We start from the raw sequence: 69915 nt of genomic DNA, 5'->3' as shown, positions 1-69915 counted from the left end.
ATGGCTTCCTTGAGGGCGAACGTCGAACCCTTACAAATAAGGAGAAGGGCACAACTCCACAACTTAATTGAGACTCCTTCCTGTCGTAGCACGGGGCTCAGACATCGGGGATGCGTGGGCACCCCCTTTTAGGTTCGGCAGTGGGCGACAGGGATCGCTCCGGCGATCGCCGGCGAGGCCAATGTAAAGCGTTGGAGCACAATGAACACGAGAACGCTTTTTACCCAGGTTCGGGCCACCCTGAGGTGTAAAACCCTACGTCCTGCTTCTGAGTTTGTTATTAGCCAGTGAACTAGGGTTTACAGGTTACCGGGGGAGTTCCCGGGTGCTCTCTCTTTTTAGCTAAGTGCTACTTGCTACTTTCGGCTAGAGCTAGCAGTGAACTGAGAACCGATCGAACCCTTTGACCGTTGGCGGGGGTGCTCCTTTTATACCGAAGAGGATACCACAAGTGCCTCGGTGCATGGGTGACAAATGGCGAACAAAGAACTAGGGCAGCTCGGCCCCGCTGCGCTGGCTTGCATGCAGGATGGGTAGCCCTGCACCTAGGGGTCTAGGTGCCTAAAATTTACCCCGGGCCAGTCACTGTAGGCTGACTGGACGGGGAATCCCCTTTTTGTCGGTGCATTTAATGCTCGCATGTGCTTCACTCCTTGTCCTGACGAGCCTTGCGCACAGGGAACCCGCTGAGCGGCCACGTGGCGTCGCTGTCCTGCTCGCTCGGTCCCGATCCTGTAACGGACACTTGCGCCCGGGAACGCCCTTCCCGGCAAATAACCTCCCGGGAAGCGTCCAGGCGGGGATTCTCTTGCTGCCCTCCAGGGCAACCCCCGCAACCCGGCTAGCCCTGCCGAGCTGGTGACTTGCCGGGCAGCTTGTGCGGTGCTGCCCGGGGTGCTGTCCTCCCGGGGAGCAAGCGAGGTGGCCCACGCGTCATGCAGCAGTGGTACCCCTGGTGCCACTGGTGCAACAGTAGCCTCCGGGCGTGGGCTGGCAACGCCTGTTCCCGGCTACACCCTTAACCGACGCGTGGGTCCCAAGCCGTTTCGGGGGCCCGTCCACGTGTTGCTTCAAGGATTCTGCCGTTACGGGCGGAGTAGTGGGCGCGAGATTTCTGCCGTGATCTCCCCCTTAAAGACGGGTGATTAAGGCCACACGCAGCTCCACCCCACCTCCCTCTTCCTCCTCACCGTCTTCTAGTTCCTCTGCGAGGGGTTCGTCGGAGTGATGCCGTCGGTGGCATTATTCCGGCACTACTTCTACCCCCGCGTCGAGCAGGCGGGGGCGATGTCGTCAGGGGTGGTCTTCCGCGCCCGCGAATGGATGAAATCGGAGATCATCGTCCGGTCGGAGAAGAAGATCGAGAAGGAGTGGCGCACGGACTGGTGCTGGGTTTGCGTGGAGGAACCCGAGGAGTTCATCTTCACGCCCACCGAGCTGTCGGTGCCCAACGACACCTGGCGGAACCGCTATAGCCGCGACGCTAAACTCCTCCCCATCGTCAAGAGGATCAAGGCCCTACCGCTAGCGGGGCTCACTGACCCTGACGTGGCGCGCACCTACATTAGCCGGCGCATCGCGCCGCTGCAGCTGCGCTCCCGCCCCGCGTGGATGTACACGGGGCCCGGGGACACCACCCGCCTCCAGCACGGGGGCGTGGCCCCGGAAGAAATCCAAGCGTGGGTGAAGGGGATCACCAGCGAAGACGCCCCCATCACGGAGCTGCCGCCGGGGGCTCCCTCCCTCCATGCCGGCGTCCCGAGGCTGCACAAGATCATCAGCGCCTACCTGCCCTGCAACGAGCAGGGGCTGATGTCCGACTCCCCCGCTCGGGCCCCGCGTCCCCCTCCACCCTCAACCTGTGGGAAACGGGCGGAGGAGAGTCGGAGCTCAGCTGGCCAGACCTCGAGTCCTCCGGTGACGAGGCGGGACAAGTTGCGGGGACCCAAGCGGTCCTCCCCGCGGCGGAGGAGGAGGACGACGATGAGGACAACGCGCCCCTGATCGTGTGGAGGTCAAGAGCGCCAGCAGCCACGGTGGCTTCTGCGGCGACCGGGCGCACGGCAACCCCACGGGCGCCCACAGCCCCGCTCAAGCGGGGGCTCTTCCGGGGCTTCGAGTTCAAGCTCAACCCCCCGAAGAACGGCACCCCAACGGGAGCCGGAAAGAGGGGGAGAGCGGACTCGCCACCCGCCGTGCCGAGCAAGAAGCTATGCACCCGGGCCATCACCAGCGCCGAACCGGCCGGCGCGGGGGTCAGTGGCGCCGCCACTGCGCCTGCCGCCGACCCAATCCCAGTGGAGGAGGAGCCGGCAACAGGTACTGACCCCTCCCCTGGTTCCATCGTTTATGCTTATCCTGCCTGTTGATCCGCAGCCGTGTTGCTTTTCAATTCGCAGGCGAAGTCCAGCCCGCAACGGGCGGCCCGGCAACAGCGACTGGGACGGAGGAGAAAGAGGCTCCTCCCGCAAGCTCGGCGGCCCCGCAAGGTACTCGTCCGGAGCTTCCTCGCGTTCATCACCGGGTAACTTAGTTTACCTTTAGATTCTAACTCCTTCTTTGCCGCAGACCTGACTGTGCCTGCAATGGGAGCGCGCGATGCGGTGGTCGATCTCGGCTCCGACGTCGAGGACGCGGAGATGAGAGTGGAGCCGGAGGCGGCTCCCGCGCTAAGCTCCACCGCGCTGGACACAATGGTGGCGGTGCCCGTCCTCGCTACCGAGGCGGAGCTCAGCGGCGCGTCCCCGGCCACGCAGGCTGACGGCGCGGATCCCGCGGCCACCCAGCAGGAGGCGTCTCCTGCCGGGGGTGCAGCAACTCCACCAGTCCCGCAACCCACGGGCGCGGGTGCGGGGGAGGCCGTGGCAGGGGAGCAGCAGGAGGCTCCGCCGCAAGTGGACGATGCCCCGCCCGGCCAAACAGTGGCGGTGGGGGCCTCGTCGTCGTCTGCCGCTACCTCCGGCCCGGACCTCGGCATCCTTGCCGGGGTGACTTGGGACCCAATCACCTGAGACCCAAGCATCTTCGACCGGGGGCACCAGTTCCTTGACGCCATCAAGGAACAACAACTGGCGTCCGTCACCTCTTTCAACCAAGTGAAGGAGCGCCACGTTCTCGCAAAGGGCCAGCTCGGCGAGGTGCGGCAAGCCGTTGAGAGGGAGTGGCAGCAGCTCTCCCGGCTTCTGGAGGAGACGCGCCTGGCCCGGTAGACCAGGGATGAAGCCGTAGCGGCAGTCGTCCCCGAGGGGGAGCTCCACCGGCAACTGGAGGCCCAGCGCGCCGAGCACCATCAGGCCCTGGACTCGCTGGCGGCGGCGCAGGAGAAGGCCAACAAGGAGCCCGAGGAGGTGCTCGCCACAGCCCAAGCTCGCCTCAACGAGAAGAGCGAGCTGGTCTGCAGCTACCTCTCCCAGCTCCAGGGGCTGCGGAACAAGTTGGACGAGCAGACCAAGGCTGCAGAGGACGTGGCAGCGGCGTCGGCTTGGCGGGAGAAGGAGCTCAACTCCGCCAAGGAGAAGAGTGCCCAACTCGAGTCCGAGTTGGCCACTGCCCGGGAGGAGCTTGTCAAGTTGGGCGAGGACAACATGGCCACGGCCACGGAGATCTCGTGGCGAGCAGACCTCCTCCGCCAGGCCAAGCATGCTGTGGCGCTGGCGTGTGGCAACCATGCCATGCTGGTGGAACAATGCTGGCGGGAAACCGTGAAGCTGCTCGGGATCGCCCGAGCGGTGCACGACCTGCTGCCGCGGTTCGAGCTGCAGGCCGCGCGGGTGGATGGGACGGATATTAGCACGCTGATCCCGTTCTTCTCTGACATGGTGGGGAAGCTCGGGGCGCTCGACGTGTGGATCTCCAAGTTCTGCGACGGGGAGATCGCCACGTGTGCCAGGGAGATCGCCGGGATGATCCTTCCCCAGGTGCACCTCCGCCACCCGGACTTCCCCTTCGAGACTTTGCTGGACGCCTGGTCGGACAATGAGGACGGCCCTATTCACTGCCAGGCGGTGAGCAGGTTCGTCAAGGAGATGGAGGACCAGATGCAGAGGAAGCCGGAGCCCGGGCCCGAGCCGGAGCCCCTAGCCGAAGGCGCTGGCAACTAGTCACCGCAACCCCCTGCCGGTCCTCGTTTTATCTTTGTGTCTTTGTTTTCTGATTCCTGCAAGTACCGCGCTTGGCGTCGTTCGAATAATTAATGTTTCATTAGTTCATGTAATCGTTCACTGCTTTTATAAATTTCGTTCTCTGGTTCTATTTGGTACTTGTTTCTTGTTTCCGGAGTTGACTCACGGGGTGGACCTACTGGCCTTCGTGTGTTAGGCCTTGTGTTGCCGGGAACTCGCGCGCCACACACTTAACCGGACCAGGGACCCGGAACGGACCCGCAGTGCCGACCTGGGGTCAAGTAGCAGCGGCGAGTCACTTCGCCTGTGGGATAGCTACTCCCAAGCATGCGCTCACGGGACGGACCCGCAAGCCGCACGAGGAACGCACTCCCCACGCAGGGGTCCTTCCAACACCCCAGCCACACGTAGGACTCGTGCCACACCAGCGAGCCAACGTTAAGTGCCAGAAAGCTTGGAGACCAGGATCATGTACTTAGCTGTCTGTTTTCGCACTTGGAACACTTGTTGGAGGGATGCGGCAGGAACGTTATGGCGGGGCCGCCGTCGGCGCCAAGCACTGATGGCGGCTCCACCACAGTGTCTCCGCGGCAGCCCTCACCTCGGAACCAACTTCTGGGGGAATGCGGCAAGGCCGCGATGGTAGTGCACCCATCGGCACTGACCACTGATGGCATGCGCCACCATCGTGTCTCTGTAGCAGCCCCCGCCTTGGAGATGCCCGGTGGAGTGATGTGGCAGGGAGGCGATGGCGGGAACACCCTCGGCACTTGTGCGCGGAGAAATGCTCCACCACCGCTTCTCTACCGCACCACTCGCCACCTTCTTAGCTTCGATCTGAGTTGCTCCATGGCCAGCACGCCCTTTTATAGGCGCGGTGAAGAATCTCGCCACCGTGCGTGCCGAGTCACCGCGGCACACGTGGCGACACCCTCCTGCGTCAAAACCCTTCAAATGCAGTAAGAGCCTTGCCACCATGCGCGCCAGGTCGTCGCAGCACACGTGGCGGCTCCCTCCCGCAGCAGGAACCTCGAAGTGCGGTGAGAACCTTGAAGTGCGGTCGCTACGCACTACTGGGCACCGCTAAATGACACAACCCGTGAGCAGTCCACAAGCCTTACAGTGCGCGCAACTCCGTCCTTGCCATGCATGTCAGATTCTTACCGAGTCCAAGATGCAACGTGGATAGAGTACAGGTAACCCTCCTGCCTCTCAGCTCCTGGACACAGAAGGGTCGATACCAAACTTGAGTGTGAGCACTCTTCTATCCCAGGACGTAGCTTCTGCGTGATGCGCGTTGCGGGGAGCCCAGCATGGCCCCGTGCCGGAGTGATCCGGCAACGGGTTTACGTTTTCGAGGCTCCGGCAGCCCCCTGCTCACAACCAAGGATGGAAAGAAACTTCTGTGCACCTAAAGCAGGAAAAACATGCAAGTAACCGATGCAACTTGAAATTCAGAGAGAAGCACTTATCTTTATTCACAGAAACTAGTGGTTTACAATCGGGGATTGCCCGGCTACACAAGTTCGAGAGGCATGCTACCGGAGCATCACCTGTGGGTCAGGCTCCGCCGCTTCACAGGTAGAACTTGCGCAAGTGCTCAAGGTTCCAACTGTTTTGCACCGGCAAGCGTTCTTCGGTGTCCAGCCGGACAGCCCCCAGCCTGGTTACCTGCACTACCCGGAAGGGCCCCTCCCTATTCGGAGCCAACTTGTTCCCGGCCTTCGTTGCTTGTATCCGGCGCAGGACAAGGTCTCCGATCTCGAGCTCCCGGGGACGGACCCGCCTGTCATGATAACGGCGGAGTCCCTGCTGGTAGCTTGCAGCTCGCACAGCAGCCTGGCATCGAAGTTCTTCGATGAAGTTTAGATCATCAACCCTCTGCTTGTGTTGGCTTTGGTTGCCGTACGCGCGTACGCGAGGGATCCATGCTTGAACTCGAGGGGCAGCACCGCTTTTGCCCGTAGAGAATGGCGAAAGGAGTTTCATCCGTTGCCTGGCTAGGTGTGGTCCTGATCGACCACAGCATGGGCTGGAGCTCTTCAATCCAGTGCTTCCCGTGGCCTTTGAGCTTGTCAAAGGTTCGCGTCTTGAGCCCCGCAGCACTTCTGCGTTGGCCCTCTCTACTTGTCCGTTGCTCCTAGGGTGAGCAACAAACGTGAAGTGGATCTTGGTGCCCATGCCCTCGTAGTAGGCTTGGAACGCTGCGCTCGTGAACTGTGTGCCGTTGTCGGTGATGATGCCGTTAGGCACACCAAATCGGCACACGATACCTTTGAAGAACTTGATGGCCGCCTGGGCGGTCACCTTCTGCACTGGTTCCACTTCCACCCACTTGGAGAACTTGTTGATGGCCACGAGCAAATACTCGTAGCTGCCAACTGCTCTCGGCAACTTGCCGACAATATCCAGCCCCCAGACCGCGAACGGCCAAGAGGATGGGATGACTTGCAGCGCTTGCGCCAGCTGGTTGCTCTTCTTTGCGTGGAATTGGCACGCCTCGCACGTCTTGACGAGTTGCTCGGCATAGGCCAGTAGAGGCCGTGCCGAAACGCCTTGCCGACCAGAGCCCGGGAGGCCGCATGGTGTGAGCATGTGCCTCGATGTATCTCCTCTAGCAGCGCGCGCCCCTCGTCCTAGGGCACGCAGAGGAGCTTCACCCCGTCTGCATGCCTCCGGTAGAGGCTCCCGTCCACCGGGGCGTACATCTTGGCTTGCCGGGCCACACGTTCCGTGGCAACGTCATCTTCCGGGAGGGCTTCTCCCTTCAGGTAGCGGGCGATATCCACCGCGCAAGGCGGGGTTGCCCTGATCATGCATGCCGCTACATAAGCGGCATGGACCTCCGCAGTTGCGGGTTTTCTTCGGTTGACGAAAGGGCTTCCCCGGTACCCGGCTTGGAGGCGACCGAAGGCGTAGTCTGCCTGTGCCAGAACACCCCTGCCGGAACCTTCCGGCGCTCCGCTGCCAACTTGGACAGCTCGTCAGCCCAGAAGTTATCCTTGCGCTTGACGTGCTCAAATCGCAAGCCCTTGAACTTGCGTTCTAGCTTGCGGACTTCATCCACGTACGCTGCCATCTGCGGGCAGTCGCAGTCCTTGTTAACCTGGTTGGTCACGAGTTGGGAATCCCCGCGAACAACCAAGTGCTTGATATCCAGGGCGATCGCCGCCCGCAACCCGGCGAGCAACCCTTCGTAGTCAGCTGTGTTGTTGGTGGAATTGGGGAAGTCGAGCTGGATGGCGAACTTCAGCTGATCCCCCGTGGGCGACTCGATGATGACTCCGGCACCAGCCCCCTGTAGGCTGAACGCGCCGTCAAAGTACAGGACCCAATGGCCTTCGTCCAGCTTGCCGGGCTGGCTATCTCTGACTCTTCTTCTTCTACGCCCGTCGAAGTCCACTCTGCCACAAAATCAGCCAGGGCCGAACTCTTGATGCTCTTGGTGTTGGCGAAGTGCAGATCGAACTCCGACAACTCCATCCTCCACTCGGCCACCCTTCTGGTGGCTTCACGGTTGGCGAGGGCTCGCTCAAAGCAAAACCCCGACACTACCGTGACGCGGTGCGCCTGGAAGTAGTGGCGCAGCTTGCGTGATGCAAGCAGAATCCCCAGCAAGAGCTTCTGCACCTGCGGGTACCGCGTGCGAGCATCGCGCAGCACCGTGCCGACGAAGTACACCGGGCACGGCACGAGCCGCTTGCACGGTGTTGACGCCACCGGCTCAACGGCGGTTCACTGGCATGAGGCGGTTGCCGAGGCTGGCTCAGCCCCCTGCCCCTCAAACTCAGTCCCCGGGAGTTCTTCTTCTCTCTCGGCAACCAGCACCGAGCTGACCACTTGGTCAGTCGCCGCTAGGTAGAGTAGCAGCGGCTCACCTGGCTTGGGGGCGACGAGGATGGGCGGCAACTTCAGGTACTGCTTGAGATCCTGGAACGCCACCTCAGCCTCGGGGGTCCAATCGATCGGGCCCTTCTTCTTCATTATCTTGAAGAAAGGCAGGGCGCGTTCGCCCAGCCTTGAGATGAAACGCCCCAGCACGGCTACGCAGCCGTTGAGGCGCTGCACGTCCTTCACCTTGCAGGGAGCCTCCATTTTCTCGATAGCTTCTATCTTCTTTGGGTTGGCTTAAATCCCCCTGTGTGAAACCAAGAAACCCGGAACCTGACCCGAGTCCACACCGAAGGTGCATTTCTCAGGGTTCAGCTTGAGCTTGATCCTGCGGAGGTTATCAAACGTTTCCCGCGGGTCATCAATCAGCGAGTCTCCGCTCTTCGACTTGATGACAATATCGTCCATGTAGGCCTCTACGTTTCGGCCTAGCTGGGGTCCCAAACACTCAGCGTAATGCACGCTGGAATGTTGAGCCCGTGTTCTTCAACCCAAAAGGCATGCGCGTATAGCAGTAGCAGCCAACCGGGGTGATGAACACCGTTTTCTCCTCGTCTTCGACTGCCATCTTAATTTGATGGTAGCCGAAAAAAGCATCCAAAAAACATAGCAAATGACGGCAGTGGAATCTACTATTTGATCAATGCGAGGTACAGGGAAAGGATCTTTCGGGCAGCCACGGTTAAGATCAGTAAAATCTAAACACATGCGAAGTTTACTCTCCCCCTTGGGTACTACTATAGGATTAGCTAACCAAGTGGGGTACGGTACTTTCCTGATAGCCCCCGCAGCTATGAGCTTGTCCACTTCTTACTTGATGAAATCTTTGCGCTCCTGTGCTTGCCGGCGGATCTTCTGCTTGACGGGGCGGGCGTCTGGACGCATCGTGAGTCGATGCTCGATCACCTCCCTAGGGACTTCGGGAAGGTCCGACGGCTCCCAAGCGAACACGTCGGCATTCTCCTGGAGGAAAGTGATGAGGGCGCTTTCCTATTTGGCAGTGAGGTTCGCACCGACGGTGACGGTGCGCTCCTCGTTGCCGGCTTGGAGGGGCAGCTTCTTCACCTTGACAGCCTCCTTCTTGAGCTTCTGGCCCTTGATTGGGCGTGAGCTTGAGCCTGCGCCTCCCCCGGCAAGCTCTTGCGGGATAGCGCAGGCCTTCTTCGCTGCGGGGCCGTCGCCCGGCAGCGTGCCTTCACTCCCGGTAACGTCCTCGTCACTGGAGTCGGCTGCGGCGGCGGCCTTGACGACCTTGCCAACACACCAGGCTGCGTCCTTCAGATCACACCTGATGGAGAGGACTCCATACGTGGACGGCATCTTCATCACGCCGTAGGCGCAATGAGTCGCCGCCATGAACTTGATCAGCGCCGGCTGACCAAGGATCCCGTTGTAGGGCCACGGGGTATGCGCCACGTCGAACACAAGGTGCTCGGCCCTGAACGCTTCCCAGGACCCGAAGGTAACCAGCAGCGTGATGCGCCCAAGGGGCGCACGATCCCGGGGTTCAGTCCCCGGAACGGGTCAGTGGGCTTCAGCTGCTCCAGCGGCAGCTGAAGTTTCTCCACTAACTTGGCGGACAGGAAGTTCAACCCCGCTCCGTTGTCCACCAGCACCTTGGTCACCGTCATGTTGTTGATGATCGGTGAGACCACGAAGAGCAAAACCCCTGAACCCAGCTGCCTAGCTGGGTGATCGTCAGCGCTGAAGGTGATCGGCACGTGCGACCACTTCAGCGGCTGCTGCGCCTCTGTGTCCGGCAACAGCACACACACCTCCAGGGTGAGGCGCTTCACCGTGGCATGAGATGGGAGAGCGTAAGCTCCCCCATCGATGCAGGCAACGCCGCGAGGCTCCTGGAAGCCGGGTTCGTCGCCCCTCGCTGCAGTCGGGAAAGACTCGCGCTGCTCCTCAGCGCGAGCTTTGTCTCGTCCCTAGGGAGGGCACTCCCTGCCAGCGCGGGCCTGGCCGCATCCCCTCTGGGCTTCCCCTCTGCCGGCATCCCCGCCGGCAGGCTTCGGCCCCACTCTGGGGTCGTTTGGGCAATCTCAGGAGAGATGCCCGATGTCGCCGCAGTTGAATCAGGCGCCGGCTGCTCGGCGCTCCTCGTAGCGCTGCTCGCGCCTCTACTTGATACCCTGCAGGATGCGGCAATCCTGCGCGTCGTGGGTAGCGTTGGCGTGGATGGGGTAGCGGGACGCGTCGCCCGGCTTGCCGCCAGACCCGCCGCCAAGCGAGGCCTTCTTCGCAGGCCTCTGGGCATTCCCCGACTCCGCGGCGAGGAGTTGCTTCCCGCTGCGCTTGCGGGGGCTCTTCTTCTGCGAGGCCTCAGCGGGGCTCGCGGCAGCCTTAGCTGCAAGTTCGGGTGCCAGGCGCCCTTCCTCGGCCATGGCACACTTGTGCGCCAGGGCGTATAGATCCTGCGTCATCCGGATCCGATGCGTGCTCAGCTTCTCCCGCATCTTGGGGTCGCGGACATTGATGATGAAGGTGTTGATGATGGCGGCCGCCTCCGCCTCTGGGATGGAGTAGGAGAGATTGGAGAAGCGGTTGACGAAGTTCCGCAACGTCTCTCCCGGCTTCTGCACCACGGTGTGCAGCTCCGCCATGGTTCCCGGGCGCTTGTAGCCGCCCTGGAACGTGCTCACGAACTGCTTGCGCAGGTCCGCCCAAGTGGCTCTGGACCCAGCAGGCAGGTTGAGCAGTCAGGTTCTCGCTGATCCCTTAAGAACCATCGAGAACCTGTTAGCCCTGACCTTGTCGTCGGCGCCGATGGCGTGCATCCCCAACGTGTAGGTCAGGAAGAAATCCTTGGGGTTCACGGACCCGTCGTACGTTCCAAGCGCGGGCGCTCGGAACTTGCGGGGCCATGTCACCCGGTGCAACTCGCGGGTGAACGCGGTGCAGCCATCCTCGGGGCCCATAGGAGCATCCTCCTGCTCTTGCGGGTCTTGGCTCTCTGCCGCGCGCCGGCACCGGCACTCCAGGCGCGGGCGGAGATCTTCTTGCTGGCGGGTGTTCAAGACACCACTCGCGTCACCCTGCGTGACGGTTGGTGACGAATCCGAGGACCCCTCAGGATCCCCGCCTCCCCGCCCTCCCTGCGGGGGAGGGTTTTCTCCCTGCCTCGAGGCGCGGGCCGCGTCTCCGCGTCCCGGGTTCTGCCTGCGGCCTGAGCCAGCCGGGGCTCCCTCGCCTTGCGGCTGTTGGGCGGCGAGTGCAAGGAGCGCCTCCAGCTCCGCACTCCAAGCCTCGTGCGTCGGCGTGCCCTACGGCGGCTCGTAGCGCACCATGACATGCGCGGCGATGATAACCTCCGCTGGGGTCTGAGCGGGAGGCTGCTGGTTCTCGGAGCGGTTGCCCTCCGCCCTGTCCCCCAGCGCCCTCGGGTGAGTGGGGCGCGAATCGGTCGGCGTCGCACGCGACGCGCCATGCTCCTGGCGCAGCTGCGGCTGCGCATTGTCGGCCCGCGAGAGAGCTCACTGACCGGCACGTGCGGCATTGTGGCCGCTCGCGCGAATGGCCCCGACGCTGGGAGCCGCCGGCCCCCTCAGCCGGTTATCCGCCGACGGCCTAGGGGGTGGCAGTGGGGGCAGCTGTGACTGCGGCTGCTGCACCCGGGCAGGCTCAGAATCACCCTGATCACCCTGATCCTGTGACGTGCGCTGCACGTCGTGCGATCGCGTGTGAGCCGCTAGGGCGCCACGTGGGTCGATCCTAGAGTCACCAGCCCGCTTGGGTGGCATGAGGGCTGGTTCGGTTGTCGAGGAAGATAGCACCGGTGCAGCTGCAAACGACAACGCCGGTGATCACCGGCGAGCTCTCCTCACGCGCCCCCTACCTGGCGCGCCAGATGTCGTAGCACGGGGCTCAGACACCGGGGATGCGTGGGCACCCCCTTTTAGGTTCGGCAGTGGGCGACGGGGATCGCTCCCGCGATCGCCGGCGGGGCCAATGTAAAGTGTTGGAGCACAATGAACACGAGAGCGCTTTTTAACCAGGTTCGGGCCACCCTGACGTGTAAAACCCTACGTCCTGCTTCTGAGTTTGTTATTAGCCAGTGAACTAGGGTTTACAGGTTGCCGGGGGGAGTTCCCGCGTGCTCTCTCTTTCTAGCTAAGTGGTATTTGCTACTTTCGGCTAGAGCTAGCACTGAACTGAGAACCGATCGAATCCTTTGACCGTTGGCGGGGGTGCTCCTTTTATACCGAAGAGGATACCACAAGTGCCTCGGTGCATGGGTGACAAATGGCGAACAAAGAACTAGGGCAGCTTGGCCCCGCTGCGCTGGCTTGCATGCAGGATGGGTAGCCCTGCACCTAGGGGTCCAGGTGCCTAAAATTTACCCCGGGCCAGTCACTGTAGGCTGACTGGACGGGGAATCCCCTTTCTGTCAGTGCATTTAATGCTCACGTGTGCTTCACTCCTTGTCCTTACGAGCCCTGCGCACAGGGAACCCACCGAGCGGCCACGTGGGGCCACGTGGCATCGCTGTCCTGCCCGCTCGGCCCCGCTCCTGTAACGGATACTTGTGCCCGGGAATGCCCTTCCCGGCAAGCAACCCCCCAGGAAGCGCCCAGGCGGGAATTCTCTTGCTGCCCTCCAGGGCGATCCCGGCAGCCTGGCTAGCCCTGCCGAGCTAGTGACTTGCCGGGCAGCTTGCGCGGTGCTACCCGGGGTGCTGTCCTCTCGGGGAGCAAGCGAGGTGGCCCACGCGTCATGCAGCGGTGGTACCCCGGGTGCCACTGGTGCGACACTTCCCGAATCCTCGAGCACCTCCTCACAAGATTGGAAGCCTTGAAGAGATACCTTCCGGCTAGGGATCCCAAAATCCAAAGAGTAACAGGAATCAACTTTTCAATTTGGTGAAACCCTAGATCAAGATCTTCTCCTCCAATCCTCAAAGAATCAAGAGTGGGGAAGCATTAGGGAGGGAGATCTAGGAATTTGATGCTCTTGTATTTGGGGGAGAGAGGAATAGCTCGGTGGAGAAGAAGTCCCGAGGTAGGGGACGACTCCTATTTAAAGGGCGCCCCAAAAACTGACCGTTAAGTGTATTTCGCGCAGCCGGGTGGTAGAGAGGTAGCAGAGAGGTACTACCGCTAGCGGTAGTACCGCTCCGGTACCGCCCCACTACCGCTAGAAGACAGTACTGTTTAGGTGCGGTTCCGGTACGGGGGCGGAACTACCGGCCCCGGTACTACCGGCCTGGATAGAGCTGCACTGCCACCACCCTGGAGACATTTAGGCACTAAACCCTTAGGCTAAGATTATGAGGCGGTCTCTCTCTCACTTAGAAAACGGCTTTATGTGGGTGCAAATATAGTAGATTTGTGTGCGTGAAGTTGATTCACTCAAACCTTTCCCATGTGGACTCCCTCTTAATAGTACGGATTTCCTACGACTCAATATAAATAAAAAACCGTAAATCCTTCTACGCTTCTTTCCTTTTTGAGGACAACGAACCGTCTTGTGCCATTTGATCTCACATCTGAAACACTCGAGCACACGGTTAGTCCACGAGTCATGTTGTCATTAACACCAAAACACTTAGGGATCGAAATGCCCTTTCACACACCTTATAATGAGCGTCAGGGATAAGGATCTGCGCTGACGCGTTTTAGTTTTGCGTCAGTGGGGAGTTTCCAGGAGTAACCGATTCTGTAGTAGTGTCACGACGTCAAAAATTGACATTTTTACACTCATGCATCAAAGTCTGAATAGTGTGCATGATCGTGTGACGAAATGTAGATATGCTTTGATATGATTGCAATTTATGGATCATTTATTTGACATTTGTATATATTTGAGCGAGAGATATTGGCCATTTAAGCGTACATCGATTTTGCACCGAATTTTCATTAATGGACCGGTACAACTGCCAACCAAATCCACCAATTCATGATAGAATTCGGTGTGCTCTAGGGAGGATGGCGGCGACCACGGTATGAGGGTTCCGCTAGGATGGCGGTGACCACAGTATGAGGGTTCCACTCTAAAGCGGTTTGGTATTGGTATTAATGTGTACATGGGATATGAATTGCTAGCCATTATTGTCTAATTAATAATCTATATCGAAAGATTTCGATTTGCTAGACGGCCATCTATAAATACATGGCCACCCACTACTCACCTTCCCCGCAATCTTTAGAGTTCATACTTCCCGTTGTGTCTTACGGTGTATCCAGCTCCCTCTAGTTCACAATGAATACAAGATCCAACCAGGAGTGGACTTCCTCTGAGGTAGAGGAAGCAAGGTCAGTCATCGCTAGTCTCAGTAGCAAATATTGCCGCAACGATGGTGAATATCATGACAACATCATTGGTGAGCTTCAAGCAAAGTTTCCTTGGAAGACCATGCATCAGGTAAGAGACTTGTACGTTGATCTCGTTGTGGAGATGGAGACGGATATGACGCAGCATGTGGGAATCGTGGAGACTATGAAGAAGGTGCCGGTGGTGAAGGAGAACAAGGTGGAGGTGTTGGAGAATAAGGTGTCCATGCATCAACCAGTGGTTGAACGTTGTACCAGAAACTTTTGGACCACAGATGAACACAGGTCACTGATTTTCCACCCTTTATAGATTGTCAAGATATTGTTTTTTGCTCTTCATTATTCTTCTAGGGATGTCAGGTCTATTTTAAACACAATATACTAGTTAAGTATGATCTGCGTATTGATTGTTATAGGCCAGAAATTTAGATTTTGTTGTCATTATTCTGAACAATATAGCTAGGGATAAAGTACTCTAATTTGTATTATGGGAAATGGTCAGCTCTCTTTCATTTTTTTCTCATTTTTTTCAAGTTCTTTGAAGTGTCCTAAATGGCAGCATTTACTCATCGTTATGAATATGACCACGGTAATTATGAAATGTAAACTCATCAATCATTTCCTATCATTCTTAAATAATGGGGAATCCAGAGAAAAAAAACATTTGTTGTGAAATGACTAGATATGTGTAGAAATAATTCTAGATGTAAATGCTTTAGTTTATTTTAGTTTCTGAACTATTTCATTTAGTAGATTACACACAACTTTTGTATACGATATGTGTGGTTTGCTTCCATATAGAAACAAGCCATGTCTCTATGATACTACTTTCTTCAACTAATAAAACAACTATCCAGACGCCCTGCCCTTTCAATCAACTACTGAAACAAAACCTGGTTGTTGTAGGCTCTTTCTCCACGGGTTGAGGGTCTATGGCCGTGGAAAGTGGAGGGACATATCCAAGAACTTTGTCACCTCCAGGACTCCGCTCCAGATTTCGAGCCACGCACAAAAGTACTTCAAGAGGCTACAGAAAGGATCAGAGAAGCAACGCTACAGTATCAATGATGTAGAGCTAGACAATAATGACCGAATGAATACAGAGAATAATGCCAGGCCTAGCCAGAGAGCTGCTGCAATACCAACAAGCTCTTTCCTACAGGTTTCATCAAACCCGTCCATCACTATGGATAATATTGGTCAGTTCAAGTTTCCTTTCTAGAAGAAGGTGGCACAGGCAGTGCAGAGTGAGAAGCATATGCAGGTTTATGTTGGACATCCATGGAGGGGCTAGAGAACTTTGTTCGCACCACTGAACAAGGATCAACTTATCTTGTGAAGTAGTGCATGAACATGTGTGCTAAATGCATGGTCTTGCTCAAGTTAAAACTCTAGAATTATGTAATGAATTCAATTCAAATTCATATAAGAATTGATTAAAAAACAGAAATGGGCCAGATGACCTGCGGGGGATCTGACGAGAGTGGTAACCTTTTCTATCATAATATGGCTCAATAACTTTGTGTATTACTACATATTACAGTTTTATGAACAGTACATGTGACACCGATGTGTTACCAATACCATTATGCATATCCTCTAAAAAATAATACCACTCTGCATATTTTACTTAATACACGATTGATGCCTTCGTACTTGAGTGCATGCCCTTATAGTAATAAGCATGAATATTAGAATCACAACCCATAAGATCGTATTTAGATGATAGAACTGCCCTCTTGATTCCTGTCCATTGGTGATTGTTTTACAATCTTTCTGTTATTACTATATAATAACCATCATAAAACAATATACTCTATGTACAACATATATAATTGCGCCGATCGGTGTGAATTTCTTCCCAACCCCTTTGCCATCTTGATCTGTTCTTTAGTTGGTAGCTCTAGCTAGGCTGTGGCACTTTTCTTTTGCAGAAATTCTATGGATTCCAAACATCCGCTCATGCCTCATTTATCTACGATGTCGCGTAAGACCGAGGCATCCGTACATCACGCTTTGCCACTTAACGCAGACAAATCCACAAGGTTAGCAACGAAGGTGCATGAGTCTGTTCCTCCTGTTTGTTCATCCTCGCCTAGAGAATGGGAAGAAGAGAACTCGTTGTCCATGGTTGCGGCTGCCGCGGCAGGGCTTCCTCGGAAATAACCTGGTGTCTGCATGTACGCCTCATACACATAGATCAAGCAATACTAGCATAATAGCACCATGTTTAGCATTTCAACATAATTTGATTGAGTAGTTGTATTGAAATGCATACCACAATGAAGAATTCACTTGAAATACAACTTGATCATAGTTCACAAAAGAAATCGATATTTGCAATGAAATCAAACTCATTGTCGAAATGAGGAAGAGGCGAAGGGGCACGTACTGAGATGGATTAGCAATTGGATCGATTAGTTTCCCAGTGGAAGATTGATCGATTAGACTGATGTACCGGGCATATATACCTTTCTTGCCTTTTTCACTTTTTGGGTAAAGATCATGTGGAAAAAAAAGGATCGATATAACAGGCTGCTCGACTGGGCTGCCTATGCGGCTATGCGCCATGGGGGCTGGTCCTCCGGTTTGCTTGCCTGACGGGCTGCCTGCCCATCTTCTTTGAGAGTTGTGTGAGGGCTAGCGCCATGCCGCCACCGCTCCTCTAGTTGACGGAGTATCATGGGACAAAGTTTCACAACTGTTTTGGGGCTGGTGGAAGATGTTTTTTTTGTCCTACTTCTTTTCATCCTCATCGTTTTCACTTTTCTGCAGTTTTATATTTTGCAACTTTTGATTATTTTTTTTCAATTTTTTTGCTTTTCTCAATTTTTGATTTTCAAAATTTGTAAAATTTTAGAAAACTGAGCTCTCAGTGATTTTGGGAACCTCGAAAACAAATGAAAAGGAAGCCTGCTGGCGACGAGATCCGCGGTGGCACACACACCTTCCCGGCGGTCCTCCCCAACAGTTACAGCCCCTCGATCTGCGTGGGCCTCCCAGCGGCACCCAAATGGTGGCGATCCAGATCCACCATGGCCGCCCTTCAGTTACACCAGCCTCCCCAACAGCGCAAGAGCAAGAGTCCTGCTGCAGGACGGCAATGGTGCAGGTAGTGGAAGGAACCAGCGGCCCAAGAATAGGAGTGATGAGGCACGAGGAGAGAGAAGGGTGGCATGAGAGAAATCATCCATCGAAAGAGTGTGATGAGATCATGCATCGAGAGAGGGAGCAACCGAGAGGAAAGAAAAACCCAGAACCTTTTTACGGTACCCATGTACTGTTTGAGGAGAGGAAGCAGTATATAAGATATCCACCGTTGGTTTCTAAAGGGTAGAATAAATATTTCTTTTTTAAGATAATTCTAATTAGCAGTAAAACGTTCGTGGTGGGCTTGAATACGGCCCATTCGTGTGTTCGCATGTGTGCTCTTTCCGGCGGCGGCGGCGGTCATGGTGGCCCTTTGGATCCAGCCATCATCGACCTCGCCTGCAAGCCCTGCCAGCCCCAACCCTCGTCGACCTTGCCCGCAAGCACCGTCGGCCCGACTAGGACAACACCGTCCACAAGACTGATCACGTTAGGTTTACTGACGTCCGGTTGCTAACAACATAGGATGTCTCAGGTCAAGCATGTAATCAAATCCAAGATGGATGGCATGGATATTGTGCCGTCTCAATGGTGCAACGAGAGAGGTTGCTAATTTCCAATTAATTTTTTGAAAATTTTGTAGAATCCACAAGCCTCGTCGGCAGCGTACTTGCCCCACATCGGCACTCTGTCCTGCGATATGGTGAACGGCGGCCTGTACCAGCCCGTACAGGTTGAGCACTTGAGCCGTCCAGCTCCGCGTGGCCGCGCACGTTGATGCTGCGCCAGAGATCAGGCACGTATCGGAGCGCCAGGGTCCATGACGGTGGTGACGACCGGGGTGGGCCGCCGGAAACCTATGTCTAGGCGCGGCGGCAACTGCCGGAAACCTATCAGTCGATATGCGGCCGCGGCCGCGCAGAGATGAAGATGAAGGGGAGCAAATCAGACGGGTGTGGGCCACTGGGCCGTGCCCGTGCGGGAGCCCAATACTGTTCACTTGATCTGGACAGTACACTGCAATTCAGATCGTTAGATATCTGAGAATGGACGTCTCATATTTATCATAGGGTACCGGAGAAGAGCTCAAAACCCAGCTAGGAGGGAGTGGTACTCAGTTTGTGTCCTAAAAACCCAGCTAGGCATACAGTATGCGTTTCAACATCCCAATGACAAGTAGTGCAACGGAATTCCAACCCAAACACGAATAAATCATGTGAGAATAAACAATATTCACAACCTGGGCAGCGGAACCAAACAAACACGCTAGCTACATTACAGATGGGGGGAGGACGTAGAGACCGCCCAGCCTATACAGGTGCATCAACAAAACGAGAAGGCAAGCCTAGGGGGTTAGACCTCGCCTCAGGGCCACCTCCGCCACGGCAGAGCAGCAAACACGTCAGATCCGAGCCTACTCTTTTCCCCGACTAAGGTATCGCCAGGGTTATCTCATCTGTGCTATCATCCCAACCAGTCAACCACAAAATCTAATACGGAAGAACGGAATGGAACAAATACAGAGTGGAATGGTCTCTATCGACGAATGCCGTCTCATGTTAGTGCTGCCGTCATTGGAAGCTGCGCATCAGCCCGCTTCGTGGTGCGTTTCTGCATGGAAGAAACAAATTCACGGTGACTTGGAGGCAGAACTATATGACTTAAAGGGCCCTCTCCACCCTCCGTTCCATGATATAAATAAAGCATATAAGATTTCATTGAGACAAGGCTTTGACCATGAATTGCTATGTTAGGATTTGGTTTATATGACGCGAAATTGGTATCACTGGATTCATTATCAAAAGTACTCCCTCCGTCCCATATTAAGTGACTCAAATTTGTATAAATATGGACGTATCTATATACTAAAATACATCTAGATGACTAGATACATGTAATATTTAGGCACTTTAATATGGGAAGGAGGGAGTACTTACCAATAGTTGTGGTTTCATATTTTACAAGCCACATATTAATGGAGTAATTCTTGGTCAAAGCCTATCTTAACGAAACTTAATATGCTTTATACTATGGAACAAAGAGAGTATAAAAGTTGCAAACTGGAAAACTATATATAAAGTTTGTTGTAAATGCAGTTCCCTGCACCTCACAAATTAATAGCTCTTGCTCCTGAATACATGTCATTTCTAGCATTCCAACATTGTTCCTAGTTACACATGACAGATGACTGTACCATCAAGGGATAACTTTACACCTTGCACACCACCATCCCATACAGCTATTTTCTGTGCAATTATTAGTATGGATTAGAGTAACACCGCTTCAAAGTCATAAGTGGCCTAACGAAGTCTTTCTACATGCGTCTGGGGTGAAGTGTAAATTCTGAAACATCATACATTCAGAAATGGAGGGAATATAAGAAAATGCACGTAAGGGCCTCTTGTTCATAAGCATATATTGTGTAATGGCATGGCAAGATAAGAGAGCTGTCTCTAAGAGCAAATCTGAGCATAAAAAAGTATGTGCGCCAGAATAAAACTGAAATCCATGGGTAATGGAGTTGAAGGTAAAGGAGTTGGACTGAAACAGATACTAACATCATGTATTTATAATAGTAAAATATTTCCAAGATATTAGGTTTTTGACTACTCCCTCCGATCCTAAATTCTTGTTGCTGTTTAGTTCAAATGCATTCTTGGGATATTTTTTTGTCATAATTCATAACTACCTCCGATCCTAAATTCTTGTCGTTGTTTTAGTTCTATTTCAATAGTAGTAATAGCTTCCCGAAAACTTTCAAGAATTCATGATGATGTACCTTCCAGGAAGCAGCTGAGAACTCCCAGGCCCTTTTGAATTACCAAGCCGCCTGGCTTTGATTTCTTGGTCCTTATCGACACGCATAGCTGCAACTTCTTTCTCCATGGCAGCAACCTCTCGCCTCATCTTTTTAGCCTCCACTTCCATTGCTTTGGTTAAGGTATCGACTTTCTTCGCTAACATCTACAACGCAAAAAGGACTGAATACTTCAGAATATGTAGACGCATGTCCCACTCAAACTGCATAAATAAGAAATGGTTGCATACCTCAATGGCATCATCTTTGTCCTTTAGGCTTTGATCTTTCTCATGGCAGGCCTTCCTCAAGGAAATTACTTCCTTCTGCAACATATTATACAGGAAACCAGATACCATTTCAGCTGAATTGCTATTCATGGTTCCATTACTTGTCTCGTCTGCATTGCTATTGGCACTTCCATTAGTACTCTCATCCACAGTTCCTTTCCAAGTATCATTAGCTTCTTGATCTCTAACAGCATCTGTCGATCTATTAAGTAAATGTGATCCATTCCCATGGATCTTCCCCCTGTCTAGTGACCTAGTTCCACCATCAAATGACTTTGAAGTTCCTTTAGCGTGTTTTAGGACCAAGCTGCTGCTGGAAGAAAGAGAGGATCTTGAATGGAAAGATGGAGATCTCCTTGTTAATAAACCATTTGGGGACAACTTAGACATATTATCAGCTCCGCCAAGTGATAACCGACGGGAAGGACCATTGCTGAAACTCTTTCCCTCCATGGGTGGTCGACTAGAACCACTTGGTGGCCCTCGCAGCCCATCTTCCAGAACTTTCAGGCGTAACTGATATTTTTCCTGAGTTCACGGAAAAAAGAATAAGTTTAGGTTTTTTAAAACAACTTAGGAAGGTTTAGCTCACGCTGAATTAGAACAGAAAAAGTATGTGAACCTTCAATTGAGCTTCAGATCGGGCTGTGCGCTCCGCAACCGCAAGCTTATCTCGAAGTTGTTGCATTTCACCCTGTAGAAACAAAAGGTCATTGCCACTAATATGATTTGAACACAAGAACCAGAAGGCAAAACTTCTAACTTCACCAAGAACAAGCATATACCTACAGCTAAACAATGTACTCCCTCCGATCCATATTAATTGTCTCAAATTTGCCCAAATATGGATGTATCTATGCCTAAAAAAAGTCTAGATACATGTAATATTTTGACAACTAATATGGATAGGAGGGAGTACATTAATAAAGAAAGGCGTAATGCCACAATCCTCTCACCTGCAAGAACCTGCGCTCTTCAAGCCACTGTTTAACTGGCATCACTTTGTCATTAGAATCTTTCCACTCATTTGCAACCACAACAGCAACCCTATTTGCTGTAACTTTTGCACGAGCAAGTTCGCGGTCAAGTGTTTTTCTTTCATCCTGATAACATCATGAAAATAAGCATTAACCAATTTTTTGTATCAAAGAGCAAGCTAAATAATACTTGATGACAAGGCAACAATTTAAAGGATAGTCTGTTACATTCATTTCCTGCACTTTGCGCTGGTAATCTCTAACAGCATTTGCAGCTGCACCACCTTTAAGAACAGCCTCTTCTAGCTCTCTCACAGTTTGACTAAGCTTTTCAACTTCTGCAACCTTTTGGCGATGCAACTTGTCCAAGATCTTATTTTCTTCCTGCAGTGGATCAAGCAACCAACTAAGCACTTCCATAGTTCCATTGCAATTAACCAAAAGGACTCTAGGTGCACCCACATACATGACAGATCTCAATTTGTTTCATCAAATCTTGGTTCTTGTTTTGCAAATCATCAACCATAGCAGCTTTTGCCATCGCGATTTCCACAGTTCGTTCAGCTTCAAGTAGTGCTGCTTCTTTTTGTTTTGTTAGACGATCTAAGGCTCTATTGTCATCCTGTAGCTTTGTGATCTGAAATAAACCAAGTCAGTTTTAGTTTGTCATCTCTCCTTTTTCATAGCAAATACACGACTAGTGTTAAAGTGAAATTAGATGTGGTAAAGTGAAATTAGATAACCGCACACACTGGAGGGTGAAATAGTTGTGGGCTGTTAGTGAAACATCACAAATTCATCAAGAAAAAAACACAAAAGTGTAAGAGGTACATATGAAACACAAAATGTAACCTCTTGCCGAGATAGCTTTAGCTCTGCTTCAAGTGGTGCAAGAATGGCTTCAATTGGTGGCATGTCATCATCCTTTTGGGCTGCATGTACTCTTCGCAAAGTAGCTTCTGCCGCAAACTGAGCAGCCATTGCAGCCTTTTTCTCATCATTTATCTTCTTGACTTCCAGATTCTGCGAGTTTTTCTCTTCATTAAAGCACAACCAAAAGAGGGATACCAGCAAAAGCTAGACATAAATCACAAGACATATACTTTGTTTTCTAGATGTGACTCTGTCAACTTGAGCTTCTCATCCATCTTCTCCCACTCCTCTCTAAACTGTCAACACAAGATTAAAATCATATTAATAAAAAAATAAAGTAATCATCATCATATTTTATGGTTAGCAAAGTATCGATCAGTAATTCAGCATTGTAACTTATTACTCTCACTGAACAGAAAGATAATTCAGTGTGCCATACAAGGTGGAATGGCATAACCTTCCAATTATTTTTAACTCTTACTTATTTCTTGTCAACAGATTTCAAGGCCCGGAGTTTTAATGCAAATGACAAACAAGTAAGCATCCTTATTGTTCTACACAAGTATTGCAAGGTCTCAGACATCAACTTACAATGAAGCATCATTGTTCAGCTACAGAATATTCAATCAGAGCTAGTGATTCACACAAAAGCACTATTAGTGCACTAAGATCCTCAAACGGTCAATAGAATAAAACAATAACCAATAGCACAGCATAAATATTTGTGGTTAACATTCTTTCACATGAAAGCGGGATATGAATTACATAAATTCCTCAACCCCAACTCTGAAGGACTTAACTCATGAAGAGCTATGAGCCTATGACTCAATATTAACCAATTACTTCATGGGGCCGATAGAATTATGCATAAAAGATAACAAAAGAAGAAAATAACAGATGCAAACTACAAGCATCTAGTAACTCGATGAACATCAATTCCATGAGTTGGGAACAACAAGAGCCTTGTTGCTTAAAAAAAAATGAAAATCAGATTGCTCCTGTGGGGACTGAGGATACTAACGAGGATGATCAAATTACTAGGAAAAAAAATGAAATGTAGCAGGATCTAATAACTAATACCATCTACAAGACTAGAAACTAATATGATGACACAATAAAACAAATGCATGCTAGATGTTCTATTTCCTGGCAGCATGATAAAAAGTTATGAGATAAGAAAATCACAGAAACTGAGACTCCACAAATAAATCTTTAAAACGAAAGAGTAAACAGACATAAATAGCAGGATCAAAACATATCCTAAAGTAAATTGGTAATGCGACAAAACAAATACAAGAACCAGGTAACCAATACATGGGCCACAACAATGCTTCTTGCATTGCTTGAGCATACAAAATCACCCAAACAGGAAATTCAATATAGTTGAGCGCCCAAAAAACCACAAGGACGACAAACAAAACAGTACACAAAAGCTCCAGTATATCTAATAGAAAAAATATCCATTTTCCCTTGCCAAGCACAAAATACAATAGGAGGTGTCTTAGCAAGGCCAGACACCTCCTATTCAACATTTAGCAGCATAAGTCGAGTTGGCAGAATGATTCAATGTTGCTGAACACTCTAACACATCCTATCACTGGCAAACTACAAGTTCAGTTTGATATCTAGCATATTATAGATCCAAAACAAACCAGAGTACAATGACACTGACACCACAAGGTATAACCTCAGCACCGTGTGCCATGACAGTCCACAATGTACCCAGAACTCAGCATCAACCTTGAATTAGCATTTTGTTTGCGGGTACTTGAATTAGCATATTGAAGTACTCATTCTACTAGACGGACCAAATTTGGCACTTCCCGCAATAACATCACTTCGAGCCCCAATTGGAAGGAAATAATTGTTCATAAGAATAGCAGATGTTGCAACACAAAATGTAAAGCGGGGGCAATTGACAATTACCTCCTCCACTGCCTTCTCGCGCGCCCTCTCCGACAGCCGCAGAGCGCGTATCTCTGTATGTGCCTCCCCCAGCTCCCTCTCCTTATCTAACACCACAAAAATAGCACAAGAATCGAACCTTTTCCCGGCGCCAACACCTCAAAAAACACAAGAACGAATAGAAGGAACAGATCAGTTCACCTCTCAGCTCGTTCTCGAGGCGGGTGAGCTCGACCCTGACGGGATCCGACCCGTGCATCAGGGCCATTAACTCGTCTGCGTCGAGGCTGGCCCGCACCGGCCCACGCCGCCGCGCGAAGCCCCTGGGAGCCGCCACATTCCCCTCCTCGCCGCCGTCGGCCATCTCAGATCTGAGTCCCGCCGCCCCACGCCAGCATAGAAGTCGGCCGCGAAACACGCCAGGAACCCGCGCCCACGGGGCGAGCACCCTCCCACGCGAGCGGCGAGCTTGGGGTCCGCCTTTATCGCGCGACGGATCGAGGAAACCCTAGCTCCGGCCTTTGCTTTGCTCGTCCCCTGCGTTACTGTGCGCGTGTTGTGTGTGTCTCGGTTTTTAGTAGTTGCGGTTGTCTTGCTTAAGTGACGGGTGGTTTAAAAAACGCTGGGGCAGAGCAGAGGAGAGAGTGGAAGAGGAGCTTTTTGGATTATCTTAAGCGGCGGGCTCCAGTTCCAGGGCGATTAGCGGGGTAGTACAAGTGCAAGATAGTGTCAATGGTTTGATGAAACACCGTCATTCAGGTGCTCCAAATGCTCCAGCTGCAATCGACAACATCAAACGACCGTATGAAATTATGAAAAAAAATGTTCCTGTAGCCGCAATTGACAACATCAAACGACTGTCTGAAATTATGAAAAACTGTTTTTAGATGATTAATTGGCTCCAGTAATCCCACCAACTACTACAAATTAATAGATTATCAGTTCATTTTAGAATTTACAAATAATATTTTTTTCTTAAAATCAACTATTTTAAAGAATAATCATTTACTTCCTTCGATCCTAAATTCTTGTCGTTGATTTAGTGCAAATTTGTATAAAACAATGACAGGAATTTAAGATCGAAGGGAATACTTACCTGTAGGATCTGAAATTTCCAATCTCTCTCTGCTAGTCTGCTACAACCATGAAATTTTTCGGAATTCGAAACTTGGAAGACAACATATACATGCAAGGAGGAAGATACCACGCAAAGATAGGGGTCTGGGGATGGTCAAAAAAGTTCTCTATCAACGGCGATGGGGTAAAGAATGAAAGATGGTACATGAGTTCCTATGTCTCGATGATACTCCTTGTTAGCACTCTCAATCTGAAATAAAGGGTGGATCCCAACTCCATCTCGATCGAGGAGGTTACCAAGTCTTGAGGAGCTGTACATGTACGATAGTGAGAGGACGCCGGTCGCCGGGTGACAAGCTCCTACTGATAGAAGAGGAGTGACTCACTTGTGTCAAGCGTCATGATCGGTATGGGTTCGGCAATAACAACACCAACACCTCCTGCAACCGACATCGCGACAACAGCCACGACCACAAAGTCGTCTCTGGCCACAGTGACAACACCAAGCCCGTCAAGGACGAATGCCAATTCTGCATCAAAGCTTGGCCAGTGGACAAAGGAGAACCACAAGAATGAGCATGACGAGGCTTGCATGTCTAGCATGGTGGAAACAACGACGAGTCGACGCTGCTCATGGAGGTCGTGTTGGCTACCGCACCGGGCTGCCAGAAGTTGAGAAAAAAAGTCTTCCTCGTCGAGGAACATACGGAGACACGCCTATGCCAATGACATTTTTGCACACATGACAACTTATATAACAAAAAAAATATTCAAGACAAAATGAAATGAAATGTGAAAAAGAAAATCATGTGAAAGTTCAAGAAATCCAAAAACATGTATAAAATCCCTAAAAATCTCGGAAAAGTGTATATGGGCAACATTGGATGGTGAATCCTGCTAGTGACCAATGAGGGAAAATATGTCATAGGGTTGGTTCTCTGGTCTGTGTCATTTGAACTGGAAAAGACTTGCAAATCAGCGAATAAAGTGAAGAGGACGGGCAATGCAACATGAGAGATTAATTGCAGCCTTGGTCACTCAAGATGGCCACATACGGCAAGGACAGATTTTAATTTTCAAGCATGAACCACCCCTCCTTTGGTGGTAATAATCGTCTTTTGTACCTACAAGGCTACAAGCTCGGTGACAAATCAAATCATCTTTATATCTCCAAGTTAAGGCTAAACAATTTTGGTATTGCTGGAAAATGAAAACATGCCAAATCACATCTGTAGTTTGAAGATGATAAAAAAACACGAACGTACTCTACCTTTTCCTGATTGTTTTTTTTTTCGTATCATTTCCTTTGTGGAAGAGACTTGAGTATGCGGTTCTGCTCGAAGGCTAAAAGCGTACGTACGTACGTATAGCCTACCCTCAAAGGTGAAATAGAACCTAGAATTCATAATCCGACATCAGTGTAGTACATTAATGTTGTGTGATAGACTTATATAGCTAGATGATAACCTATAACAAAGCAAACCATGCAATTTATTTGTCCTTTATTTATTTTCCTTCCGGGTCATGGATTATGGTTTATAAGTCACTGTTACATAACATAAACAGGTACATTTGATGTGCCAAACGGCAGAAAGAGGACATCTGCTATCGTTTACTCCCTCTGTCCCTTTTTTGGGCATATTAGTTTTTGTTCTCGTACCAAATTTTCGACGAAAATAGCCTTGCATGCATCCCGCGGTCTCTTGCCCCCAAAATCAAGACCTCATAGTTTGTCCCCAAACTCAGGACGGATGGAGTTAATCACTACGAAAAATGAACACTAGAAGCCTAGGACGTATGACCAACAGGTTTGAATTACAAGTTTTGCTTCACTACGTAACTTCTAGAACGATTAGATGAACGTTAGCAGAGACTAACTAGTCCCTTGGAGAAGAAAATATGATCTATTTCATCATAGGGATATTCAGCCAGCCACAGCCCATGATTGGGCCAAAACCTAATCGAAGTGAATTAATGTTAAGCATGCCCTTTAGGGCTATAATATGCATACAATCTGAACCAAGCGATTCCCTCAAGGCCGAACAACGTTTCGATCCGCACAGGCAACGAGCGGAGGAAACCATGGCCGTCGGAGAAAAATCATTGTTTCAATTTGTATCGGCTATCCTCGTCAAAGACAACCTATTTGACATCAGGAGACGAGTGGAGCCACGTAACAACGTCTGGCATGTTATTTTAGTAGAAGTTTGTTCGTTGTAAAGTTTTGTGTGTCCTTTGCAAACGACACGGGGATAAAAAGTTTTCCGGTACCATGCTCGTTCTGGTGTAACTATCATGTTCTACTTCATAGTTCGACAAACTAAAAGACGGAAAAGTATTTTTTTTTTCAAAAAATAATTGTAAAAGAGTTCGATTTATATTAATTGTCACGGCTTTTTCTAGATACACATCTATCTAGACTTGTTTTTTTTTTAAAGAATCTATACGTGTTTAAGTGTGTAGGTTCGCCTCATTCTGAAAAGAATCTATAACAATTAATTTGGGTCAGAGGAGTAGTATAGCTTTAGCCACAAACTGAACAAAAAAGATCTGAGCAAGCCATATATGTGTCGGTCGTTAGGATCGATCGCTAGCTAGGTTGTATCGAATCTAAATGAAGTCTCCGTCTCAAGCACGTGCAATAGTTAGAACGACTCCATCAGAGACGACGAAGGATCCACCAGAGAAAGGAACCAACGAGAAGCAATAGCTCCTCTAGCAGATACTGATCTGGGCGGTCCAAATAGGGTGAGTTCGGTTGAACTGAATTCCGTTACTTAGTTTAGAGCAACACCGCGCAGAACAGAATCCGAACAGAGAACTGAATATTTTAAATAAAAACTTGGCGCGTTTCATTCATCGTCTTCATCATCCAAGTTCGTCTACTACATCTACTCCAACTAGAACTACTAGAATTATACTAATAATTAGAGGAGGAGGAAACCACAAAAACAAAATTGCTCATTATCGCCGCCGGCATCTTCCCCTTCTCGCCGCCTACTACTCAAAAGATGATGAGCTTCGGCGTCTTCTCCTTACCCTTCTTCAAGAGCTTGATGGCAAGGAGGAAATCGGGGTCCTTATCCTCCTTTGCGCGGCGGCGGGCGTCATCTTCGTCTTTGGAGATGAGCGACTCCGCAATGACCACTTTGAGAGCTCGACGGTGAGGAGGAAATCGGGGTCCTTATCCTCCTTTGCAAGGCGGCGGGCGTCGTCTTCGTCTTTGGAGAGGAGCAACTCCGCAATGACCGTCGAGAGAACGGGGTCGTCCGCCGCCCCATCAACCTCCTCCGCCCCCTCCTCGCAAGAGAGCCGCGTCGCGTGGCAGGCAGCGGCGCGGGAGGACTCTGCATCCTCTTGCAGCGGCACGGGCACGGAGAGGGCAGCACCTCCCGCAGCCTCCCTCTCCGCCTCCTCCCGGAGGAATGCGTCCCCCCGGCGGCGAGCGTCCCCGCTGTTGTGCCGCGTGTGGTCGTAGCGGAGCATCCACCGCCGGCGAGCACTGAGGGCACATCTCTCCTCTGCGGTTAGGGTGGTGCCGCCGCTTCCATTCCCCCACCACGGCGACGAAGGGGTCCGGCCTCTGCGTCGGCCGCCGAAGCAGTTGACATGCCACATCGGATTTGGGTGGCGGAGCGGTGGATTTGGGCGGAGGTGTTCGGATTTGGAACTGAAAATCCCCCTCCAAGTTGTATATATGCGTGCTGCGGAGGTGGCAATTCGGTTCCCCGAAACTTTTTATCCGAGCCAGGCCCGTTTTCGGTTACTGATCGAGGCATTTTTTTTTGCCCAAAACCGAAACGGAGTTCGGGCCGCCCCAGTTCGGTATCTGTTGGAGATGCTCTAAGCCAGACAAACTAGGGAAAGCCTCGCTCGCTGCCGACTAGATAAGTTATAATTAGCCGAGGTTCTTCGATCAGTTCCTTTGCGTGCGGCTGCTAGATTGGATCCGACATGGGTCCATAATGTCTCGCACCAACATGCTTACCTGCAGTGAGCTACGGCTAATGGCGATGCTTATTATGATACGAATTGGGGAACTAGCTTGGTTAGGTGAGGCCGTTTTTGGGTAAGCTAGAGGTAGAGCGGAAATTGACAGGCGGGCCTATGAACTGTGATGGTGTCGGCTATTTCCGCTCACCACATTCACGCAGAGAGGGGCCTATAAATCCATGCTATACAAAATTTAGTTGGTAAATGTTTTCATCTTTATGCAAATTCAGCTGATAATAGTTTGTGAATGACCTTACCACAAATTTACCGTCTTGCATCGATCAGACATCATCTTCTCCCAGGAGCACCATGTCTGAGCACAAACTCTTCTTTTACACCTTTTTCCAGTTTGTGAGAAAAGAAGAGTGAAAACGCAGTTTTGAACTAAAATTGGTCTACACTTCCTACTCTTGGACAGATTCAAAAGTTTTCAAACAAACTTTCGAAATTTCTGAAAACTTATTTTATTCTAAATTTATGAAAGAACTTTCTAAAACTTCTTAAGAACTCAACGAATTTTCAAATTTATAGAAGGACTTAAAAAAATTTCAAGCTTTTAGAAGAACATTCAAAATTTCTTCCAAAAAAACCAGAGGTCCTTGAAATTTTGAAAGCCATTCAGAACTTCATGATAGCATCGTTTAGGTGTAGATCGATCGGTAGTCTAGGGTTTCTGTGATTCAAGTATAGAGTTGATACTAGGATCTAGAGAGAGAGAGAGTGAGAAGGGGAATATGTACCTTCTCCCTGGGACGACGAGGAGCTCGACGGGGCGGCCATGGCGACGGTGAGAGAGCGACGGTGAGGGAGAGACGGCGGCGGCGGAGGAGCTTCCCGTCGCGGTCTGCACAAAACCCTAGATCGGTAGCAGAGTGTCGATGGGGTCGGTGGCCAACGCAGCGAACCTCGTAGTGCGTGCCCCGGCCCCCCACCTCTTTAAATAGCGCAACTTGACAGGGGCCTGCCAACCATATTGGGTTGGGCGCCCCCGATCAGGGCGCGTCAGATCTAGGCCCGATGGGCCGTTGGGCCCACATGGATGGGAGATCACTCTAACATTCTCCCCTTTGATCTCAACTTTCTTTTAACTATATACCTTTTGTTTTACTCGTTTCACCACCGATTAGTACGTAGAGCATGTTTCATCGTCTCAACTCAATTGCCGATAGAATCAGACAACTACGACATACCTTTCAATGTTGAAACAAATTCCATTCTTTTCGGGCCATTCTTTATCCAGGAATCACAGGCTTTCCCTTAAACCCAAGCCGGCTAAGTGTTCCTTGAACACACTGGGTGGTAGGCCTTTCGTAAGCGGATCCGCAAGCATATCATTTGTCTTTATATGCTCGAGACTTATAGTGTGATTCTGGATTTTATCTTTCACAACATAATAATTTATCTCTATTGGATTGGTAGCATTACTCGACTTGTTGTTGTGAGTATAAAACACTGCGGGCTGATTATCGCAGTACATCTTTAGTGGTTTGTCGATACAATCCACTACTTTCAAGTCGGGTATAAATTTCTTTAACCATATCGCCTGCCCCGTGGCCTCATAACATGCTATAAATTCTGCATACATTGTGGATGATGCAACTATTAACTGTTTGGAACTTCTCCACGAAATATCCCCGCCTGCGAGAGTGAATACATATCCAGACGTGGATTTATCATCTTTATCTCCCGCAAAATCTGCATCTGAATACCCTTTTATCTCTAGGGAATCAGATCTTCTATATGTTAGCATAAGGTCTTTTGTGCCTTGCGCGTAACGCAAAGCTTTCTTTACCATTTTCCAGTGCTCTATGCCTGGATTTTCTTAATATCTACCGAGTACTCCGGTGATAAAAGCTAAGTCAGGGCGAGTGCACACTTGTGCATACTGTAGGCTTCCAACGGCCGAAGCATATGGAACCTCTTTCATTTGATCGATCTCGTATTGACTTTTGGGACATTGAAATTTCCCGAAACTGTCGCCCTTGACTATAGGAGCAGGTGTGGCGTTGCTCGCATGCATATTGTATTTCTTTAGAATCTTTTCTAAATATGCCTTTTGCGATAGTCCTAGAACCTCATTTTTCCTATCTCGGTGAATTTCTATGCCCAAGACATATGACGCTTCACCAAGATCTTTCATATCAAAATTTGAGGACAAAAACTTCTTTGTTTCTAGTAGTAGACTGACATCGCTGCTAGCAAGCAGGATATCATCCACATACAGAATTAGGAAAATATATTTCCCACTTTTAAACTTTGCATAAACGCAGTTGTCCTCAACATTCTCTTTAAACCCAAATTTCTTAATGGTCTTATTAAACTTTAGATACCACTGTCTAGAGGCTTGCTTTAATCCATAAATGCATTTCTTTAGGTGGCATCCCATGTTTTTCTTGTCTTCCATGATAAAACCCTTGGGTTGTTTCATGTAGACCTTTTCTTCTAAACCCCCATTTAGAAATGCCGTCTTTACATCCATCTGATGTAACTCTAAATCAAAGTGCACCACTAATGCCATTATTATCCTGAAGGAATCTTTGCATGAGACTGGTGAAAATGTCTCATTGTAATCTATTCCATCTCTTTGTGTAAATCCTCTTTGTGTATTATAAACTTTATAATCTTTTGGAATGGCTGACTTTTAAACTCTTCAAGACCTTCTAGGGGCCTCATTTTCTGACACGTTCTGTGTCTCTACATGTGGCGCCTGTTCGGGCTGCTGCAGCTCCCTTTCATGTGCAACAATGGGTTGAGTCGGCTCCTGAAGGATAGGTTCCGGACCTTCACTCATTGTTGCCATGTGTGGAGTCGCAACATGTGTCGGCACCACAATCTCAGGGATTGTCGGTGCGGCAACAACAGGTAGTGAAAAGAATGGCTCCTGAGTCATTGGATTAGGTGCATGCACCCTCTTCTCCTCAAGATCAACTTTCCGAGCTACCGTGCTCCCCCTCATCATTTCGTCCTCTAAGAAGACGGCGTGTCTCGTTTCCACAAACTTTGTGTATCTGTCTGGACAGTAGAAACGAAAACCTTTTGATCTTTCAGGGTAGCCAATGAAATGGCAACTTACTGTCTTGGTATCCAACTTTGCAATATTTGGGTTAAACACTTTGGCCTCAGCTGGGCTCCCCCACACCCGCAGGTGTTGTAGAGAGGGCACTCTTCCTGTCCACAGCTCGTACGGTGTTTTGGGCACCGACTTGCTTGGCACTCTATTGAGAATGTGAATGGCGGTTTTTAATGCCTCCATCCACAATCCCAATGGTAATGTGGAATAACTCATCATACTGCGCACCATATCCATAAGGGTACGGTTACGCCTTTCAGCTACTCCATTTTGCTAAGGCTCGCCCGGCATTGAATACCAGGCAACTATTCCAGTCTCTTGTAGAAATCTTGCAAAAGGTCCAGGGACTTGGCCATACGGGGTGTGCCGACTGTAGTACTACCCCCCCCCCCACCCCCACCCACGATCGGATCTTACTATCTTTATCTTTTTATCATGCTGATTTTCAACTTCAGCCTTGAATATTTTAAATTTATCCAATGCTTCTGACCTTTCTTTTATTGGATAAATGTAACCATAACGGGAGTAGTCGTCTGTGAATGTTATGAACGAGTTGTAACCATCCACACTGGAAATGGTCCACAAATGTCAGTGTGCATAATTTCGAGTGTGCTGGTGCTACGTATTGCACCATTTTTTATTTGTTTTACATACTTTCCTTTAATGCAATCTATGCATTGCTCTATTTCTGAGAACTCTAATGGAGGAAGAATTTCTGTTTTAACAAGTCTTTCTATTCTCCCCCTCGAAATATGGCCGAAACGACAGTGCCATAATTTCGATGATTCATTAGTCCTCTTTTTTTTTTGTACTTTCTCCGACGCGGCAACATGTTCATTCACTTTACACACATAATGTACTTTTTCACGTATGGATAATAAATAAAGCTCATTGTGAAGGAATGCAACACCCACACAATCATTATTAAACCATATGTCACACTTGCCATGTCCAAAATGACATTCATAATCAACTTTGTCCAAACTTGATACACTAATCAAGTTTTTGTGTAATGAAGGAACATAAAACACATCTCTAAGCTGGAAAGTTCCATAGCCCGCGTTGAACGGAATCCCTGTAAAGAATTTGCAACATGAACAGTTGCACCAAAGTCAATCCACCAAGTAGATTTCGAAAACTGTGTATACAAGGATTCATTTACAAAGGAAATTGAGTTTATACCATTCTTTGCCATGATTGACTTTAGCCATTCCGGGCAACTTTTCTTGTAATGCCCGGTCTTCTTGTAGTGGAGGCATGTGTCTTTGTCCACTGGAAGAGTCTTTTGTTGTTGTTGATATTGCATGGGAGCTTTACCATGTGGCTTTGAAGGAGAACTTTGATTGCCTTGAGCGAAGTTCTTTTTTTTATTATCCCTCACATAGTTCAGGGAACCACCATATGAGAATTTAATTTTATCCTCCTTTTGCACACACATGGCCATAGTCTTTTCAATATCTCACCGCTCTGGTTGCATATTGTAGTTGACAACAAAAGTGTCAAACTCTTTTGGCAATGAAGCCATAACGAGTTGAACAAGCATTGCAGGCTTAATCTCTAGATCAGCATCCATGGGCTTCAACTTAGAAGCCATGTTGCTCATCCTAAGAATATGCTCATCCTAACAAAAGTGTCAAACTCTTTATCTTTTCAAGATACTCCCCTACGGAAGCACACTCTGCAATTGAGCCCACAATAGCGTGCTCAATTGTGTTCTTTATGAAAGCCATGTACTTTTTATTGGCGGTAAGCCACTTTTTGTTCTCGAGGGTATATGACATCTCCAATTGAGCATACTCCCTCTTCTTTTTCTCCCAAGCACCATCGTCATCATATTTTGCATCCCTGACTGGCTCTGTAGGCTTTGGTGGCTGTGGAGTGTCAACCACCCAGTCCACCTCGGCACAAACAAAGGCCAGGTCCACTTTCTTTCTCCACTCAGTGTAGTTGTCACCCTTGAGGGTTGGTACGTCCTTGAGGCATCCCGCCAAGTATTACCCTCCTGAAACCACAATAACGTGAGAAGATAACAAACAATTGCATGCATTAATCCAACGTTGGTCAAAATTGATACATACAACTGTTTCTGCAATTTAATCTATATCACCGTTGGGCAGAAAATAGAATTAAATGCACACTTTAACCATTAATCATGATCATACTATTAATGACGTTGGTCAAGAAAAATAACATGATCACAATTAACATAAATCACTTTTAATCATGTTCTTTGCATATTTAAACAACACTTTTAAACTATTTGGAGCGGAAACTATGAACAAAAAAATTAGAACTTTATACTTTTCAGAAGCAATATTTTGCACTTTTCTATTTCCTAAAGCAAACATCTCGTTGGTTCAGTTTGAATAGGACAAAAATTAACCAAATTCAGCAAAAACTGAACTTAAAATAGTAAAACAAATGCTTCTGTAAAAAAAAATTGGACTTTCGGCCGCACGCGGCCCACTGGCCTGCTTCCGCGCGCGTGCTCACGGAGCCTTCTTTGGCCCACCACGCGCGTAGCGCAGCCTGCTCTGTACACCCGGCCGCGGCCCACGGCCTGCATGGCAGGGGTGGCCACGCCAGGCTCGTCCTCAGCCGTCCGATCGAATCGGACTGCTGGGAGCGAATCTCGGCCAGAACAAAAGCTGCCAGCCGAAATCCCCCCCAAAACCCTAAAATCTTTCTTTTCCCCCTCTGTCCGTCTCTGCTCTAGCGGCGCCCGAGCTTTTCGGCCCCGCCGGCGACGGCAAGCCGGCCCCGCCGGCTGTGCCTCTCCCCCACCCGCTTGCTCTTCTTTTCTTCACCCGGCAGCACGGTGGCGTGCGTAGCCGGCGGTGAAGTCTCTTTCCCAGCGTGGTGGCGTCGTCCCCGGCCTCTTGCCGGCGCGCGCGTGCACCCAAAGGTGCGCGCGTCGCCGTCAAGCGGTCGGCGGCGGCGCCCTTTCCCGGCGGCCGGCAACCTCGGGTAAGTACTTTAGGGTTAGGGTTTTCTTCACTGTTTTTCTTTCTTTTTCTTTCTTCTTTTCTACCCGAGCTACCTCTTTTTCTTGCTCTGATACCATTGAGAGCATCGTTTAGGTGTAGATCGATCGGTAGTCTAGGGTTTCTGTGATTCAAGTATAGAATTGATACTAGGATCTAGAGAGAGAGAGTGAGAAGAGGAATATGTACCTTCTCCCTGGGACGACGAGGAGCTCGACGGGGCGGCCATGGCGACGGTGAGAGAGCGACGGCGAGGGAGAGACGGCGGCGGTGGCGGAGCTTCCCGCCGCTGTCTGCGCAAAACCCTAGATCGGTAGGGAGTGTCGGTGGGGTCGGTGGCCAACGCAGCGAACCTCGTAGTGCGTGCCCCGACCCCCCATCTCTTTATATAACGCAACGCGACAGGGGCCCGCCAACCATATTGGGTTGGGCGCTGGTGCGTCAGATCTAGGCCCGATGGGCCGTTGGGCCCACACGGATGGGAGATCACTCTAACACTTCAGAGCTTTCAAAATCTGGATCTAAGTTTAAACATAAATTATCTATCAAAATTCAAGGAGGAACTTCCAAAAAACAGTGGTAATTGGCAAGGTTAGTGTCTGCCCACGTTGATTTAGGGTCAATTCGCTAGCACAATTTTTTGCCATGCCCCAGCACACCTCTCCCAGTTTTATTTAATAGAGGAACGACAAGCATTATTCATTCAAAAAGGTGGGAAAACATACATATCCCAAGGATCAAACAACCACACAGGTCTCCCAAAATCCAGATAAGTAGCTCAGTTAGCAAGCATATCAGCCTCCTTGTTGGCTTCTCGCCGTACATGGCCGAAGATGGTCTCCTGCACAATGTTTTTCTTTACCTCAACTTCACGCAGCACAATGCCATAAGGGTTCTTGAAATTTTTGTTATTTAGGTCATTCACAACTCCCAAGCAATCTGAAGCAATGGCCGCCAAACAATAGAGGTCAACTGCCGGTGAGAGAGCATCACTGCACGCCGAGGCTTCGAGTGTCGTCGTATCCGTTAGTCCATCAAAGACAACTGGCGAAGAACCATTTTCTTTAGGGTAAGAATGATCCTGACGCAGACCGACCCGAGTAGTCTAATAAAGCAAAAACATTGTTGCAAATTGAAATGCACTTGGGCTTGGTCACAGCTGCTGAAGTGGGTGGGATCCTAATTACGACTTGAGTTTATCCCATGCTATTTCAATTGGAAAACAGGCCTCAATTGACCCAATTATGAACCATGCAATTAGCATCAACAAGGGTGTGTTCTTATTTCTTCGATGGTACACATGTACGCAGAAGTATCTGTATCAGTATCATTTAATCTGAAAATGCTTTATGTATCGCGAATTTGCACTAAAACCACGACAAATATTTAGGAACGAAGGGAGTAGCTCACTTATTTTGATACAGCCTCGAAGAAACCAAGGAATTAAATTTTGCTAGTGGCATGGCATGCAGTCGACTGGCCGGAAGAGAAATCGTCGGACTGGCTTTGCCAACAATGCGAAGTTAGTTACACGGAAGTCCTGGAAATGTGAACAAACTCGTAGCCAGGCCCACCTCGTCAGAACCCCTCTTCTGCAATTTCCCTTCTTATACAGTGGATCGAGCCAGCTGCACGCAATTCTGCGCCCACGAGTTACAACCTGGTCTCCCATCTTTCCGCGACCCAAACTGATCCACGTGAACCCCTTCGCCGTGCTCCTGGATCCTGCCTTGCCTGATCGGCTGATCCGTGCGCCGGCGCCGGCCATGGACCCTCCCAAGAAGCAGCAGCCTACAGGCACATCAACAGCGTCGACCTCGACGCGGCCGGCGCCGGCAGCGGCGGCGAAGAAACCGACGACGCTCCTGGACGCGTACGAGGTGGAGCGCATCAGGCGGGAGCTCGAGAGCCTCCTCCTCAAGCAGAACAACGACTGCGATGGCGCCGCGGCCGAGATTCTCGGCCTCCACCGCCGCCGCAGCCATGGACACCACCACGGCAGCAGCAACAAGGCGAGCGCAAAGAACGCTAATGACCCCGCGCCGGGGCCAGCGCTTCCGGCCAAGAAGAAGCGATCGGGCGGCGGGGCGCGGCTGCTGCTGGGGAGACACGCGGCGGCGCTCTGCAGCGGGACCGCAGCCGTGCCGTCCTCCTCCGGCGCCTCCGCCGTGGCCAGCGGCCGCCGGAGACCGCGGCGCGCGGGCTACCGGGAGGTGGAGAAGGTGTAGCAGCATGCATGGGGTTAACGTCTACTTTTCGACGTTTTCGGCGTGCGCGGTTAGCGGGATTCGAATACGAGGGGCTCGACGAACGTGTAATTTGTGGTCTTCTTCGAATTATTGTGTTTCCGGTTACTCTTTTCGATCGTTTCTCTAGTAGAAGCTGCCACACTTTGGATCTTGTTTTCAAACGCAGATTTGTCTACCGATTTCTATTTGTGACATATCTATAGAGTACCAAATAAAATACAGATTGTGAAAGTATTTGAGATAAACAAACACGTGTAATTGCCAAGTGTTCAAATATTTTTGAAGATATTCATAGTGCAATTTTCGAAAATTTGACGTTTACATTCTTTCTCGTAGTATGCCAAAGCGGGTACAACTCCCGATGAGAATCATCTTGGATTACTGCGTCCTTGCAATGTGTGCTCTTTTTGCTTTGTGTGCCATCGTATCGTTTCTCTTTGGAGGGCTACATGAGTATAGAACCGTAGGGTCAACAGGGACAATTCAAAGGTGAATGCACACCTTTACAGCGCGAAGACTAGTTTCTAAAGTTTACAAAAGAAGAAGAAAAACATGAGAAACAATCGTTTTTGCACCTCGCAAGACAAACTTAGTGCTTTGAAAATTGTTCCAATTGTAAACCATTTCACTGCACAAAAATGTTAACATTATCATGTTTACTTTCTTTGATATTTGTAGACACTCAAAAGTATCTTTCCTTTTTTTAATTAAAAAAACTGTTCAGTGAGAGAGCCCGTTGCTCCGGGAGCCAATTTCGTTCCTGCCCACTCAACAGTAAAAACAAACTTCCAGCTCAAAAAAAAAACAAACAGTAAAAACAAACATGCAAGCCTTTCTTCAATTCCCCCCTGAACTTGATATACGGGGAGAATTCCAGAATGCCAAGTTCGCCATCTCTTTGTAAGATTTTAGCTCATGTCCCATTGCACGGCAACCGACAGTTCTCTTTTGGCGGAAATCTGTGACCTTGTGCAGTTGTACGTGCATCGCGGAGAGGAGCGCTGCCACAAGGATCCCTGTCCGAGCTGCTTCTCGAAGCAAAAGAAGGCGACAGAGATCGGAAACGGGCTCCCGAAGCAATGCCCCGAGTAGTAGCATTGAATTGCTGATGATTCCAGTGCGTATCGCGTTCAGGTGTCCGTATCACGGGTTAGGATCGTCCGGAGCCATCTGTCCGGACGTTCGCCACGAGCCGTGGGACTGTGGGAGAGGTTGTTGAATCGTCCAGCCGCGTTCCAGGGGGGAAATAGTGCCACGAACTTGCGATTAACAAGGCGCTTCCGAGCGTAGTCGCGTGATTGTGGAATCCGTTAATTGTGCATCCTGTCCGTGTGTTGCCACGATGTGTTCAGTCAGGAGTTCGTCGCGATCGTGACGTTTAAGCTGACGAATAAACATCTACTAAGAGAAAATTTACGGTACTCCGGTACTCCAAAAACGTACATGAGAGTATCAAAGGCATCAACGGCTGATATCAAAAGGGTACATTGGTCTTTTCACCCCTTAATCAAATAAATGGGATTATCACAGACCCAGACCGACCGATTAGGGACAGTGCTTTGCCTCCGCGTAGCCGCCGCCCCAGTCGGAGCGCCCCAGCCCTAGCGCCGCCGCCTCCCAATGCGCCGCCACCCATCCGCTTGACTGTGCGGCTCCAGCCCGAGCGCCGTCACGAACCCCCAGTGCGCCGCGCCGCCACCCCTCCGCCTGAATGCGCCGGCTCCAGCCCGACCGTCGCCGCCATTCCCAGCCGAGGCCCTCCATCCCTCAGCCGGCGCGGCCGCCCCTCGTCCCCTCCGCCAGCGCCTCGATTAGATCGGGGAAGGAAGACACGAATAACCATTTTTCTTTTTTTTCTTAATTGCAAATCAAAATCCCAAGGACCTCAGGTTCAAACATAATTACAAGTTTGCCATCCAATTCGGGGTACTCCCTGGTTTTTCCACCCAGTATTCCGTGGGATTGAGATGAAGTACCAAGCAATGATAGCTATTAGATCGGGACAAATAAACGGCTCATATTAAATCCGGGGTACCGTAAAAAAGCTATCTACTAAACTGGTTCGAACAAGCAGTAAAAGAGGAAGAGAGGACTCAACTTCAGTCTTCGTGTGCAAGCTTTCCTCAGGTCTTCGAACCAAGCAAGGTGTCGATCTGGCAGGTAAAAGGCCAACAACACGGAGACCTAAGCTCTGCATTCTTCTCTCTCCTGTGCTAGAAATAGAAATAGAATACACCGAGCGGTGTATCATGCATTTATGCACTGAAGGTGAAAACCGCCAACACAGGCACAGCTACAACGCCGAAGAACGGCTGTTCAGGAGCTCTGCATTCTCACTCCTGCGATTCCATGGCGTATTCAGGAGCTGCAGGATAGGATCAGCATCAGAATTCACAAAGATGAATTCCTGCCGATACAATACTACAAGTAGGCAGTGCTGTACAGGGTTGCAAAATATAGTTGGAAGAAAAGGCACAGCCTGAAGAAGGTCGAGACAAAACCAGGCGAGTGAAAAAGGGCATTTCTGCGAAAGGACTAATACTAGTCCGAATGAAAAAAAGAAATGAACATCATTTGAGGGAAAAACGATGCAAGGGGAAAATGATTATAGATCACACATCGCAAGTTCGCAACTGTAGGCAGCATCTGCAGAGTGTTTCTTCTGCACCATGTTACACAACATCAGCATCAAAACAGCGCCGCCCGAATGAAAGGGAGTACACAAGCAATTTACAATTTCATATGTGAGATCACGCAAGCCAGTTAGTTAACAAAAAAGAAAGATCACGCGAGGCCATTACAAACAACGAAGTAGAGAAAGCAAATTTATGGCATATTTCTTCTCGGTTCACATGAAGGTCTGCAAAAGAAACAGCAGACTTACAGAGGATTGCCCCAATCATAACTTCCAACTGAACAGTTAACAGGCAAATACCAGGAACCACTTAAGGCAACAGAATATCAGCCCCGATATATATTGTATATTATCTAAAGAAAAATGAGAGAAATAGGAAATCTGAATTCATCTGAACCAAAATAGCTCCACCTCATCACTCACAGGATTCTTCCCAGTCATCCACTTCAATGTCCGGCTGCAGCTTGCTCACAGATTGCCTAGCGCTTGTTTCTGCACTGGATCCAGCACCAGTACGAGGAGCGGAGGCGCTTGATCCAGCTTCACTGCGAGGAGGTGGCTTATGCTTGTTCGATGTCCCCAAGCTTGTGGCAGCATCAGACTCCAGAGCATTCCATCGATTCGTACCCATGACTTGAGAAGCAGTATCACCCCGCCTCCACACTGACCCTGGAGCTTGATCAAGCACACTTGTCCCTGGAGCTTGACCAAGCACAGTCCAGTCTCCAGATGGGTCGGGCTCTGAGGTAGAGGCTTTCTTCCATGGATTTGCACTTCCCTTTGCAGCCAACCCTCCATCTCTCTGTCCTGCAACCCATATATTGCCTGACGAGGAGGCCTGAGTGCTGCTGCTTGGGCAAAACATTGCAGCACCCTGGTAAGCAGAGCCATAATCTAGCCGCCTCAGCGCTGTCGCTGCTCTAGCTGGATCACTGAAGACTGCCAAGGCATTCTTGTCATTCAGCCAAACCAATTCACACTCCCCACCAAATCTCAAGACTAGAGAGCTAACATCAGCATCCCTTGGCAGGTCCAGCATTGCAACAACCAGCCTCGGATCCATGTCCACCAGGGGATCAAAGTAAGGATGTGAAGCTGAGACAGGGACACCAGGCTTCGAGCCAAGAACGCGAGCAGGCACCTTCGACTTGGGTGTGACATGGACAGTGACAAAACGCTTGGGCTCCCAACCAACCGCCTGAACAGAAAGCTTCCACCTATCTGCGATGAGCCTGATAGCATCCCTCTTATCCTTCACCATGTGACAGAAAACATGGACTTTGACATTATTTGAAGAATTGCCTCTTGTCTTCCCAAGCACAAGGAACTTGCACCTCTCCTCTATGGCCAGCACCCACTTTGGCTCGCGTCGGAAAAGATCAGAAAGCAAATCTGACGCACTTGTGTTCTCACCAAAATGTAATGCATCCAGATTGGGAGGGGTAATGTCAAATGCTTCAGCAAGGACCCTTTTTCTCTCCATTTTTGCACATTCCTCATCACAGGAAAGTTTCCTCTGCCCAAGAGGTACCCTCTTCCCAGTCGATTCCACTGGTTGGAGAGGCATTGATAGATTCTGTATGACGGAGATATCGAACATATTGTCACCACTGGAGGGTCCACCAGCACTGCAGGGCACAGTTGTAGAGATGCGACCACAGGAACAGGTAATAGTCACACGGAATTCACATCTCACGTCCGGGCAAGGTGATGATGGGTGGCATAGGGCAGTGCAAGTGTGCTTACATTCCCTCCTTGGAGCACCACATATTTGTAAACACGAAGCTTTGACCCCAGAGCTTGAACTAGCCTCTCCATTTGTAGGCGGCTGATCACAAGGGAAAGGATGGCAAGTCTTACCACAAGCATGGAGTCCACATTGACGGTTCTTTCCACAGGGCTGGTTGCATCTGATATCCTTTGACCCACAAGGAATGTTCCTTAACACCACATGTCCCCCAATGCATTCTCTCATCACTGGAACAACACAAGGTGGGCAGTCCCCGAAATGACATTGATGTGAAGCTGGATGTCCGCAAGGCTGGGGAACCAAGCACTGGTGTGGGCATGAAGGAGTTGGTGTGCCGCAAGGTTGCGGTGGTGGAATAGATGTCCTGCCACAGGCACAAGTGAGATCATTGAATATGGTCTCACGGCAAGGATCGCAGTGACCACTATGGCAGAGATGCTGGCATCCATGCTGTCCACACCGGAGCTTCTTGCCACAAGGTATCTGGCAGAAATGGGGATCCAGATTGTCACCTTCATGCTGAGCAAACGGCTTTGATAGCGGGCAACAGCACTCACTGCACCTGTGCCTCCCGCAGTTCTTCTTGCGGCCACAAGGCTTGTTGCAACGGAACTCTTCTTTCAAGACTTTGTAACACTCCACCATCTGTCCTGATGCGCCACATCGGCACCTCTGTTCAACACGCACAAAGCAGGGCGGGCACTCTCCCTCGTGACATGTAACCTTGCACCTATGCACCCCACATGGCAACATCTTGTCGCAAACCTTATCACAAGTGGGGATTGGGTCCAAGCAGCTCACCCGTTTCTCCTGCAGCTTTGTCTTGCCGCAATGACATGTTGTGACCTTCGCGGGCACAAGCTCGCAGTCTCCGCATGGCCCCGGGTGGCAAACATCCTGACAATCATGATTGCCACATGGCAGATGGTGGCCACAAACATCGCTGCATGAGAACACCCCATCCTTCTCCGACAGCTTCCCCTTCAGCACCATTTCGCCACACAACAACGTCTCTGTTTTCTTGCCACAAAAGCACTGTGCAGAGAAATTAACCTCACAGTCCCCGCACGGCCCAGTGTGGCAGATCTTCTCACAACGGTGCCTCCGGCAGGGGAGCAGCTGCTCGCATTGCTGCCCACACGTGACAGGCGTACTGCGGTCTGCGCACCTCCGTGTGATAGACTGCTTGCCACAAGGGCATGGCCGGGCCGGAGCAAACGCCTTGCAGGGTGGGCATGGACCAGGGTGGCACTGCAGGACACAGACGTGCGGGCACCTGGAGGCGACGTCTTCCATAGAGGCACCCTTGGCAGCAGGATCTGTTCTGTCGAGGGGCTTGGAGCAGGGCTCGCCACAGGAGTGCGGTGTGAGGAAGAGATCGTTTGGGGGATCACGCCGACGCCCACAGAAGCAGGTGTAGGCGATGTCGCGAGCGGGAACATCGTGCACGGATTGGCACCCAGGGCAGCGCCAGGAGGAGGCTGGGTCGGAGGCGTCGGAGACGGAGGCCGGGGAGCGCGCCCACTTGCGGATGCAAGGGAGGTGGAAGATGGAGAAGCAGCTGCCGCAGGACCACACGGGAGCCGACCTCCGCACCATGTCGTAGCAGATCATGCACTCCACCGCGCCCCGCGCCAGCTTGTCCTGGATCTCCTGCACCAGCTGCGGCACGGACCCGTTCCCCGCCGGGGCCGCAGGTGCGGGGGCATCTGCAGGCGCAGGCGCGTTCGCCGGCGCGGAAGGAGCCCTCTCCTGCGGCGGGCCGCGGCGGTAGTTGCCGTTGTTCTGATTCGGGCGACGCGGGCCGCGGCGGTGGCGCGAGCGGTTGTCCGAGGCAGGGGTGGGGAGGGGCAGGATCGGCGGGGCGGTGTTGTTAGGGTGGGGGGCGGCATAAGCGGGGATCTGACCGGGGGCGGCGGCGGCAGCGGCGGGGGTCATCGGCGCAGCGGATCGAGGCCGCCATACGCCACGGGAGGAAGCCGTGGCAGCGCCGCCGTTGCCGCGGCGTTGATCCGTTGAGGGCTGCATGCGGCGGCGGGGCGGGAGGGGTAAACCTAGGGTTGTTGTGTCCTCCGTTGGCGAGGTGGTGGTGGGGGGGAAACGGCGGCGGTGGAGACGAGTGGTGGGAATCAAGGGGTGGAAGGTCTGGGGTATTTGAGGGGTGAGAACTGACGAGAGAGAGCCTTGGAGACGACGGCAAATCGGCGATGGGGGCGATGATGCGTCGCGGAAGCCGGACGAGGGGGGATGCGGCTGGGTCGGTTCGCCAATTCGGGAGATGATTCGAGACTCGACACTCGAGAGTCGATGGGGGAGCTCGTGCGCGGTCGGGGTTGGGTTAGGTATTTAGGTCAAGTCGGTTCGCCTCGTTCTGACGTCACCACGTGTGTGTACTGGGACGAGAGCGTCAGTCAGTCAGTCTGTGTACCCATGAACGTTTTATTTCGAGTAAACAATCGGAGGAAATTTTAATTAGCTGGAGTCTGATAGGTATATATGAGCCTGTACAAATTTTTCGAATAAAATCAAAACCATGGTAACACGTTGTTGCTTGATGAAGGAACACGTTATCGAATTGAAAGCAGACAGCCAAACCGAATGAATTCGGTGAATATACGCATTTGTATTTCTGTAGCTGCTTTATTGGTGCCTTTTCGTGTTTCGGTATATTCTTCCTACGATGTGGACAGTGCGCGTTCGTTTAGCGGATGGATAGTCAAAAGATGGGAAAGGAAACTTGGGCGCCACGGTCCTAGCAAGGCACTAATCAATTCTTCTATCTCATTTCTTATCTTTTTTTCTTCTTCTGTTTTTCTAATGGGAATCGATTCTGATGGCAACAGCTGGAGCCTGGAGCACAACTCCACAAGAACCCCTATCAATGTGATATTTGCGGCAGGCCTGATTGGTGGACCTATGTTACATCAGGGTGAAGATTCTTTTTTCTCTAAGAATGCAAGCCGACATGTGCATCATCGATTAAAAAAAAAACAATCGCTAATACAACACCAAGATGAAAAAACAACGCCAACAAACGGCACAAGAAAAAACTACCGGATGACCCTACCTAGCTTGGACCTAGAAATTAGCCGCAACCACCGCAGAACATTAAGCCAAAAGGACGAAGAATTCCGAGGGATAAAAATAGACTGTCGAAAAATATATTCTTTGTCATTTTAGCATATTTTTTATTTACAATTTTTTTTATGAACTTATATTTTTTTCAACCTTTTCCTTTTCCTTTTCCATTTATTTTTTAAAAAGAAGGCACACTCACATGATTCGTGTGGCTTTGACCCCCCCCCCCCTTCTTGGCGCAGGCGACGATTGTCTCGCGAGCGGCGTGTCAATCTGTGCCACCCTCCCGGCGCCAAGCAACGACCAAGCGGGAACGAGCCGTGACGCTGGCACGAGGGGGCGAGCGCGATGGCGGAGCGACCGGATCCGGCCGTATGTGCACGTGGTGCCCTAGATCCAGGGCATATGATTGATCCGGTATTCCTCCGACAACAAGGTAGCCAAGCCACTGTAGGAGATTGGGCTGGCACGAGGAGAGGACAATGGCGGCTGCGTGAGGAGAGGAGGCGGCATGGGGGGAAGGGGAGGGGGCGGGAGAGACGAGGTAGGTGAGTGACGGAAAAGTGAGAGAGTGGGGAGAGGGAGACGGTAGGTGGGACCCATGCGCCGCGTGGTCGCCCACCAAAGAGGTAAGGAGAGATTTGGTGGGCATAAATGACTGACCGCTTGTTAGCGGTCACTTCCAACCAAGCTTTTATTGGCATTTCTATGGGTTTCAACTTTTGCTAATATTATTAATTGTAAAAAAAATATCACATCCATAAAACTTTTAATTGTAGCAAATTTGTGTACATAATCCAGGTATTGTCGTTATTGTTGTTGTTGTTATTATTATTATTATTATTATTATTATTATTATTATTATTATCAATTTATCATACCAACAGTTGGTTAAAACTTAAACAGGAAGAGGCAAACTACATCCCATATTCCCATATATCTCCAAACGGAGAAAGGAGAACATGGAGGATGGCAAATTGTACATGACAAAAACAAAACTTACAAGGCGACAAAAGCACCAGGATTATGTTTCTGCGATTAAAAAACTAACAGGGTTCTGCCAGGAACAAAATGTGTGTTCCCAACACAAATACTGAAGTAGCAGTATTTGAGGCAAACAAAAATGTATAAGCCGATAAAACAGTGTTGAGTACTTGAATTGCTGGTGGGTCTAGCAAATTTGAGGCCCAGTTCCTAGCAGCACTCTTGTTCTTGAACAAACGCTTTACAGCCTCTCACCTTGAACATTTAAGTTAGCCTAAGCTTCCTATATCACAAGATACTGTATTTGTCACATTATTGGACATGTGCGGTGTCAATATATTTTTTGGTTATAGAATCCTCACCGTCAGCTGATACCGATCTTCACCATTGAGCCCATAAAGCCCAGATGATTCTATATCATCCGAAAGAAAGAAGACAATTGCCCAACAATTTAACATTAATACACCGTACTAATTGATCTAAGGAATCTCCAGCCTTCTTACTCTGTGAACGAGCCTTCGACAGATTGGGCAGGTCTTGTTTTCATCTTCCATGATCCTGCAGAGATGATTTGATGAAAAGCAACAGATGATTCTTTAGTAAAACTCCACTTATACCACCCAAAATTCTGCATTTCTTGAGGTATTTTGTCTCACTAACTTGAAGCTAAGCTCCTCCAACAGAACTCATTGAGGTTATGAGTGATGCTTAACCAAAGATTAAGAACTTCAAGCTTGACAACTTATCAAACATTTTATATGTGTTCTCTAAAGTTAACCAGATCATGTGACTTTAAGCCCATAGTTAGCAAGACTTGTAAGTCAGAATTAATCTAAGCTGCACTAAATGGTCCCTAACTCCATGTGACAAACGTACCTCCTTGCACATGTAAAACAGGTAAAACCATGGCCACAAGGTATAAAGAAGCAACTCCGAGCTGCATCGTAGCAGATTTTGCACACACTCTCGCTGTACAAATCTTCCGCTGAGGCAGAGCACATGCTCGACTCAGGTTGCTCTTCCATTGCTCCGTAGCCCATGACCACCTTTTTGTTTGTTAGAATTGGTTCTGTTTCACTGCTACTTGTATGTTGATCCTGAACTGTTTCATGCTCTCCATCAGAACATTGTGAGAGTTGCTTCAGGAAGAAGTAAAAGACCGCCGCGATAACTCCTGCAGTTTGGAACAGAATGGAAACAGAATGAAAACAAAAATTAATTACAAAAGAATTTCATTAGCAGATGAGAAAATGAAAAACAGTTGATCAACAATGAAATACCTATTATAACAAAGTACTCGACCAACTGGGAAGCAAAGGAGAAGACCTCAACAATGAAGAGTTTCATAAGCACCTGAAAAATAATTTCGAACACACTTATTATTTTAATTTTATTCTAAGGGAGAAAAGGAGAGACAGTACCTTTTACTGGTAACAGTTACTTGCTAATGTTCCTGATTACTCAAAAAAGAGATCCAGTAGATGGCAGTGAAGCACTATGGACGGTAATATCAAGAATTCATTTCAAAGTGGCAGTCGGTAAGAGTAGTGTGCAAACATAACTAGAGGAGGAGGTCTTCAATTGCATGTAGCTATTATCTGAGTTGGTGATAGGTCCAAGCAGAGGAGCTACTACTAGTATCGTGAGGAACTAGTGAGATTTGGTTCTCTTTTACGGTCCTATCCTTTCAACTAGAAGTCTAGGGTGAGTGACTAGTTGTTGCTTGTAACAAACGTTGCAAAAGCTAACTACCATTCTTTCAAGTCTTGAGTGAGAAGAGGTTGCGTTTTGAATTAGTAGAGGAAACACCACCGGTGAAGTAATGTGCCAAAGTTGGCATGCTTTAAGCTACTGAAGACATTCCATACTTGCTGAAGTTGGCTCAAATAGAGGTGCTAAATAGAGCAAACAAACCAATAACAAAGCCAGCATGTTAAAAATCGATTCATATCAAACCAAATATGGGTAGAACCAAAAAAACAACCTCACAAGCACGCAGATACATGCCTAAAATATCGCAGGCTCTGAATCACAGATAAATGACCAATTATGTCCCAACCAAATATGTGTTAACCAGAATCATGAGTAAGTTCCGATAAGAAGTTTCAGACTGAGAGAAATGTTGTGAAATATATAGCTACATGATGAAAACTAGCATGATAGCATTATCATGCGACGTATGGTATGGCTGATATGAAAGCAGTGAAATGTTTGTGTGTCTTCAACAGCAAGAAGCCCCACATCGCCAGGCTGCTCGACAGCATCAGACCCAAGGCTCGACTGTGGGCTCAGGTGACACGGTCGCCATGGTCGGTCTTAAGTGTCACTATCAGCGATACTTAGCACTTAAGAGGCATGGTGCTTATACTGAGTGTGACCCATATTTGGGTTTGTAATTATTTTCTTCTATCTACCAATGCATAGACACTCAAAACCTTTTTGTATATTCTCAAAAACATTAGCATTAAATCTCACTAATTCAGAAGATGAGACTGCCGAAATAATTGATCTACACCATGGCATGTCAACCTCAATTGTCCAAATCCAAACCAACTGAACTGCAGAAGTAACGACAGAGAGAAGCATCTCGCTAACCCCCTTAGACAAGTAAATTAGTCAAGTGTTTGGTTAATAAACCCCAGCTTAGGTTGCCAAACGTTTTTTCAGCTAGGTCTCACACATCGTAGACACATGATGAAATGGGGAAAACAAGGAAGCAAAAACTTACATGCAAATGCCAGCAATCCTACTCGCTAAGGAAAACATTCAAATGGTGAAATGAAAGGAAGCAAAGCATCACCGGCAATCCCAACAAGATGCAGCGTCATCGTACCTGTTCCTCTCGGGGGCTCAGAGCATCACGGAGCATGACCTTGCTGCCAGTGACCTCTCAGGAAAGCTTCAGCACGGCATGTCTGATGTCAGTCAGGGCTTACCTCGACGTTCGAAGGCATTCATTATTGTTTGGGTCTGCATAAGTGGAGAATCAAATGCAATATGTATAGTAGCTTCTCATCCAACACCACAGCTGCCATGTCGTAGCCCGGGGCTTAGACACCGGGGATGCTAGGCACGCCCTTTCAGGTTCGGCATCGGGCGTTGGGGATCGCTCCGACGATCACCGGCGAGGCCAATGTCAAGCGCAAAGAGGCACAAGTCCGTTTACCCAGGTTCGGGCCACCCTGAGGTGTAAAACCCTACGTCCTGCTTCTGAGTTTGTATTAGCCAATGAACGAGTGCTTTACAGATTGCCGGGGGAGTCCCCGGGCGCTCTCTCCTTTTCTGCTAAGTGGCTACTTGCTATTTGTGGGCTAAAACTAGAAAGAACCCAACCCCCTTGACCGTTGGCGTTGGTCCTCCTTTTATACTCAAAAGAATACCACAGGTGCCTTGGTGCATGGGGGACAAGTGTCGAGCAAAGACCCTAGGCAGCTTCCCCTCGCTACGCTGGCATGCATGCATGGCACAAAGCATTGTACCTGGGGCGGTACGTGCCTTGGATTCATTGAGAGCCACTCACTGTGGGCTGACTTGACAAGGAACCACCCTTCTGTGGCGTTGCTCAGCGTCGGGGTGCTATAAAACCCCACCGCTGCGCTGAGGAGCAAACACTTAGCCCCCAATCCCGCTTCTTCGCCCCTGAATCCTGCTAACCACCGCCCGCATTCTTCATGGCGCCGACGGCTCCCAAGAGAGGGAAGGGTTCCAAAAGCTCTGCGGTCGACAAGGGTGAGAAAGCTTCCAAGAAGCCCTTGTCGGAGAAGGACCAGAAGAACCGTGAGATGAGGGCCACACGGGCCTTCTTCAAGCCCGGCTACAACGGCGAAGGGGTCGACAAGCTCCGGCACGCCGTCGCCACCTTGTTCAACGAGTACCGCGAAACGCTCATCTTCCCCGCCGGCGGCGACCACCAAGACAACGACTTCCGGGTGTTCGGCCGCTTCATCCTTGCTGGGTTCGTACCTCCGTACTCCCTCTTCGTCCATGCTCTCATGACGGCGTACCAGCTTAAGGTTGCACAGCTCCACCCCACTTCCCTCTTCCTTCTCGCCGTCTTCCAATTTCTGTGTGAGGGGTTTGTCGGGGTGATGCCATCGGTGGCGTTGTTCCGCCATTACTTCTACCCACGTGTCGAGCAGTCAGGAGCGATGTCGTCGGGGGTCTCGTTCCGCGCCCGCGACAAGACGAAGTCGGAGTTCATCGTGCGGAGCGAGAAAAAGATCAAGAAGGAGTGGCGCGAGAGCTGGTGTTGGGTTCGCGTGGATGAGACCGACGAGTTCATTCACGCGCCCACTCACCGGCAGCTGGCGGCACCGCTACAGCCGGGACGCGGAGCTCCTTCCCATCATCAAGAAGATCAAGGCCCTGCGGCTAGCGGGGCTCACCGATCTGGATGTGGCGCGCACCTACATCAGTCGGCGCATCGCGCCGCTGCAGCTGCGGTCCCGCCCCGCGTGGATGTACACGGGGCCCGGCGACTCCACTCGGCTAGATAGCGTGGGTGTGGCACCGGAGGTGATCCAGGAGTGGGTGAAGGGAATCACCGGCGAGGACGCTCCATTCGCGGAGCTGCCCCCGGGGGCACCATCCCTTCACGCCGGCGTCACAGGCCTCCACGACATCATCGGCAGCTACCCACCCTGCAACGAGTGGGGGCTGATGTCCGATCCCCCGGTCCCAGCCCCGAAGCCTCCGCCACCCGCAGCCCGTGGGAAGCAAGTGGCCGAGGAGAGCGATGGGGGATCGGATTCCAGCTGGCCCGGCAGCGAGTCCTCCGGCGACGAGGCTGGCGGCGTTGCCGGGGCCAGGACAGTCCTCCCCGAGGCGGAGGCGGAGGACGAGGACGACGTGCCGCTAGTGGGGCGACCAAGGGCGCCAGCGGCCGCAGCTTCCTCTGCAACGGCTGCGGGCGCCCCGGTGGTTGCCGCGGCAACTGGGGCTGCGGCAACTCCACGAGGGTCCGCGGCCCCGCCAAAGCGGGGAATCTTCACGGGTTACTCGCCCAGGCTCAACCCCCCAAGGTATGCTGATGGTTCCTCCCCCCTTCTATCTACGAGTTTGTGCTTGCCTTGATTCCTTTGTTTCTCCGTTGACGCCTTGCAGGGACAGCGCTCCGGCCGGAGCCGGCAACGGCACGACAGCGTCCTCCGCGGCCTTGGCTGCTCCTCCAGCTTCGTGCGCAGCGCTGGAGCTGGGAGGAGTAGCTACTGACCAGCTCGCTCTTCTCGCTGAGGCGAGCTTGGGCTGTCGCGAGCACCTCCTCGCGCTCTTTGTTGGCCCTCTCCCGCGCCGCGGCCAGCGAGTCTAGTATTTGCTGGTGCTCGGCGTGTTGGGCCTTCAGTTGCCGGTGGAGCCTGCCTCGGGGACGACCGGTGTTGCGGCCTCGTCCCTGGCCTGCCGAGCCAGGCGGGTCTCCTCCCTTAGCCAGGAGAGCTCCTGCCGCTCCCTTTCGACTTCCTGCCGCAATTCGCATAGCTGACCCTTCGCGAGCTCGTGGTGCTCCCTCACCTTGTTGAACGAGGTGACGAACGCTAATTGCTGCTCCTTGATGGCGTTGAGGAACTGGTGACCCTGATTGATGATACTTGGGTGCCAGGTGATTGGGTCCCAAGTCGCCCCGGCAAGGATGCCGAGGTCCAGGCTGGAAGTAGCGGTGGACGAGGACGAGACCCCCGCTGCCATGGTCTGGCCGGGGGGAGCATCGTCCCCTTGCAGGGGAGCTGCCTGCTGCTCCCTAGCCACGTCTTCCTCCACACCCGCGCCAGTGGGTTGCGGGTCTGCTTGGGGGGGGGGGGGGGGGCACGCCCCCGGCAGGAGTCGCCTCCTGCTAAGCGGCTGCGGGGTCCGCGCCTCTGGCCTCCGGGGCCGGGGATGCGCCGTCAAGCCCCACTCCAGTAGCGGCGGTGGATGACACCACCGTCGTATCTGGGGCGGCGAGGCTTGGCGCGGGAGCCACCTCCGGCTCGTCCCTCAGCTCTGCGTCCTCGACGTCGGAGGTGAGGTCGATCACGGTGTCGTCCGCCCCCGTGGCGGGCGCACCGGGACCTGCGACTAGAGCAGAATGAGTATCCCAAGCTAAGATGGGGTACGCCACGACGAGCGCAAGGGAGTTCTGGGTGATTACCTTGCGGGGTCGCCGTGCTTGTGGGGGGAGGCTAGTCCCCATCTGTCCCGGCTTCTGCTGCCGGACTGTCCCCAGCAGGCTAGGTCTCGCCTGCAAGCCAAGATAAACACACGGTTAAGGATCAGCGTGCAAAAGGAGCGTGTGCAATGGAACCAGGAGAGGGGACCGTACCTGCTGCGGGCTCCTCCTCTGGGACTGGGTCGGCGGCGGACGTAGTGGCGGTGTCGCTGACCCGCGTACTGGCACCGGCCTGGGTGCGCGGCTTCTTGCTAGGCTCGGCGGGTGCAGTGTCGGTTCTCCCCTCTTGCCGGCTCCGGCCGAAGCGCTGTCCCTGCAAGGCGTCAACGGAAAAACAAAGGAATCAAGGCAAGCACAAACTCGTAGATAGAAGGGGGGAGGAACCATCAGCTTACCTTGGGGGGTTGAGCCTGGGCGAGTAACCCGTGAAGATTCCCCGCTTTGGCGGGGCCGCGGACCCTCGTGGAGTTGCCGCAGCCCCAGTTGCCGCGGCAACCGCCGGGGCGCCCGCAGCCGTTGCAGAGGAAGCTGCGGCCGCCGGCGCCCTTGGTCGCCGCACTAGCGGCACGTCGTCCTCGCCCTCCGCCTCCGCATCGGGGAGGACTGTCCTGGCCCCGGCAACGCCGCCAGCCTCGTCGCCGGAGGACTCGCTGCCGGGCCAGCTGGAATCCGATCCCCCATCGCTCTCCTCGGCCACTTGCTTCCCACGGGCTGCGGGTGGCGGAGGCTTTGGGGCTGGGACCGGGGGATCGGACATCAGCCCCCACTCGTTGCAGGGTGGGTAGCTGCCGATGATGTCGTGGAGGCCCGTGACGCCGGCGTGAAGGGATGGTGCCCCCGGGGGCAGCTCCGCGAATGGAGCGTCCTCGCCGGTGATTCCCTTCACCCACTCCTGGATCACCTCCGGTGCCACACCCACGCTATCTAGCCGAGGGGAGTCGCCGGGCCCCGTGTACATCCACGCGGGGCGGGACCGCAGCTGCAGCGGCGTGATGCGCCGGCTGATGTAGGTGCGCGCCACATCAGATCGGTGAGGCCCGCTAGCCGCAGGGCCTTGATCTTCTTGATGATGGGAAGGAGCTCCGTGTCCCGGCTGTAGCGGTGCCGCCAGCTGCCGGTGAGTGGGCGCGTGAATGAACTCGTCGGTCTCATCCACGCGAACCCAACACCAGCTCCCGCGCCACTCCTTCTCGATCTTTTTCTCGCTCCGCACGATGAACTCCGACTTCGTCTTGTCGCGGGCGCGGAACGAGACCCCCGACGACATCGCTCCTGACTGTTCGACACGCGGGTAGAAGTAATGGCGGCACAACGCCACCGATGGCATCACCCCGAGAAACCCCTCACACAGAAATTGGAAGACGGCGAGAAGGAAGAGGGAAGTGGGGTGGAGCTGTGCGACCTTAAGCTGGTACGCCGTCATGAGAGCATGGACGAAGAGGGAGTACGGAGGTACGAACCCAGCAAGGATGAAGCGGCCGAACACCCGGAAGTCGTTGTCTTGGTGGTCGCCGCCGGCGGGGAAGATGAGCGTTTCGCGGTACTCGTTGAACAAGGTGGCGACGGCGTGCCGGAGCTTGTCGACCCCTTCGCCGTTGTAGCCGGGCTTGAAGAAGGCCCGTGTGGCCCTCATCTCACGGTTCTTCTGGTCCTTCTCCGACAAGGGCTTCTTGGAAGCTTTCTCGCCCTTGTCGACCGCAGAGCTTTTGGAACCCTTCCCTCTCTTGGGAGCCGTCGGCGCCATGAAGAATGCGGGCGGTGGTTAGCAGGATTCAGGGGCGAAGAAGAGGGATTGGGGGGCTAAGTGTTTGCTCCTCAGCGCAGCGGTGGGGTTTTATAGCACCCCGACGCTGAGCAACGGTCGCATCCGCACCCTACGGGTGCGCTGGGGATAACTACGCTTAAAGAGGGGGAATGCGGGACGTGGCCTTAACCACCCGCGATTAAGGGGAGGTTAGGGCGGAAATCTCGCCCCCACCACTCTGCCCGTAACGGCGGAGTCCTTGAAGTAACGCATAAACAGGAACCTGAAACGACTCGGGACCCACGCGTCGGATAAGGGTGTGCCCGGCAACCGACAAGGGTGAGTTCGCCCAGGAGCAGGCGTTGCCGGCCCACGTCCGTGGGCTACTGTCGCACCAGTGGCACCCGGGGTAACACCGTTGCTTAACGCGTGGGTAGTCTCACTTGCCCCCGGCAAGGGCAGCACCTTGGGCAGCACCGCCCGAGCTGCCCGGGAAGTCATCGGCCCGGCAGGACTAGCCGGGCTGCGGGGGTCACCCCGTAAGGCAACAAGAGAACCTCCGTCAGGGCGCCCACCGGGAAGGTCACTTGCCGGGAGAGCGCTCCTTGGTGCAGGCAGTTACCACAGGGTCGGTACCCAGCAGGCAGGGCATTGACGCCACGTGGCCGCCCGGCAGGCTCCCCACGAGCAGGGCTGGTCAGGGCGTGGAGTATGGCACAAGCAAGCATTAAATGCTCCGACAGAAGGATGGTTCCTTGTCAAGTCAGCCCATAGTGAGTGGCTCCCAATGAATCCAAGGCACGTACCGCCGCAGGTACAGTGCTTTGTGCCATGCATGCATGCCAGCGCAGCGAGTGGAAGCTGCCTAGGGTCTTTGCTCGACGCTTGTCCCCCATGCACCGAGGCACCTGTGGTATCCCCTTAGTATAAAAGGAGGACCGACGCCAACGGTCAAGGGGGTTGGGTTCTTTCTAGTTTTAGCTCAGAAATAGCAAGTAGCCACTTAGCAGAAAAGGAGATAGCGCCCGAGGACTCCCCCGGCAATCTGTAAAGCACTCGTTCATTAGCTAATACAAACTCAGAAGCAGGACGTAGGGTTTTACACCTCAGGGTGGCCCGAACCTGGGTAAACGGACTTGTGCCTCTTTGCGCTTGACATTGGCCTCGCCGGCGATCGCCGAAGCGATCCCCAACGCCCACTGCCGAACCTGAAAGGGGGTGCCTAGCATCCTCGGTGTCGAAGCCCCGGGCTACGACATGCCATCTTCTCTATCGTCTGGCCGAGGTCATGCAGAACCAACTCAGTCTGGCAAACATGGTTGTACTCTTCCACAAGCCACTCATTTCAAACATCTCTCACAAGTCAAAGTTATCTTTCAGAACCAACTAAGTCTGGCGTATACTCATCAACAAGCGGGTGGCACGTGTCTCACAAGTCACGACCCAGCATCCCTGTAATGAACTTATACACCTTGCAGTTAAACATTGCAAGCCAATGCAATGGTGATGCACCCATGCTCCTTTTCGACCTGCTAGCCTTCATCATTTGTTTTTGCGGGTTGCTAGACTTCATCATTGACTCCATTCATACCACTTCTTCAGAGTTAGAAATGCATTTGCCCACAGCTCAATTGATATTCAGCAGTAGGACATGCATCCCAGAGATGGCATTGGTGAACACGGCATTATTATGAAGGCAACATGCATTATGTAGTGACACACACGGCATTGTCAGGTGTGATTGTAATGGGGGTTCTGGACTCTGGACAAGATCTGATGCTTATTCCATGATCACTGAAAGATTGAGAATATCGATCATGTACTCTTAGTGCTTAAGAAAGTACCTCAGAATGGCTGCTAGCATGAAAAAGCTAATGAAGGTCATGTCAGTAGGCCAGAGGTTCGTGTGCCTCTCGCCCTCTCCTGCTACCAGATACTACACGGTGATACAATTGTCGTTCAATGTGGTACTGTACATTAGTACATATGACAGTTTTTTGAATACGTATGAAGTTACCACCCGGTATCTGCTGTGGCATTTCGCCGAACAATCTGCGAGCAGCGTAGCTCATACATGCTGAGGTGCTGTGCTGATACAGCCCATATACAGTGAACAGGGTCCTCGGAATAAGGTCGGAGTCAGACTAAGGAGCGGTAAGGCTCTAAAGGGAGAGGAGCGTGGCCTTCGAATACCATACCAGAGAGGAACACGAGGCGACGACCGGCGAGGTCGACACCGCATGGCGTGAAGGAGCGGAACACGGTGGTGGGGGGTTCACAGATGATGAGAAGGCTTGAAGGGCCAAGACAAGGTCAATGCAGCCGGAGTCAGCCTATTCCCGCTGGATTATGAAAAGATGGCAGTTGTCAGCGCCAGCGGCGCCGGCGAGGCGGCGAGCAGCGAGGACTCTAATAAGTGTCGAAGCCCCCTTGGTGCAATTTAGAAATGACGGCGGGGTTTATTCTGCAATTGTCTCATCACAACATCGATCTGGGCCGCAAGTTTATCTGACAGCCCAAGCCCAGGTATCCCAGAGCTGAAAAGCGCCAGCTGGAGCCTGGAACGCACGATGATTTATACCGTCTCGATCGCGCGGCTCCAGAACATTGCTCTGCCCCCAATTTCTAACTTCCATCGTTCTCTCTCTCCGGCTCTCCCGTGATCTCCCGAGTCCTCCCAAGTCCCAGGCACAGAGTCGTCGGCCATGGACATCGGCGGCCTGATCGCCGCACTACCCGAGGCTCGCCGTAGAGGTCCCGAGCAGCCCCTCTGCGGCGCAGATGCCTGCGAGCTCGTCCAGCCGTCCGTGGTCTCCGGCAGCGGCGGCGTCAGCAGCGGGGATCGCCTCAGCTCGCTCCCCGACGACGTCCTCCTCCTCGTCCTCGTCCACCTCTCCGCCGACTCCGCCGCGGCGCGGAAAAGCGTCCTCTCACGCCGCTGGAGGCAGCTCTGGGCCGACACCAGGGAGCTCTTGTGCGTCATCCCCACCAAGCCCAACACCGGCGCTGCTCCCCGCATCGCGCGTCGCCGCCCGCGCCTCTCCAGCGCTCCGCCTCCTCGCCATCCGCCGCGACGCCGCCCCGGGGGCCAGGGACACCTTCCGCCTACTCGCTGACCCGGCGACGCGTAGCTTCGATCGATCTCCACCGCGTTCTTCTCCAACAACAGGGCGCCCCTGACGTACGTGTGATACAAGAGCAGGCCTGTCTGGAAGTCTAGATACTAGTATGATCGATCGGTGTGTTGCTTAATTCGTAGTACTTGCTTAAATCCTGAAACATCTCGAACCCCTTGATGATATCTTCTTGTTATTGTATCACGTCGAACATTGGAACTACAATCTGCAAAGAAGTTAGGCTAGAGGATTGTGATCGAGAACTTCCCGTCTGATTTCTCTTCTTGATATGAAAAAAACAGAGGCCGCATACCAAGTCAAGTGATCTCCTGTCTTGTGTCTTGGCAATACAGGTAGTGTACTGATGCTAAATGTTTGTTCAGTGTTTATTGTTCTGGTAAACATCCACGAACCCTTTCTTTAGAGTTCAAGTTTTCTGTTCTGTGGTTATGATTAATGCCATTGAAATTACTGAACATACTTGGTTACCATTTATGTACGAACTGTCTCAGAATCTGCCAATCTTGTTGCCTTTTTCTTACAGCAGCCAATCTCTGTTGCCTTGTGTGCAAAGTACCGAAAACAGCATATAGCCAGGCACTATGTCAGATACTTAGTTGACTAAGCTATGATTTCACCTCATAAACAGCAATACAGTTTCGTAGTACTAGTTAAGAACTTCTGTTTTCAGTTGACATGATAGTTTTTTTTTTTTTTGCGGGGAGTTGACATGATAGTTTAGTGCTGCATATTTTCTGTCCGTTGCTGCATGTATAGATTTTTGGTTAAGATCTTTTGTTTTCAATAATTATGTAGCGATGCATATTTCCCGTCTAATGCCCTTGGATTCAGCCCGCTGTTTGAATTTCTCCAGACAATTAACTTACTTATTAAGAATGCACACTGTTATTCTGTCTGTGTGTTTACAGAAGCAGCGTAGTCAGTTCAGAAAACTCTGCTCTGCATCATCTAAAAAAACTCTGCGCTGCATGATATACTGGTCCTAGGGTGAGCTGTCTAAAGTATTTTGCTCTTTTATTTTTATCTGTATATATAAACGGTTTTAAGTCATGCCTTTTGCTTCATCATGTTCTAATACTCTCCATGTTGGGCTTACCTTCCGTACTGCACATGGTTGGATGTTCGGTAAATGAATTTTGCAGTAGCCTAATTCAATGTAGGGCAACTATATATGCTACTCCCTCCGATTCTATATTTTTGTTGTTGTTTTAGTTCAAATTTGTGTTAAAATCACGACAAGAATTTATGATTGGAGAGAGTAATTGTGAGAATTAATCAATTACTTACTCAGCATCCCTTCCAACACTTGAAAATTGGAAATGTAATTTATCTTTGCTTCGTTTTTCTTACTCTGTTTCTTACTAATTTGTCTTAGGCCAGCTTTTGTAATTATTCCCTCTGCTAATACATGAAAAACCAGCTATTTGCTGGACCTTAAAAAAAACAATTTACAAAACTGATTTGCGCAGATGCCAGCAAAAGCATGAATTCTGGGCAGCAACGGTCCCGTTTTGAAATGTGAATTCTACAAGTCACCAAATCATTTTCTGGACCTTGTGACCGCCGTTCCTATCCACCCACTCGCATTTTGTTTCTTTTTGATAGAGAATCACCGGCACATTTCTCAGTACGCATGATACACGTACGAAATATTATACTCTACTCCGTTCTTCGGTAAGCAGCATCTATCAGTGCGCGCGAGCCACAGGAAGCGACGAACAAAAGCAATAGCACGGAGCCACTACGGCACCTCGCATATAATTGGGTGGTTGCCCTGGCCATGGTGCCGTAGAGACGAGAAGAACCATGTCACGCGGGAATGAGAAATCCTGAACTCTTCAGCGTGTTGATAGCACATTCCAAAGGATAGTGCATCTGCACTACCGTCGATCTTTCCATCCCATCCGCCACCCATGGCGTCGACGACCACCGCGGCCAGTGCTCCAGCAGTAGGCCCCATCCCGTTCAAGGACGTCAGCGACCTGGCCACGCCCGTACCTGCGGAGGCATCCTCTGAAGAAGAGCACAACGTCCTGGTCTCGGCGCTGCCGAGCAAGCTGGTGCCGGGAACCCAGCTGAAGCTCCGCTGCTACCAGGGCTTCTGGCTGCCGGAGCGCTTCGTGCCCGCGGCCGTCGGCCTCCAGCGCCGCTTCGCCCCCCGCCGCGACGACGTCATCATCGCCAGCCTGCCCAAGTGCGGCACCACGTGGCTCAACGCCCTGGCGTTCGCCACGATGGCGCGCCGCTCTTATTACCCCGGCGGCGGCAGCGATCACCCGCTCCTCCGCCTCACCCCGCACCAGTGCGTCCCTTTCCTGGACGCCCTCTTCGCCGGCGGCCGGGAAGCGCAGCTCGAGGTGATCCCGTCCCCGCGGCTCATGTACACGCACATGCCTCTCTCGATGCTGCCTGTGCACCGCGGCGGCTACAGGGTCGTATACATCTGCAGGGAACCCAAGGACATGGCCGTCTCCCTGTGGCACTTCCGCCGGAGCGCGCACCCGGAGCTCTCGTTCGCCGACACCGTCGAGTCCGTCTTCAGCGGCGGCAACACCTACGGCCCGTTCTGGGATCACATCCTCGGGTACTGGCGGGCGAGTCAGAGCGTGCTTTTCTTGAGGTACGAGGAGCTTCTGCGCGACCCGGCTGAGAACGTGAGGAAGCTCGCGCGGTTCGTTGGCCTGCCCTTCTCTGAGGCGGAGGAGGAGGCCGGTGTCGTGGGCGGCATCGTTGAGCTCTGTAGCCTCGAGAGCCTGAGGAGCCTTGAGGTGAACAAGAGGGGCTACATGGATGGACTCAACTTCCCGCGTAAGGCGCTGTTCAGGAAGGGCGTCCCCGGCGACTGGGTGAACCACATGGCGCCGGAGATGGCATGTCGCATGGACGAGATCGTCGGCGATAAGTTCAGCGGCTCGGGGCTCAGTTTCTACTGAAATCGGAAAAGCATTCCTGCGTGAAAAGTGTGATCTATAAAGTCGTTTTCCTCCAGCTCATGCAATTATTTTAAGAAAAACTTCTGCAATTGGATTAAAAGGTAAGATCGATCTTACAGCACAGTTACTGCTTACATGCTGGATTTCCAGCAGGGAAATCCAAGATTACTCCACATAACCATAAAAGATTTAAGTTTGCATGTAGGCCCTTAAACATGTGTAAAGCAAGGGCCGTAGACGTAGACGTGTCGTAATTCATTTCTTGGATCCCGAAGCTTCTCTGCTGTCTCCACCCTCCAATGGAGGTAACTGGACTTATTGCGATACATAGGAGGGAGTCACATAACCTCGAGGAGAAACGGAATCTGCCACCTTTCCAAGATTTCCAACCGCCGTCAGAAACCAAGAAATCTCGGACATGTTTTTGCTGCCGAAAAATGAAGCATGTGCCAGAAGATACGGAGGAAGAAGAATGTCACGATGTCAAAAGCTCCTAAAGCAACAACCCTAGATCTGAGTGGATATACAAAAGGGAAGGAGGGACCGAGCCCCTCTCCCACTTCCCTGACAGTGAGGCCAGTAGAGGAGATAGGGAGAGGAGGTGGCGGACGAAATAGTGAGGATTAGAGCACCTAAAATGTGTGTGTGTGAGAGAGATAGAGATATGATAGGTCACAAATTGTAAACTATTATTTTTTATTCCTAACAATTATTTTTCTGGATGTTATAATCAGCTAGAGTACGCCATCTTTGGGCTGCTTTCTGGCAAAGATGAGGCATTGCTGGTCCAGTTAGGCGTTGTCAGGCCATATCTCAAAAGCCCGCACCTTCTATAGATACTTGATTGGAAGAGAGGTAGATGCCAGAGAGTTAAAGCACTTCGTTGGAAGAAGCGTATAATGGTAAGTAAATCAATATTTCATCCTGAACTAAATAGGTCATGCTCAATGGTTTATCTAGAAAGTACATTTAAAGCGACCGAGGGCGTCTTCCCCATCTCGATTGCCGGGGCAGCAACTGGAGTGGAAGGAGCTTCGAAGTCACCCGGTCACACTCGTTCATGCTCTCTCAGGAAGTGATGTGGGGAGCAGCTTGATCCCTCCTCCGAGAAGGCATCCGACACTCAAACTTGATTTTTTTGTTTCGTTTATGAGCACACCCGCTTGATCTGACTCTACTAGTTCCGGATTCCTACTGTGATTGGCTAAAGTATTCTAATTTTTCTGTTAGTCATGTCCACATAGTGGAGAAACACTTGTTGTTCAACCCCGATTAAGGGCGTGAAATGGGCACACCTTATCATACTATTGTTTTCCTGGGAATAGCTTATGGATTGCCATCAGTTGCTTGCCAGTTTTGCATAGCATTCACTTGAGTACTCGAATCAAGGCTACGAAAGTTACTATTTACCTAGCATTTGGGTTTCAAATTGTCAATATGGAACTCATTTGTCTGATGAGATAGGGTACTCTGGATGATGTCTTCAAAATCAAGGTTACAACTTGAATGTTTGTTGTTCATTTTTTTCCAAAAGAAAATTTGACGGTTTCATAACATGTTTCCCTTAAAGTGGTAATAAAGTGTTACCTCACTTTAAACGCTCGTCTAGAAGCATCTTACATACCTTTTGTCTTTGTAAACACTTCTCTGGAAACGTCTCAAATATTTTAGCTGGAAATAAAGTGGTCTCCCTCTTTAGATGTTCGTCTAGATGTATCTCTTCATTCTACGTGCCTTTATCGATCGAGTTCTTAATCTACTGGATGGGTAGAAACAAGCGGAGCTGATTAGCATGTATATTCATATGAAGGTTATTTGCCGAGATAGCTCCTAGAAACATAAAAGAGCTGACGACAATGGATTAATGTAATTGTTTAGGATCTAAGGATGCACTGCCTTGTAATTAAGAGAGGAGAGTATATTTTTTTTTTCAAATTGTATTGATTCTTAAAGGGACATACGCAACTATTTTTGGATATGTTGGATGTGTGCAATGCACTAGACCAAAATGCCAAAAGTTGTTTATGATGTCTTTGAAATCAAGGTGGGATACCTCGTGCCGGTCATCCTTTCTCCTAAAATAATGGGACGGTTCCAACATATTCTATTTAAAGTGGTAATAAAGTACTCCCTCCGTTCCAGAATTTTTGTCTCAAATTTGCTCAAAAATGGATGTATCTATTCCTAAAAGGTGTCTAGATACATGTAAGATTTCGACAAGAATTATGGAACGGAGGTAATAGTATATATATCTCTTTAAAAACTCGTTTAGAAGCATCTTGCATATTTTGTAGGACATTAAGTATTGTCTTTCTTTAAACACTCTCACAAATTTTAGGTGGCATTTAATTTGTTCTTTTCTCTAAACGCTCGTATGGAAGCATCTTGCATTATGCATTCCATTACCAAGGTGTTTATGTAGCTGGGAACAAACAACTGATCAAGCCGAGAGATTAATGTGTATGTAAATACAAAAGGATTTTTGATGAGATCATTCCAAAAGTTAGGTAGAAAGAGTAATGAAAATTAACTTGATATAATGTTTAGTTGGTCATTTGGAATATTTAGTGGAAACAAAGTGTTTCCCCTCTTTAAATGCTAATAAGTATCTCCAATTATACATGCCATTCTCGATTTCTTGATCGGGCAGGAATAAGCAACTCAAGCAGATTGATTAATTGGTACTTATATTCATAAGACGAGTTTGGCCAACATGGCGTGATGGTACTTATACCAAGTTTAAAATTTCTTGGTTAGCACCGAAAGGAGCGATGCCTTGTCATTAGGAGAACACAAAATACTTACGGATTTGCTAAGTAGCAGTCGCCTGAGATTTTGATTTCTCAGTCGACGCGCCCCGCACCGTTGGATGGCCTTTTGAGATCCGCGTTAGGTCCTGTGGTGTCCCCCGTTTTGTTTCTTGTCTGGGTCGTGCGGGATTTGCGTGGCTAGGCTTTTTCTTTTTCTGTCGGGCCGCATGGGCCGCGCGCAGAAGGGAGGCGGAGGGTCTGCCTGTTTCTATTAACTGTCGCCACCTCCTCCGGTTCTCTGTGTTCTTTGTGGGGAGGAAGACGTCGTAGAGCTGCAGGGTCCCACCATCTTCGAGAAGGTTTTCGACGGCTGTATGGGTACGCCGCGGGACAAGACGTTTTTCCGGTGGCCAATTTTCTTTTGAATATCTGAAGTGAAAGCGGGGGGTGGGGGGCCGGGACGTGGCGAAGCGGTGGATGCCCGTGAAGCTCTCGAGGAAGACGGAAATTTCGTCGATGGCGGCGACGCCGTGGCGAAGCAACCAAGTAAGCTTACACAGACCCCCCCCCCTCCCCGGCGCGGCTCAGCGATTTGATGCCTGCGCCAGCGAGTTGCGCGCGTCCACCGGTGTTGTTTCCAAATCTCTCTCGCGCTGCAGTTTCTGTGCCCGTGTGTCGCAAACCCTAAGCTCTCCCACCGGCGGGGCTCCATGTGATTTGAGCTTCCGGGGGCGCTGGATCCTGTTTTTCAGTTCTATTTTTTTGATTTTAATCGAGATTTAAAGTGGGGATGGGGGGAGGGCGGCCGCGCGCCCTTGTGCTGATTGCGACATGGTTTGCAATGTCTGTTTCAGGGGACATTTTTGAGGGAGGCGTCCTTTTGGGCGGGCGCGGTCATGGAGTTAAGCTCGCCATCAAGCTCCTCAACGCCGGTAAGCAATCCAACCCCACACACACATTAGGCGGGGCTGTCATGTGCATATACATGCGCGTGGGGGGTTGAGTAGATACAAACAGCGCCCAGTAGTGACATGCATGTCGTTTTTTGCCGTTGGACGATCCACCATGCAGCTAGGGTTCTGTTTTTTTTTGTGTGGTTGGAGGTTTTTTGATGCTGTTACAATACAGGGAGGTGGGTGGAGGGTTTTTGATGTGATTTTTTTGGAGGGAAGTCTGATAGCAAAACCAAAACTAGACGATGCACTTTTTTTTTGTTTTTGCACATACTGATGTATAAGAGGAGATTCATGTCAAAACAAAAACATGAGGGAATGGTACAAACAGGTCCTTGTTGTGATTGAAGTCCTGGTTTTATTGTTCTGTTTTTTGATCCAAGTAACGTGTTTATGACTGACACATTCTGCGACCCTTATAGTTTCTTTTTTTTTGTTACCAGCACGGAAGTTTTTTCCCCAATAGATGTTGTTTGTGCTCTCATTGTAGGGTAATGTAAGAAAATCATTTTTTAGAATCAATTCATGGGGTACCCAAACAATAATAGCATGTTCATGAACGAAGCAGTACGTTGAAAAAAATTTCACCTTATGATTTTCAATAGGCCTGTGGTGGTGGTCCGTACCAGGATGAGTTGGGTTCTGAAGAGAGTGCTTCAGACATTTTTGGAAAATGCAGAGCACAGTTAATTTCAGATTCATCAGATGAAGAAGATTTGTTGATAAATGAAGTAAGAAGACACACTGTTTCCCCGCACCCCTTCGCTTGACTGTTTTTTATGCTGTATACCTTGATTTTTTCCAGGTTTGTTTTCTTGGGCAGATTACGGTTTATTTTTTTTCTTGTTTGCCCTCACCGCCGCACTATGCAGCTGGAAAAGCCCGATGATTCTGATGATCAACATGAGAAGTTCTTCAATGATGTTGCTACAATGGTTCGTGTGTTTGATTATTTTAATTTTGTAATAACTAACCTATCCTCTTTTTTTTTGGCGTTTAAAGCGCGTGTTTTGCAATACTGTCTATAACAATTAACCGTGTATTAGGTATTGAAGGGGCTTAAACGGAAGCGTCGGAGGAAGACTTTGCGCAAGGAAAGCACGAAGGTTTTTTTTCCAATTACTCTTTTTGCTCTTCTTTCTCTTTTTTTTTTATTCTTCTGTACGCTTCCAACTAAAAAAGATATCGGTGCATTGTTTTTCTTTTTTTTTCATACATCTTGTTGTGGAGCATTGTTTAATTTTTTTTGTTGTTTTGGTATCGTAGAGATCTAAGCTTGGAATTCATCTGGCTGGAGGCAAAGGAGATGAGATTGTCCCAAAGGCTTATAGCAGATGCAATGTTCATTACTTGCACCAAGTAATCAAAAAAATTTCTAATTGTGAAAGGAAATGCAACCTGATTAGAGCTGCAGGCTTTGGGAACATCCTAGAGTTCGACGGCTGCAGTGTACCAAGGTCTTTTGCTCAATGGATAGCTGACTGCACAAATGTGAAGAATGAAGAGGTTTGTCTTGGTCAGGAGAGAATCAAGCTGGGCGCACAGTATGTAGCTTCAATTGTCGGCATGCCATCTAGCGGGTTGAGGATTCAGACTAGTGGTGAAGAAGGCAAGATTTCTTTCCTTGCTTCAATTGGAATGGCAGAACTCCCTCCTATCTAGTTTTTTGGCAACAAAGTGATGATAGAAGATCTGCCAGATGATGTGTTTGTTACATATGTGCTGGTTGTTGTGCTGTCGACTTTCCTGTGTCCTACCTCCAGTACATTCCCTAGCACGAAATATCTTGGTGCCCTAGTAGAAGTTGACAAGATAGACACATAGACTGGTCACTACTCACACACGACTGGATGATCAACTGCATTCGGAAGGCTGCATATACAGCTTGGCAGTGAGTACCTTTTTTTTTGTCGTGTTTTTTTCATGTTTTATATGTTTTTCTAGGAGTTTTTTTCTCTTCCCTTTTTATATATGGGGTGGGGGGGGGGAGGGTGGGTTGTGATTTTTTCTGTGGGTTGCATGTGTTTTTTTGCACGTGCAGGTACGGTGTCTAGATCAATTCGATTTTGGTGAAATGGAAGTACCACAAACACTACCCGGAATAGTTGTGTGGAAAGGCGATATGATAGTTGAGTTCAGCAAACTAGTTATGCGTAATAATGGGATATATGGTCTCCTCCCGGTAAGAATTTTTTTGAAGTGCAGTTCTTTTTCTTTTGTTATCGGGGTTTATGTTTACGCGCTGTCCGAGTCTTTTTTTTTCTGGAGTATGTGCTTTATCCGCCATGCATCTGACAGGTCAAAGATGAAAAGAAAACTTGCTACACCAGTGTCCAGAAGAGAGGTACAAGAGCGCAGATAATGATGGAGTTGAAGGCTTATCTAGATTGTTCTGTGGGAGAATCCTTCCCTACGGAGGTAATTGCAATTGCAATATTTTTTCTGTATATAGCAATTTTTCATCCACAATTTTTTGTTCTTTGCAATTTGCAGATGCGTTTTCTGGGAAGGGGGGGGGGGTGTATTTGTTTCTTTTTTGTTGCCAGTACAGCTGCTATTTGTATCTACAACCGAAAAAACTGGGGTGCGTGCGGAACCGACTAATCACTTTGTTTTTTTCATTTTTCGCAGATTAAGGAAAGCATAGCTTCTATTTGTGATACATATATGGGAACCGAACATGAACAGTGCTGTGAAAAAGCAAAGGTTTTGTTGATGGACATTCTGACTAGCATGACAACTCGTTGCAATGTTAAAATCAAGGGAAACGAGGAACAACAAAATGTAAGCACTTCAATAATTTCGGGAGAAACTGAAGTACTCGGGAGTTCAGAGGAGGCATCCCACAATGGCAATACCGTATCTGAAAATAACAAAACTGTCGAGCCAGATGGGCAAAACAGTCAGGAAGCTAGCACTGAAGGTAATTTTTTAACTTTATATGCTTTTTTTTTATCTTTTTTTTAAAATGTGACCTCCGTGATTTCTCTAAATCAGGATGTAAATACAAAGTTACCAAAGAAGCATCACCGCTAATTCATGGAGCTGCAGCTACACAAGATGGGAAGGTGGTGGAACAGGCCCTTTTTTTTCCATTTGTGTGCATTATTTTCCTCTCCTTTTTTCTCCACTAACAATGTGCTTTTTCTGTAGGGATGGGAGGGCAGCCACGGAGCACATTTTGATGCTGACAATGCAAGAGGCATGCATGAAAACACAAATCACACACAAGCTAACTCATTGGGTAGTACGCACAAACAAATAGACGAACTGAATTTGCTTCAGAAATCAAATGCACCGGATAAACAAGGTGACTTGGAACGGGCATGTGCCGATGTTGTACAAATTACAAAGGTATGCAACAAGGTTTTCTGTTTTTCAACTTACGGAAATTTGCAACCGCAAATTACTGGAATTTTTGCAGCTGCAATGTCTGCTAATCGCAAGTGCAAGTCTATAATCGCACCCGCAATTTTCTTTTTTGTGTTGCAAGTATGTGTTAATTAAATAACAAAAGGCAGTGCAGTACATACATATAACATGTGCGGTTTTTTGTTTTTTTGAAATTTCTTTTTTGAGTTTTTTTTTGTGTAGGCTAAGAATCAGTGCAAAGAAACACCCCACCCAGCCGACAACGACCATGGCACAACTTTGAGTGATCAAATTATTGAACAAGTTCAGAAAACCAAGGAATCAGTGCCAATTTCATTGAATGCAGCAGAGAAACCAGAGATACGACCTGACATAGTGAGTTTATTTTTTATTTTTTCACAAAGCATACCAATGTTTGTATGATTTTTTGTTTTGTTTTCGACGCAGTGTTAGAGGAATGTTGTTTTGTTCCTTTTTGTTTTGTGCAGGGCAAAAGAAAATTAAACCCAACATCAAGCATAGAAAGCGCAAGCCTGAACTACATGCTCGTTGATGCTTCGCTATTAACTGAAGTCAACGCAGGAGATGCGACTACAGAACCTTTTGAAGTAACAAGCAATAGGAGAGTTAGCGAAATATTGCAGAAAATTAAGAAACCAAATGAAACTGCGAGCATTCTCCAGAGTATGTCAAAACAACTACCCAACCAAGCACGCGATTCAACCCTACCTCCTGTAAGTTTTATTAGTTTCTTTTTTTTAATCAGTCGTTAGAGGAATGGTTTTATGCATGCATGTGTTTTTGTGTTTACTGTACAACCTTTTAATGTTTTTTTTGTCTGCATGCGCCTAACAACGTCATAGGACATAACAGCTGAAGCTAAGGAAACAAACAATATATGCACTGCTGCAGGTTATGTTTTTTTATTTTTGCTCCTTCCCTTTTAACATTGAAACTTGTATACATTTTTTAATATTTTTGTTGTTTTTACTGCCATAGTAATTCTCACACAAGTACTCTTTTTTTCCAGGATATGCATCGACAAGATTTAATGTGGACCAAGCACTAAACAACACCAGTATGGCAGCCATAGGTTTGTGTACATCTTTGTGAGTTAAACCTTTTTTCCCCAGCGGTCTTATTTCATTTGTGGTTTTTTTTGTTAAAATTCAAACATTGCCATTAGCGGAAGCGTACCTAGACAGTGATACAAAATCAGACACAAAGAAATATTCAAAATATGACGAAGCATTCAGAGCTGTAAACGACTGGACAGAGGCAGATTTTTGTGATGAAATTTTAGATGAGAGGAGGGGTAACAACAACAAGGTACATGAACACCTATTTGAATAGGATCCTAACAGCGGGGAATAAAAATCTTCCTTTGTGCCACGTTTTTATGTTCTTGCCTTTTTTCCAACAGGAGAATATTGATCCTTTGGCAAGTTATTACGCAAGCCCAGCATACCAGGTTTTTATTTTTGGGTTACTAAACATTTTTCTGTTCGTCACATATTTTGTTTTTCATATGTTTTAAGTAAAGTTGACAATATACAATGCTTGGGTTCACATGATTGTTTTTTGTATTCCCTTTTTACAAATATCTCGATTTGAAATCCTATGTCATTTTTTTTTGCTTTTTTACTTTTCCACTTTCTGAGTTTTAAAAAAAGTAACAACAAACACCATTTTTTTTCTTTTTGCATTTTTTCATTCGCCCCCCTGCACTGTGTGTTTCTCAGATTTTCTTTTTTTATAATTTTTGTAGGCTAGGATGGCTACATACGGTCCCCAACCACAGCTGCGAGAATCTGATATTCAATGTGCTCAAAAACAAGCCAGCAATGATAATTGTAGTTGCACATACACGATCTCTCCAATCAGGCCCAGGAACTTGATAGATCGTATGGTATGTGATATTATTATTTTTCAGCAGTTTTGTGCATACTTTCCATTTTTTTCGTGTTTTTTTTGTTTTAATACGTGATACCCTCACAGATCTTTTGTTTTATTACGTAATACTTCCACACATCCTGGTACAGGAATCTGCTGTTACAATAAGAGGGAGCGACAACAAAGAATTTCACGAAGACATAAGAGAGAATCCCATTTACATTGAGGTTCTGTTTTTTTTTCCATACTGTAAGTAGTTTTAATTATTATTTTTGTCCACTCCCTTTTTCTAACCGAAAATCTGCCACCAACAGGACTCGCCAGAGCTAGAAGTACTTGATGAGGAAAGCTATTCAAAACAACTTCACCAAATATAAACGCAAGGGAAACTGAAAAGAACAAATACAAAGGTTAAACAGCCAACACCTTTTCAAATATTTTTTAGTTTGCATTTTTTTTCCAATGTTCAAATGATTAAAACAGCTGCCGGTCGCAAGTATGTCATACACTCCCCCCCCTCCCCCGCAATAATGTGTCGTCTTAGTAATTGTCGTGTTTTTCTATGTTTTTTTTGTTGACAGCTTGTATCAAGCATTCATCCTCTAGGAGAGAACAAATTCAGAGACAATTGCAATATGCTAACCAACAAAACAGATCATATGTACAAGCAAATATCAAAAAAAGAGTTCTGCAACCAAGCAAGTGGGTATGTTCACCTTATGACACAGGGAAAGTTAATGTGAGGAACGAGGAAGCAAGGATCTATCAATGCATTATGTCACTTGGGGCCAGCAGAGATTATATGTAGTAAGAATACACAACACATGTTCTTTTTTTTACTACTCTCCATCTGTTTTCAATTACTACCGCATTTCCTTATTTTTTTTTGGCGGCAACTACATTTTTTCCTAAATCAATCGCAACTGTAAGTACCCGTTTTACAACTGCAAGC

At 49.8% G+C, this 69915-nt stretch overlaps 5 protein-coding genes across 6 annotated transcripts; 2 read left to right on the top strand and 3 right to left on the bottom strand.

Annotated features, from left to right (window-relative positions):
- The first annotated feature begins 14411 nt into the window (after positions 1-14411).
- Positions 14412-15509, top strand: LOC104582207 (transcription factor DIVARICATA). The gene is made up of 2 exons (XM_010231580.2): positions 14412-14572; positions 15194-15509. The coding sequence occupies exons 1-2, from the start codon at positions 14412-14414 to the stop codon at positions 15507-15509; spliced, it is 477 nt and encodes a 158-aa protein (XP_010229882.2).
- Positions 15510-18501: 2992 nt separating this feature from the next.
- Positions 18502-24815, bottom strand: LOC100844249 (microtubule-associated protein 70-3). Of its 2 annotated transcripts, none has more exons than XM_010229481.3 (11): positions 24421-24814; positions 24241-24326; positions 22545-22610; positions 22294-22464; positions 21908-22078; positions 21670-21825; positions 21421-21567; positions 21087-21158; positions 20426-20992; positions 20157-20341; positions 18502-18988 (listed from the first exon to the last, which is right to left on the bottom strand). In XM_010229481.3, the coding sequence occupies exons 1-11, from the start codon at positions 24581-24583 to the stop codon at positions 18949-18951; spliced, it is 1824 nt and encodes a 607-aa protein (XP_010227783.1). In that variant the 5' UTR covers positions 24584-24814; the 3' UTR covers positions 18502-18948. The 2 variants fall into 2 exon arrangements, with proteins under 2 accessions (XP_010227783.1, XP_014753200.1); XM_014897714.2 differs by lacking the exon at positions 18502-18988 and adding an exon at positions 19425-19720 and having other exon boundaries at positions 24421-24815.
- A 15586-nt stretch (positions 24816-40401) lies between these two features.
- Positions 40402-44292, bottom strand: LOC100843639 (NF-X1-type zinc finger protein NFXL1). Its single transcript, XM_003563949.4, has one exon. The coding sequence runs from the start codon at positions 44003-44005 to the stop codon at positions 40643-40645; it is 3363 nt and encodes a 1120-aa protein (XP_003563997.1). The 5' UTR covers positions 44006-44292; the 3' UTR covers positions 40402-40642.
- Positions 44293-46059: 1767 nt separating this feature from the next.
- On the bottom strand, positions 46060-53139 carry LOC104581593 (potassium/sodium hyperpolarization-activated cyclic nucleotide-gated channel 4). The gene is made up of 6 exons (XM_024458045.1): positions 52577-53139; positions 52335-52494; positions 52164-52253; positions 47320-47392; positions 46916-47213; positions 46060-46597 (listed from the first exon to the last, which is right to left on the bottom strand). The coding sequence occupies exons 1-6, from the start codon at positions 53137-53139 to the stop codon at positions 46519-46521; spliced, it is 1263 nt and encodes a 420-aa protein (XP_024313813.1). The 3' UTR covers positions 46060-46518.
- Positions 53140-58625: 5486 nt separating this feature from the next.
- Positions 58626-60714, top strand: LOC100846163 (cytosolic sulfotransferase 8). Its single transcript, XM_003560803.4, has 2 exons — positions 58626-60096; positions 60201-60714. The coding sequence occupies exon 1, from the start codon at positions 58976-58978 to the stop codon at positions 59993-59995; it is 1020 nt and encodes a 339-aa protein (XP_003560851.1). The 5' UTR covers positions 58626-58975; the 3' UTR covers positions 59996-60096; positions 60201-60714.
- The last annotated feature ends 9201 nt before the right edge of the window (positions 60715-69915 follow it).

The sequence above is a fragment of the Brachypodium distachyon genome, chromosome 1, assembly GCF_000005505.3.
Source record: "Brachypodium distachyon strain Bd21 chromosome 1, Brachypodium_distachyon_v3.0, whole genome shotgun sequence".
Taxonomy (NCBI): Eukaryota; Viridiplantae; Streptophyta; class Magnoliopsida; order Poales; family Poaceae; genus Brachypodium; species Brachypodium distachyon.
The sequence above is the reverse complement of the archived record's forward strand: the minus strand, read 5'-3'. Positions and strand labels throughout refer to the sequence as shown.

What these genes read in the sequence shown, in the direction of transcription:
- LOC100846163 (XM_003560803.4), top strand. Translation starts at nt 58,976, where the DNA reads ATGGCGTCGACGACCACCGCGGCCAGTGCTCCAGCAGTAGGCCCCATC.
- LOC104581593 (XM_024458045.1), bottom strand. Translation starts at nt 53,139, where the DNA reads ATGTACACGGGGCCCGGCGACTCCCCTCGGCTAGATAGCGTGGGTGTG. An exon ending in CGAGTACTTTGTTATAATAG is followed by an intron (nt 47,214 to 47,319) that starts GTATTTCATTGT and finishes TCCAAACTGCAG; the next exon opens with GAGTTATCGCGGCGGTCTTT. An exon ending in TGTTTTACATGTGCAAGGAG is followed by an intron (nt 46,598 to 46,915) that starts GTACGTTTGTCA and finishes TCATCTCTGCAG; the next exon opens with GATCATGGAAGATGAAAACA.
- LOC104582207 (XM_010231580.2), top strand. Translation starts at nt 14,412, where the DNA reads ATGGAGACGGATATGACGCAGCATGTGGGAATCGTGGAGACTATGAAG. An exon ending in TGGACCACAGATGAACACAG is followed by an intron (nt 14,573 to 15,193) that starts GTCACTGATTTT and finishes TGGTTGTTGTAG; the next exon opens with GCTCTTTCTCCACGGGTTGA.
- LOC100844249 (XM_014897714.2), bottom strand. Translation starts at nt 24,583, where the DNA reads ATGGCCGACGGCGGCGAGGAGGGGAATGTGGCGGCTCCCAGGGGCTTC. An exon ending in TAAAGCTATCTCGGCAAGAG is followed by an intron (nt 22,079 to 22,293) that starts GTTACATTTTGT and finishes GGTTTATTTCAG; the next exon opens with ATCACAAAGCTACAGGATGA. An exon ending in AAGAGCGCAGGTTCTTGCAG is followed by an intron (nt 21,159 to 21,420) that starts GTGAGAGGATTG and finishes TTGTTTCTACAG; the next exon opens with GGTGAAATGCAACAACTTCG.
- LOC100843639 (XM_003563949.4), bottom strand. Translation starts at nt 44,005, where the DNA reads ATGCAGCCCTCAACGGATCAACGCCGCGGCAACGGCGGCGCTGCCACG.